Source organism: Rosa rugosa, chromosome 7, assembly GCF_958449725.1.
Source record: "Rosa rugosa chromosome 7, drRosRugo1.1, whole genome shotgun sequence".
NCBI lineage: Eukaryota > Viridiplantae > Streptophyta > Magnoliopsida > Rosales > Rosaceae > Rosa > Rosa rugosa.
In genome coordinates this window covers 33,115,107-33,187,195 of record NC_084826.1, presented here as the reverse complement: position 1 = coordinate 33,187,195, position 72,089 = coordinate 33,115,107, and the positions used below count along the sequence as shown (strand labels likewise).

Sequence of the window (72,089 nt, the reverse complement as noted above, 5' to 3'; positions counted from 1 at the left end):
ACCATTTGAGCTTATGTGTGATGCCACTGACTACGCAATTGGGGTTGTTTTGGGCCAAAGAGTGGATAAGCTTCCTCATGCCATCTACTACGCATCTCGTACCTTGAATGATGCTCAGCTAAACTATTCTACCACTAAAAAAGAACTTCTTGCTGTAGTTTTTGATTTAGAAAAGTTTAGGTCTTATTTGGTTGGAACAAAAATTACTATTTTCACTGACCATGCAGCTCTAAAGTATTTGCTTAACAAGAAGGAGGCAAAACCAAGGTTGATTAGATGGATGCTTCTACTCCAAGAGTTTGATCTTGAGATAAAAGACAAGAAGGGGAGCGAGAATGTTGTAGCTGACCACCTTAGCCGTCTTGTCAATGGCTCCAACGCAGAAGAGGATTCTCTTCCTCTTCGTGAGAGCTTTCCAGATGAACAGTTGTTTGCTATGCAAGCTTCTGATCCTTGGTATGCGGACATCATCAACTATTTGGTCACCAAGAAAATTCCGGAGGATTTCACACGTGCTCAAAAGGACAAGTTGGTGAAGATGGCCAAATACTATGTGTGGGATGACCCCTATCTATGGAAGCATTGCCCGGATTTAGTGATTAGAAGGTGTGTACCCGAAACTGAATTTCATTCTATATTAACCTTTTGTCACTCTTATGCTTGTGGAGGTCACTTTGGAGCTAAGAAGACTGCTCTCAAAGTATTAGAAAGTGGCTTCTTTTGGCCCACTTTGTTTAAGGATGCACATGCATTTTGTGTATCATGTGATCGTTGTCAACGTACAGGTAACTTGGGCCCAAGAGATCAAATGCCTCAAAATCCTATTCTTATTGTCGAAATCTTCGATGTTTGGGGCATAGATTTCATGGGACCTTTTCCTTCTTCAAATGGTTATCTTTACATTCTATTATCTGTTGATTATGTCTCTAAGTGGGTGGAAGCAAAGGCCACCCGGACTAATGATTCCAAAGTTGTTTTGAGTTTTCTTAAAGAGCATATCTTTTCGAGATTTGGAACACCTAGAGCTATCATCAGCGATGGAGGGACTCATTTTTGCAATAGATCATTTGAAGCTTTGTTGAAGAAGTACAATATCACACATAGGGTCTCAACGCCCTACCATCCTCAAACAAGTGGCCAGGCGGAGGTTTCTAATCGACAAGTGAAGCAAATACTTGAGAAGACAGTTGGACCCACTCGGAAGGATTGGAGCTCACGCTTAGATGATGCTTTATGGGCATACCGGACTGCTTACAAGACCCCCATTGGGATGTCTCCATATCGGCTTGTGTTTGGCAAACCATGTCACCTTCCGGTGGAACTTGAGCATAGGGCTTATTGGGCGATTAAGCAATTTAATATGGATATGGCAGCGGCTGGTGACAAAAGGAGACTGCAACTCAATGAGTTGGAGGAGCTACGCAATGATGCTTATGAGTCTAGTAGGATTTACAAGGACAAGGCTAAGGCCTTCCATGATAAGATGATCAAGAGGAAAACTTTTGTCGTTGGACAAAAAGTCCTTCTTTTTGAATCTCGTCTTCGCTTGTTCCCAGGTAAACTTCGTTCTAGGTGGATTGGACCATTCGTTATAACTAATGTGTTCCCTCATGGTGCAGTGGAAATTAAGAGCATTCGCACGGAAAAGGTGTTCAAGGTGAATGGGCATAGACTCAAGCCCTATTATGAGTCTTTCGTGGAGCATGACTTGGAGGAGGTGCCCCTCCAAGTTCCCACCTATGCGGATTAAAGGATGTGCACCGTCTGGCTGCAGACGTTAACGCAATCGCTACTTGGGAGGCAACCCAATGATGGAAAAGTTGGAAGCGGCTGAAGTGCTTGCCAAGCAGATTTGATCTCTCTATCTCTTCTCTTTTATTTATGTTATTTGATTATATTTGCTCCATTGTGTGTTTTTGGTTGTGTTTAATCTTTTTCTTTATGCTTGATTTGTTCATTGTTGTGCTTTATAGTCAAACATTGAGGGCAATGTTTAGATCAAGTGTGGGGGGAAGGTTTAACACTTTGTTGTTTGCCTAGAGTCTTTGTTTTAGGAGTTTTGGCTTTAATTTCATGTTTTTGTTGAAATCCACCGACCAGTCGGCGAAGTCTGCCGACCGGTCGTTGTTTGTCTATTTTAGGGTCAGAAGCTCACCGACCAGTCGGCGGAGTCTGCCGACCGGTCGTCACAAAAAAAAAAAAAAAAAACTGAAAATTAAAAAAAATAATAATAATAAATAAAAAAAATTTAGGTTTTGTTTTTGTTTTTGTTTTTGTTGAGTCTTTAGGAGTCTTCCAACACTATGATGAGCATGAACTATTGATTTGAATTATATGGTTACAAGATGATTGCAAGCATGATTTTGAATTCATAATCTTAAGTAATTGCTAATAGACTTTTATGATTATTATGCTTGATTTATGGTGCAATAGATGGTTAGGGCTTATGTGATGACTGAAAATTTGATGGAAGCATGCTAGAACAAGTTAAACTTGATTTAGTCCCTTGTGAGTTATTGAGCCTTTATATGTGCTATTTCTTTTCTGAGTGCTTAGTATAGATCATCTTATTTTCTTGACGAGGATTTTGCTTGATCTCATTTTTTATTCACCTTGGTTGAGACTCGGATTCGACATGCATATTTATATAAGGACAAATGCTAGAACTTGCCCCAAAGCCTCTTGAAGCGTATGGTTGAATTGCATGATGGATGGGAAAGGATGAAGGCACTAGGATTACCACCAAAGCCAAACTAACCGGTGTCCCTTTATGCCCACAAGATGTGCAACCCCCTAGTTAACCCCTTTGAGCCTACATTTAGCCTTTTCTTTCATCACCCACATAATCCTTAAACCTTGAGCCTAGTGTAGTTTTTCCTTTACCCTTATTCTTAAGATTTAGTGGAGCTATATTCATGAGATATTTCCGTTCAAGGTGATTGTTGTACAAAACAAGTGTGGGGGAATCAGATTCATGATCCAAAGAAAAAATATTTATTGCCGTGAAAAAAAAAAAAGAAAAAAAAAAGAATTATTCGGCATTGAAAGAAAAAAATAATACAAAGTTTGGATCTGATTCTCTGTGTGAAAAAGGAGATTGATTAGAAGTGAAGGCCCAACATGAAGAATTTGGCCTTTGTCCTACTTCACGAATGTTGTAGACGTTATACCTTGAGAACTTTAAAGATTTTTCATCTCTTACTTCATTACTCGCTCCACTAGGTTTTTAGAATCTTTGTTATTTCCTATCCTTTCTTTCATTAAACCTCAACCCTTGGCCCCATTACAACCTTGAATAAAGACCTTCTAATCTTTGAAGTTGTGCATTCGATTTGTGGAGACTTGTGCAGAGGGGTGAGTATATGGTGTCACTGGCCTTCATCCGAGTTTTGGCATTCCAATCATGGGATCATAATGAAAAAAATATATCAGAAAAAGCTTTTGTTTCTTGTTATCATATGTGAGCTATTTGTTTGCCTTATTACATCATTCCTCTCACATATAACTTGAGTGAATATTTATGCTTAGGAATCAAGTCAGAAAATCATGAGAGAAAAGAAATTGAGAGCATCTTTGTGAGAAATTAAGTTGAAGCTTGTTTGAAACATGAAGATGTTGGGTTTTGTTTTGTTGCATTGGTTTTAATTATCTTTGTATTATGTTTTGAGCATGATGGTTATCAAAGTAATTTCATGTAAGTCTGAAATTTCTTTGGTTATCAAAGTAAGTCTGAAATTACTTTGGTTATCAAAGTAATTTCATGTAAGTCTGAAATTTCATGTAAGTCTGATTTTGGATTTAATTTCATGTAAGCTTGAATCTTGTTGCCCATATGTGTGGGTGTTAAAAGTTCTCTGAGATGTTTGGAAGACAATAGGTCCGTGTCTTGGGTACTTAGTGTCTAGTTGTTTGCTAGGGACTAGCAAAGCTTAAGTGTGGGAGTATTTGATAGGAGCATTTTATGCGACGTGTATATGGTTAATCCCTATATTAATCTTTGTTAGTTTATTCTATTTTCTCTTTATTTATTTACTTTTGTGTTTATTAGGTTTTTCGGAGCAAATATACAAAAAGAATATAATATTGAGGAAAGATGCGCAAATAAGGAAAAGCTTGAAGTCCTAGCCCAAGCAGAAGACCTTGACGGAACGAGAAGCCCAATCCATGGAGATATTGCAGGAAATTATGGAGATATTCGCAGAGATATTGATGATGACATGACGAATTCTCATTGGACAAAGGGATGTGGAGAAATCCTAATTCAATCAGAGAATTAAGAAGTTGATCTTCTCTACACTTTAAGGATTCTCAAACCAAAAAGGAATGAAGGAGGACTCAAGAGCACTATAAAAAGGCTAGAAAAGCTAACGAAAAGGAGTTTACGCGCGAGAATCAAGCAAGAAACCCGAGCAGAAGAAAGCAGATCAGCCGTCCACCGACCAGTCGGCAGATCTCGCCGACCAGTCGTTCTGACGACTTTTCCAACTTGATTTTTAGGGTTTTTCTGTTTTTCCTGGTTGCACTAGGAAAGCTTGTTTCTTCATTTCTGCTCAAATGTGTGGACCGTTTTCTCTCATATTTGTTCGTCTTGATGTACACAGGCTCCTCTTTCCATTCGTGCGTTCATTTCCACTTTTTAGCTCGGAGGTCCTGAAAATAGAAACTAGTATGAGAAATAGAAACTTACCTAATTTGAAAAATAGAAACTTACTAAAAATGAAAAATAGAAAGTTACTAAAAATGAAAAATGGAAACTTTCCTAAACTGAAAATGGAAACTTGCCAGAAATGAGAAATGAAAACTACAAAAATAGAAACTTTACACAAATAGGAACTTTCCCAATCAAAGAATGGAAACTTTCCTCAACAGAGTTTTACTAAGGAAATGACGCAATAAATGTAAGGAAATGCAGTTAAAACGTCGCATTAAAATGCTCCTATCAAATTCCCCCACACTTAGCTTTTGCTAGTCCCTTAGCAAAATCAAACAAAGACACACACTAAGACTCAACGAAAATTACAGACTCAAACAAATACAATGACTCTATTGCCCTTCAACTTTTTGTTTCAGCAATCTCTTACTTTCACAACACCAAGATTAGCACTTAACCAAGAATCAATGTTAAGCATTCGAGAGTTAATTAAAACATATAATCCACACATACACAAGTAGGACTCGGTTGGAACAATGGTGATGGTTTCTGTTAAGCATGCTTCAACAAGTTTGGTTCAATTCCTCACAAGGTATATCCACTCTTTCTTCTCTCAGATCATGGCAATGCTTAAAAGCTTATACACTCAATTATATGTGAAAGATAGCAAGTATATCACATAATGCAAGAAACGAAAGCACAAGTATAATTTTCTTTAAAGATCTCATGAAGGATATCAACTACTTGCACAGATGGACCCAAGCCATAGGTTCAACTCTTGCAACTCATCTCCACATCAAGGGCTGTCCCATCTTAAGGATCAAGAAGGTCTTCTCAAGGGTTGTAATGGGGCCATGGCTCAAGGTTTTAAGAAACGAAGGGTAAGGAATTTAACAAAGTGTCCTAAAAACCTAGTAGAGCTCATGTAAATGTAGAGAGACTTCTAGAAATTCACCAAGTATGCCAAAACGTCACTATCCCATGGGGGTGTTATAAAGGGGCCTAATGTCTTCATGTTGGGCCCAATCTTCAATGTAAACTTCCCTTGAACTCTAGTGAAATGGACAAAGGCCAAATTTTTCTATAGTGGGCCTTCAATTCAAAACAACTCCTAAATCACTAAGTATGGGGGACTAGAATCCATAAACATATATTTTTCTTTCTTTCCTTTCTTTTTAGCCGTACACATTTTTCTTTTTCTTTTTTTTTTTTCATTTTTCACGGCTTTCACATATTTTTTTTTTCTTTATGGACAAAATTCCCCCACACTTGAACTTTCACCTCTTCTTTCTTCAATATTGACGCCAAAAATCTTCAAGTAAAGTTTCAATTTAGCTCCACTAAGTCCTTAGGACAAAGGGTAGGGTTATAGCTATACTAAGGCTTAGGTTAAAGATTTTAAGGGTGATGAAAGAAAAGGCTTAACGTAGGCTCAAAGGGGTTTATCTAGGAGAGTCCCACGACGGGCACAATTAAGGACACAGGTTTATATGGCAATGGTGGTAATTCCTAGGTTGCCTCTATCCCTTCCAGAATCAGGGCCATGTATTGATATAACGTCTCAACAAGCACAAGAGCGAATTCTAGCATTCTCTAGTCCATCAAACTTAATCTATGGCAAGTAGTCAATCAAGATGAAAAAATAATGAGATCATCAAAACATCGCCAAGAATTTAAGAATATATTTTTCATTTCACTCCAAGAAAAGGGACATGGGCACAATTATCTCACATGGGTTTATATGAATCAAAACTCATCTTAACATGCTCATATTCTGTACCAAAGTCACGAAATCCATATCCACTACAAGGCACATATTTTTCATATATCTCAATTAACCAAAGAATACCATGTTAAAATCATCTCAATTTCGTGATCCTCTTTTAGTCATGATTTCAGAGATATAGAATCATCCTAGACAGTTGAAAGGGCATCCTAAGACTCAAAACAAAAATGAAAGCAACGAAATTTTTATTTTTATGACATTTTTCGATTTTTTTGTATTTTTCAATATATATGACTCAAAACAAAAATGTAAATCCCTTCCCCCACACTTAAATATTGCATTGTCCTCAATGTAATCAATTATAAGCATGCAATGAAACACTTAAGCATATAGAGATGAAATTTACGAAAATAAAGTTCAAAGAAAAAAACAAAAGTTACAAAAATAAAGAAGTAGGGAAGAAGAAGAAAATCTGCGTTGAAGGCTCCTCCACAGCTACTTCTGAATTGGGTTGCCTCCCAAGCAGCGCTTAATGTTTATAGTCTTTCAGCCTAGACTTGGTTTCCTCTCGTCCTCAGTTGGGTGGGCCTTCAGAGCCTCCTTTTGGGTTTGGAATTGTGTTGCTCGGAAGCCTACCAGTTTCATGAAACTTGGTCATGAAGTCCACCACTTGTCCCATCTGCTTTTTGAGTTCAGCAATGTCCTTGGTGTGGTTCTGTTGTCCTTGCATCAAAGTCTGTGTGGCACTAGTCAATGCCTGAGTGGAATTAGTCAATGCCTCAATAGTCTTATCATAGTGGGAATTTGAATTCCCTACGTTGTGTTGAGGAGGCATGTAAGGCCTTTGAAAAGAATGCCCTTGGAATGAAGGTGTAATACCCCGAAAAATCCAAATTAAATTCCATGGTTTTTTAGAAATGATTTCACGATAGTAGGAGCGAGTACGAAGCTTGGAAAAGTTGTGGAATTAGTTCGAACGATTTTATTTTCGAAAACGAACGTTTTTAGGGGGTCAACAAAGTTGACTTTTTATACGTTCAAAATTTGGGAAAACTTCCTTCATGAAAGTTGTAGAGCTCGTCGATACGAGTTCGTGGACATGTGGAACGCATTATTTGGAGTTCGTATGAATAAGTTATGAATATTTTAAAATTGAGAATTTTCTATAAATACAAAAAATCAGATTTCTCAATAAGGAAACCCGAAAATTTCCAGATTTTTCTCCTCCTCGCTGCCTTGGCTTCACGGCGTCGCCACGACTTCATCCGGCCACCTATGGCCATGAAATTGATATCAATCTCTTCGCCTTGAAACCAGCTTTCCATTCATATATGTCTTGCATCCTATCATTCACCATAGACAACGAATCGAAGCAAAGAAGGTCAGACCATTTTTCATGCATTTCTTCAAATTCCAGCCAACTCCGGCAAAGGTAGGAGGGGAGACCAACTGGGCTTTGTTCGCCTTGCCATGCTCTATAAACTCACCAAGTTTCACATCTCGATTCAACCCGAGGAAGACGAATTTCAGATTTGAGCGATTTTGGGCGATTTCGGCCTCTTTCTTCTTGAGGTAATTTTCGACCACTTCCGGTCATTTTTAGACTTCATGCTAGTTAGGAAAGTGGTTGGGCTTGATGAGATGAAGAGGAGCAGCCCGGCCCCGACACCATTGGCGGTGGTCGGCGGCGGCTCTGCCACTAACTCCGGCGGCCCTTTCCGGCCAACTCCGGGGGTCAAAAATATAGTTTCTGTGCATTTTTAGATTCTATATTTCAATACGATCATTTCGATATATTATACGCAATTTTCGGATATCGTATGATTTAGTTATGAATTTTACGATTTCGAACGATTTCGATTGTTCGATTAATGATCTGTGAAGATCGGACCGTCTGATGGACTTGTAGTTTTGATATGTTGATCGTATGACTGTCCCAATGACCTTGTGTGGTCATGGGCGAAGATCCGACCGTTGGATCTTCGTATAATTGCAAAACAGTGATTCGGGAGGCGATTCGTGAGAATCCGTCCGTCGGATTTTTATATAAGTTAGAATCCGACCGTTGGATTGTCGTTTAAGTATGTTTTGGAATTGTTAGCTAAATTCAAGTCACATTTGATTAGGTGATTGGCGGATTGATTTGGCGGACGATTCGTAAAATCGTTGTTGAGCTGTTTAGAAGACGCAACGGGAATTAGAGGTGAGTAAACCTCACGTGGTTCATATTACGAACCCAATATATTTAATTGCTTTATTTTGCAATCATATGAACTATTGTTGGTGTATTAGACATTCCTGTGTGAATGTCTGTATATATATTATTACGTGAAATAATATGTATTGTTGGAGTTGTGTTGAGTTTATTGTTGAGAAACAATATATTGTGAGAGGTATTGAGTTTATTGTTGAGAAACAATATATTGTGAGAGGTGTTGAGTTTTATTGTTGAGGAACAATAAATTGTTGTGATATGTGGAGATCACTAGGTCACGAGGTGACCATGGCATCTATTAGTGAATCACGCTCTCGTACCGGGCTGGTGGTTATTAATAGTATTAAATCGTAATCACGTCTGTGGCCGGACGAGTGGTTACGTTCAGTTAGAGCTCTAGTCTGTCTGCCAAATGTGGAGTGACCTTATGAGTGAAATTGAGAGTAACTCATAAGTGTCAATATATATATGGTAACCTTATGAGGGAAATTGAGAGTAACTCATAAGGGTCTATATATATATATGAGTCTGTCTACCAAATGTTGGGAAATCTTATGAGCGAATTTGAGAGTAACTCATAAGTGTCTATATATATATATGAGAGTGAGTGATCTTATGAGCTAAATTGAGAGTAACTCATAAGTGTCTACATATATATATGAGAGTGAGTGATCTTATGAGCTAAATTGAGAGTAACTCATAAGTGTCTATATATATATATGAGAGTGAGAAAGTAACGTGGGTTTGTGGTAGTCTTGAAATCTAATAAATCAACAGTTCTTTCTTGTTTACTCATACTGGCTGTAAAAAGCTTACCGGGTTTTGTGTTGTTGCAACTCCCGGTACACTATTCAAATTGTGTAGCGGGTAATCCTACAGGACAGGAGAACCAGGACGGTGATCGTGCGGTTAGAGCAATTGTTAGAGTTTTACAACAATTGTAAGTTGTGAGGTGTGTTATGCTCATTTGAGCTTTATAATATATTGTGAGAGTGAATTGTAATAATGAACTCGAAGTTTCGAGATTTGTTTTTTTGTAATTGTAATTATTCAGGTTTCGGATTTGAATTTATCATTCAAAATCCGGGGCGTGACAGTTTGGTATCAGAGCGTAAGGTGCATATTTGGTGATGTGTCAATACCTTCCGAGTGATGGCCCGTCTGCAGCGGATCCCCATCGTGTGCTCTTTGGTATTGGCTAAGTCATTGGGTATGCGTGAGTGTTGGGAGTTGTTTAGGCCGCTAGGTCGTTTAGGGAACGTGAATACATTCCCTATAGTATTGACTTGGTTAATATGAATTTGTATTTGACTTATACTGTGTTTTAAGTGTTATACAAGTATTAGCCAAGCATACTATACTCCTTAGGTGATGGATATTCGAAGGGGTTGTACTTAGAACCTTACAGTTGTCTTGTAGGTTCGTATGAGAATAAGTTCAGTGGCCGCGAGTTACAATCCTTGAGGAATAGGAACCTCTTGATTCAACTCTGTTAAGTCAACGAGGATTGTTTTATGGAAATGAGGTTCTTTTGATTGTTGAAGTGTTTGGTTGAAGGCATGGTCTGGACCTATGCTCGTCTGTAATGTGGATACGAGTATTAATCGATGGTAATTTTGCCTTTTTAAGTTGGATATACTAATGTTCTTGAATAGATTCTTGACTCATGTGGAGTTGTGAGTAGTGTTGCGGTTAGGGAAGGAATTATTGCGGTTACTTCTTCCTTGTGCTTGTAAGTTGTTAAGCAGGGTTTAAGGTGCGAGACAAGAATTTTATTTTGTGCTCGATGGTTAGAGAGGAGAGACCATTGTTTTGGGTTGTCGTTGAGTACTATAATTCCTTCAGAATCAGGATTGTTGGTAGAATTGGAATTAGTAGTAGTTTTGGTGATTCTGAATTTGAATTGAGTTCGCGAGATGTGTCTTATATACGTGGTTGATGTTACTTGCATCATTTTGGAACGATACGTTACGATTCACAAGGAAAACTGGATTTGAAATTTATTCATTTGAACACCATGGGTTGATGACCTGACCGTGACTTGTGAATATAGTTTTGTTCAAGTGAATGAAATTGAATTTTGTGGCCTTTGTGTGGTGAACTAGTTTTCTTAAGTTTTGGATCGTAGTATGGAGATGGGCTGCAGTGAATTTGAAGTTGTTGTGTGTTTTAAGTTTAAGTAGGCGGGACACTTAAAGTTTTGCAATGGAGTTGATTTTGGTGTAATTAATTGGGAGAGTTAGAATCAGTTCTTGTGAATGATGTTGGATGAGAGTGTGTGCCTTTGGTGATTGATTTTAGGTGTTACAGTTAAACGCAATTTCGGATATTGATTTTAGTGATTTTGTTAGGTATCCATAGTGGTTCAAGTGAATTACTATGTGATATGGAGTTTGATTTGATTTCTGAATCGCTAAATGTTAGGGATTGAATTGTGGTGAGTTTTTGTTGAAACAATTGATAGATGGAATTATCGAGATTCTATAAGAGTTGTAAGAGTAACTCTAAAAACGTGGGTTTTTCCTAGCTAACTCAGGATGTGTTTAGCTTTATAAATCCCTAATCCTATCGATGAAATTGTTGTGTTTGGTTTGACTCAGAGGATACTAGCTAGACCTCGATGCGACTTAATTGATTGTTGGATTCTTTTTGAGTGATTGTTTTTATTGCATCATTATGAAAGATGTGTGCAGTAGAGTTGTTTATGGTTTTGAAAACAGTATTGGGTGACCAAGGTTCGATCCTTGGTGTTGTTGTTGGTTAAACAAACAGGAAAGAAAACATGCACACCATCTTATTGAGTTTATATTACAAAAAAAAAAAAAAAAAAAAGCGAGGACTATGCTATACTAAGCCTAGTCAGCAGCTCCGGATGGGTTGAGGCTGAGCTCAAGAGAAACGTTTGAGCCACTGTGGTAACCGCCTGAGCCACCAGAATAGTAACCAAAAGCGCTACCTTCCTCGGAAGTAGCCTTCAGGTTACCAAAGACGTCCTCGCCGTGCACGGGGAACAGAGGAAGAGTTTGAACCTCCTGGTGATCTCCTCCTCGTTGTTGCAGGGATGTTTGTCCTCCTGTTGTGCCAAAAGAGTTGTACTAGTATTAGTGTTGAAGTGTGAGGAAGAATATGAAACAGAATTTAAATCAAGAAATCCTTCATTACCAGTAGAATAGGTGGAACCAAAGTTGAGATCAATAGATCTACCATCATCAGTAGAACTAGTGGACCCAAAATTGATGTCAATGGATCCACCAGCTGGCCCAAAATTGATGTCGATGGATCCACCAGCACCAGTAGAACCAGTGGACCCAAAATTGAGATCAATGGATCTACCAGTACCAAGAGAACTAGTTCTCATGGGCACTGGAGCAGCCTGATTACACCTATTCATCTGCTTCTCTCGAGCCCTGACGTTCTGGAACCAAAAGTAAATGTTCTTACCCTCAACATACCCATACTGGTTCAGCTGGAGACAGATCTCGTGAATCTGCTCTGTAGTTGGGCACTTAAATCCCTTGACGTAGTAAAGATCCTTGAGGATTCTTATTTGTTCTGGAGTAGGAATCCACCTGGTACGGCTTCGCCAGAAATCCATGTTGGCACTACTTCCAGCTGCTTGGGTGTTTCCTCCCTCCTCTGTTGGTTGCTGTTGTTGTGATTCCATTTGTTGCGGGGTTTGGAGCTCCATTAGTTGCAGAGTTCGTGGCTCTTGGGTCATGGGGTGAGAGGATGTGGAAATCGAGGAATACATGGTTTAGTGTTTGAGGGAGATTTTGTTAGAAGGATTGGAGTTGTTGAACTGGTGATTGGAGATCTGAGATTCTCAGAGGAAAGATGAGATCGAATCTTCAAATGGAAGAAAAGATCTGAGAAAGAAGGATTGAAGATTTGGAGGAAAAGATTGAAGATCTGAAAGTTCAGAGGAAAGATGGGATTGAATCAACTAGATGGGAGAGAAGATCAGAAGAGAAGGATTGAAATTGATGAAGAAAGGATTTGAGAAGAGAAAGGCTGAAGAGTTGAGAGAGAAAGGCTTGAGCTCGGAAGAAAATTTCTTTTCTTTTGGAGTGAACAGTTTTTCCCCAGAATGCACCTATTTATAGAACAAGGTGAGCAGATCTCCACCGTTGGATGAACGATCTCAGAATTTGAATCCACGCGTTGGATTAAAGTCATCCGAAAACCCGGAAAAGTTGTTGGCGCGTGGAGAGCGTGTAAGGGGACAGGCCGAACCTCGAGATGCTGTGGCAGACAGCTTTAGCCGAAAGCAGATTTGACTGCCGTAAATCACGGAAGGGATAAGCCGTGACACAAGTGGGCCGTACTTGGGCCTGTCTCGGATCAAGGCATCACTGTAGCTGTGGGTGGAGGCCTGATGGGCCGAGTTTCAGAAACAGTTTTGGACATGATGGGCCGAGTTTCTGAAACAGTTTTGGATACGTTGGGCTGGGTTTCTGCAACAGTCTTGGATGTTTTGGGCCGAATTGTTGAAACAGTTGAAACAGTTGGTTTAAATAAAAGGATTGGTATGGATAATAACGTGAGCAGCCGTGCTCGAGTGGTTGAGTGTACAGTTCGTGTACAAGAGGTCTGAGGTTCGAACCTCGCCTCTCGTTTATTTTTATTATGGTCGTTTATGACATAATAAGTATAAAATTTGTACACATTATATTAAGCACAGCTTGTGCTCCAGTGGTTGGGGGACAAAGGTTTCGTGCGGCAGGTTGAGGTTTCGAACCTTGCCTTCCCCGTTATTTCATTTATGTCACTTATGACATAATAAATATAACACGTGAGCATATATTAATGAAGGCAGCTCTTGCTTCAGTGGTTGGGAGCAAAACCTTCGTGTTTGAGGTCGGGAGTTCGAACCCTACCTCTTACAAATATTTTTGGGTCTCGTATATGCTTGATATACGGACGTATATACGGTATGTACGGTATACATACGTATATACGGTCTGTACAGTATGCATACGTATATACAGTTGTACGGTATGCATACGTATACACGATCTGTACGGTATGTATACGTATATACGGTATGTACAATTTCATACCGTAGCCGAGCTGGAAGTGGGTGGGCCGATTGGTAGGCCCAAATAGTAAGCCCAATTGTTCGGCCCGAATAGTAGGCCCAAATGTTAAACCCAAAGTGGTTTGGGCCGGTTCGAAATGTGGATGGTTCGGTTTCTTCGGCCCAATTGGCCAGCCCTAGTGCTTAGTCCAAGGATTGAGCAAGCCCAAGTCATCATCATTGGGTGACATAATTTATTGGCGTGCTTTTGGGGATGATTTGTTTTGAGTGATGCATCTCTATGGTTGTGAAGAGTGGTGCATGCTTAAGTTTTACTATGGAGATTTACCGTGATGCTAATTGAGTAGCGAAACACTTTGTGGGAGTGTTTACTGTGCTTGTATGCCAGTACAGAGTGATGATCTATGTGAAGATCTATGTGATGATCTATGTGAAGATCTATGTGAGGATCTATGAGATGATCCACGTGATGATTTTGTGTAATTGATGTGGAGTGATGTTGAGCAGTTGTTTTGTGAATTTACATTGTGATGAAAGGATTTAGTGGCCCTAGGAATGTATTTTTATACAAAGGATTGTGGCTTTGTAGATTACTACAGATTTGGAAAAGATGGAGATTCTATGATTAGGTCAACCTTAATCGAGAGGAATTGACTTACGCTCAAATTTCGGGACGAAATTTCTTTAAGGAGGGTAGATTGTAATACCCCGAAAAATCCAAATTAAATTCCATGGTTTTTTAGAAATGATTTCACGATAGTAGGAGCGAGTACGAAGCTTGGAAAAGTTGTGGAATTAGTTCGAACGATTTTATTTTCGAAAACGAACGTTTTTAGGGGGTCAACAAAGTTGACTTTTTATACGTTCAAAATTTGGGAAAACTTCCTTCATGAAAGTTGTAGAGCTCGTCGATACGAGTTCGTGGACATGTGGAACGCATTATTTGGAGTTCGTATGAATAAGTTATGAATATTTTAAAATTGAGAATTTTCTATAAATACAAAAAATCAGATTTCTCAATAAGGAAACCCGAAAATTTCCAGATTTTTCTCCTCCTCGCTGCCTTGGCTTCACGGCGTCGCCACGACTTCATCCGGCCACCTATGGCCATGAAATTGATATCAATCTCTTCGCCTTGAAACCAGCTTTCCATTCATATATGTCTTGCATCCTATCATTCACCATAGACAACGAATCGAAGCAAAGAAGGTCAGACCATTTTTCATGCATTTCTTCAAATTCCAGCCAACTCCGGCAAAGGTAGGAGGGGAGACCAACTGGGCTTTGTTCGCCTTGCCATGCTCTATAAACTCACCAAGTTTCACATCTCGATTCAACCCGAGGAAGACGAATTTCAGATTTGAGCGATTTTGGGCGATTTCGGCCTCTTTCTTCTTGAGGTAATTTTCGACCACTTCCGGTCATTTTTAGACTTCATGCTAGTTAGGAAAGTGGTTGGGCTTGATGAGATGAAGAGGAGCAGCCCGGCCCCGACACCATTGGCGGTGGTCGGCGGCGGCTCTGCCACTAACTCCGGCGGCCCTTTCCGGCCAACTCCGGGGGTCAAAAATATAGTTTCTGTGCATTTTTAGATTCTATATTTCAATACGATCATTTCGATATATTATACGCAATTTTCGGATATCGTATGATTTAGTTATGAATTTTACGATTTCGAACGATTTCGATTGTTCGATTAATGATCTGTGAAGATCGGACCGTCTGATGGACTTGTAGTTTTGATATGTTGATCGTATGACTGTCCCAATGACCTTGTGTGGTCATGGGCGAAGATCCGACCGTTGGATCTTCGTATAATTGCAAAACAGTGATTCGGGAGGCGATTCGTGAGAATCCGTCCGTCGGATTTTTATATAAGTTAGAATCCGACCGTTGGATTGTCGTTTAAGTATGTTTTGGAATTGTTAGCTAAATTCAAGTCACATTTGATTAGGTGATTGGCGGATTGATTTGGCGGACGATTCGTAAAATCGTTGTTGAGCTGTTTAGAAGACGCAACGGGAATTAGAGGTGAGTAAACCTCACGTGGTTCATATTACGAACCCAATATATTTAATTGCTTTATTTTGCAATCATATGAACTATTGTTGGTGTATTAGACATTCCTGTGTGAATGTCTGTATATATATTATTACGTGAAATAATATGTATTGTTGGAGTTGTGTTGAGTTTATTGTTGAGAAACAATATATTGTGAGAGGTATTGAGTTTATTGTTGAGAAACAATATATTGTGAGAGGTGTTGAGTTTTATTGTTGAGGAACAATAAATTGTTGTGATCTGTGGAGATCACTAGGTCACGAGGTGACCATGGCATCTATTAGTGAATCACGCTCTCGTACCGGGCTGGTGGTTATTAATAGTATTAAATCGTAATCACGTCTGTGGCCGGACGAGTGGTTACGTTCAGTTAGAGCTCTAGTCTGTCTGCCAAATGTGGAGTGACCTTATGAGTGAAATTGAGAGTAACTCATAAGTGTCAATATATATATGGTAACCTTATGAGGGAAATTGAGAGTAACTCATAAGGGTCTATATATATATATGAGTCTGTCTACCAAATGTTGGGAAATCTTATGAGCGAATTTGAGAGTAACTCATAAGTGTCTATATATATATATGAGAGTGAGTGATCTTATGAGCTAAATTGAGAGTAACTCATAAGTGTCTACATATATATATGAGAGTGAGTGATCTTATGAGCTAAATTGAGAGTAACTCATAAGTGTCTATATATATATATGAGAGTGAGAAAGTAACGTGGGTTTGTGGTAGTCTTGAAATCTAATAAATCAACAGTTCTTTCTTGTTTACTCATACTGGCTGTAAAAAGCTTACCGGGTTTTGTGTTGTTGCAACTCCCGGTACACTATTCAAATTGTGTAGCGGGTAATCCTACAGGACAGGAGAACCAGGACGGTGATCGTGCGGTTAGAGCAATTGTTAGAGTTTTACAACAATTGTAAGTTGTGAGGTGTGTTATGCTCATTTGAGCTTTATAATATATTGTGAGAGTGAATTGTAATAATGAACTCGAAGTTTCGAGATTTGTTTTTTTGTAATTGTAATTATTCAGGTTTCGGATTTGAATTTATCATTCAAAATCCGGGGCGTGACAGAAGGTCCTTGAGGACGTTGGAAACTCCCACCAAGAGGGTTCTGAACATTCTCATTGTTGGTCCACTTGAAGTTGGGGTGGTCCCTCCATCCAGGGTTATATGTATTCGAATATGGATCATACCTTGGACGTTGGGGACCCCCTTGGTTCCCTTGATAGCCTCCTATGGCATTCACAGACTCCCAATCACCATTCTCACTTAGTTGAGGACATTGATCCGTAGGATGTCCTTGGGTAAAGCATACCCCACAAGCAGAAGGTCCATGGCCTTGAGTAGTCGCTACCTTATTCACAAGAAGGGTGAGTTTGCTCAATTGATCCGCAATGGCAGGACTAGTGCTCACCTCATTGACCTTACAAGTGGTCTGTCTCACACCCTCATACTGTTGAGTGTTTAGGGCACGATTTTCAATAAGTTCCCTCCCAGCTGCAGGTGACTTATCCACAAAAGCTCCTCCAGCTGCAGCATCCAGCATTTGCCTTTCCAAGGGTAGGAGTCCTTCGTAAAAGCATGTAAGTAGGTTCTCATCCTTCATCTGATGTTGAGGACATTGAGCAATTAAGGAATTGAACCGCTCATAGTAGGCAGCATAGGACTCATCTTGGGCTTGCTCGATCCCACTTAGCTTCTTCCTGAGTGTGATGACCTTGGAAGCTGGGAAGTATCTTTCCAAGAAGGCCTTCCTCATTGTTTCCCAAGAGGTGATACGTCCAGCAGGAATCTCATATAGCCAATCTTTGGCTCTGTCAGCTAAGGAGAATGGAAATGCCTTCATCTTCAGAATGTTCTCATCTGCTCCTTGTGGTTGCATGTTAGAACACACAACCTGAAATGCTCTAAGAAGCTTGTTGGCGTCCTCCATAGGAAGCCCATGGAACATAGGGAGTTGGTGCAATAGTCCATTCTTCAGTTCAAACTCTGCTTGTCTTCCTGCTGCAGGGGCAGGGTACACAATGCCTGTAGGGGGTCCTCCCTCGACTGTTGCTGTGGATAGTTCCCTAATGGATGCCATTCTCTCTTCTTGAACTTCTTCAGGTGGTGGTGAAGGTGGTGGTGTGGAGTTGGACGACACCAAAGGTGAAGGTGTACGTGAAGGTGGAGATGGAGTAGGTGTAGGTGATGTGGACTCCTCAGAAGAGTAAATCCTCTTCCCTTGCTCGTTAAATTTGTAATCTTTGAATGGCAAAGAGGAAGGTCTTCTGTACTCAAGTTGTGGAGGATTCTTCAAACGAGCAAGTCTTTCTTCAATCTCTCGTGCACTAGGGATTTTAGAAGGCTCGGTCATTCATGGATATCCTGAACAACATTAAGAAGTACACAAGTTAGTAAATTACAAAATACAAGATATACAAGTTAATATTTTATACAAAAACGTCACTATTCACAAGGAAACAAAAGAGACTTACAAGTTTTGTACAAGTAAGAGAAGTATGAAACAAACCAATTTACATGTGAAGGGTATGTACAAGTATTTTATTTTTACATGGAAATGTTATAAACATAGTTAATATCTCAATTGATTCCAAGTTGTAAGTCGAGCCCAATAGAAACCACTACTATTGGTGAGCTACGATATAGGGATAGTCGCTTAGACATAAGTCACTTTCCTTTGTTTCAGAAGGCCAGATAGCCAGATTAAGAGGTAAGTGAGAGGGAGGACTCATTTTGGTGATACTACGGAGGCTACTTCCTCATTGAGGTTTACGCCCCTATCGGCTACTTCCACATTGTGGTTTACGCACAGTCTGTAGTATCTCTGAGATCCAATTTGAACCCATCACCCAGGGTCTCAACCTAAGACACCATCTGTAATGCCCCTTACTCAGCTTGGAAATTACTCATGTGTTAAACTGTTCTCCAAATGCTAATAAAAACCGCCCTCAACCTCATATGACCTTAGAAAGGTACGAATGAAGGGTTAAGGCCAATATTAACAAAAGGGCCCTTGTCTACTCATACGATTTTACACACTCACAACAATTAAGTATTTAACGAAATTCATAACTCCATTTTTTTTTATCTTTAATTCTATTTCTTTACAAGTATAATTAGACACAAAACTTTCACACAAAACACATATACAAAACGTCACTATTCACAACAACTTTTTTTTTTTCGTTTTCTTTTTTTTTTTTTTTTTTTTTTTTTTTCGGTTTCTTTTCTCTTTTTCTTCTTTTATTTTTAAAATTATTTTCAACACTTAGATACGGGAACAGGGAATCTCAGAGTGCAATGGGCTGTAACAGCTTCATTTCCGAGATTATGTTTAATCCAATATACCTTAAGTGTCACAACAATTTCTTACATTTTCTTTTGTCATAAATATTATTGATATCAAATCTAATTCCAGGCGGTAAATCAAGCGGACGTGCGGCCCAAGTATAATTGTCTAGACACTAAGTCCCTCCTACATCCTTTGGGCAACCTTACTGAAATGGCCAGGTAGGGGAGGGCGCACACAAGAGGTAGGATCCATTTTGGCATAGGCTACTCCCTCATTGAGGTTTACGCCCATTTGTAAGCACTTCTGAATCCAAAACCCGTTATGAACGTTGTCCCCTTCCTAGACACCATCTCACATAGGCTATACTTACTTGGATATAAAAGGTCCTAAGTGTGAAGACAGTTCAATGAATGTTAATAAAGGCCGCCCTCAACCTTAAGGGACCTGAACTAGGTACCAATAAGGGGTTTAGGCCAATATTAATAAACACGACTTCACCTATTCCTTCTTTAATTTACAACTTCACAATTAAACTTGTGTTCAACAATAAAAATAACATCCTAAGTAATTAATTAACTAATTTTCGACAATTACAAAATAATTAACAAGTAATTAATTTTTTTTTTTTTTTTTTTTTTTCGGTCACCATATATACAAAACACATATTCACAAAAATTGACAAATGATTTTTCAATCCCCGGCAACGGCGCCAAAAATTGATACGCTATAAGCAAGCGCATAATTTAACCCTGAAATGTCATTAGTAGTATAAAGTAAATAGGGATCGTTCTATTCCGGGGATTGAGGGTACACCTGTCATTGTCAAACAATTAAACAATTAAAAGTAAAACAAAGTATAATATTCACATATATGCACATTATTTACGAATTCAAAAGGGGGGTTTTTGGTTTTTTGGTTTTCTAAAAATAAACTAAGTTAACAAAACAATTAAAATGCAAAAACATAAAAATACAAATGGAATGCAAGAACAAAGATCAAAATCGAAACATATGATTAAAATTAATTCAAGTTCATCATTGTTCATCATAGTCATGCAAGAGGAGTTGATCATGTGAAACGTTAAAAGCAAACAATTCCCCATATTTTACTTTCAATGCTAATTAATCTAAGTGAAAGCACATAGACTAATCTTATCAAACATGCATTCAAGCCCTAGAAAGCTAGTCAATCATACATGTTTAACGCAATAAGTACCTAGAAAGGCTATCAACTCAAATGTGCAACTTAGTATGAAAAAGTCCACCTAATTGCAATCTTCTTTGATTAAACTCGGTTTTTGTACAAAACCTTTACTACTTGTTTGATTCAAGAACACAAAACCAAAAAGTTGATTCATGTTCTTAAATTCGTAGCAACATTCACATAAAAACCCTAAATGTTTCGAACCATTCAAGATTATCATACAAAAGATTTCTATCATGCAAATTTAATCAAACACTCACACAAAAGCAACCATAAATCGCAATATATGAATCTGAAAATTAACAATTAATCATAAAATTTCAGAAACCAAAACTTGTTCAAACATATGCGTCAACTAAGGCAAAACCAACGAAAATACAAACAAAGTTACAAGGAGAATCGGATTACACCGTGATGAAGGTGAGATGAATGAAGTGATGATGTGGTCTCTTGAATTTCGAAAGCAATCTTCAAGGTGGAGGGTGGAGGTGTTCACGGCTTGTCTTCTTCTTCCTTGGCCTTGCTTGCACTTCGTGGTTGCCTTAGAGGATGGAGAGGAGCACGGCTAGGCTAAGAAGATTTTCTGATTTTTTCTAAGTTGTAACTTGTATGGAGAGAGAAACCTTTTGCGTTGAGAAGAGGGGAGAATATATAGGGGACGACCCCTAGGTCTCCAAGCCGTGCAAACCCTAAGAATCCTCACGGCAACAATGTGCTAACTCCACATAATTTCCTCCAATAGAATCTTGCCAAGTAAGCCCTATGAGGTGTTCCAACCAATCACAAAATTCTCCTTTAATTCTCTAAATAATCTTGGCCGAAATCCTTGAGATAATTTCTGATTTTCTGCTTTTAAATTCGGCCAAAACTCTTTAGGGAATGTAGGAATGTATCTAGACTTCTTTTGAGCTTTTCTTGGTCTCCACACATACTTTCTTTCCTTAAAACTCTCTAGAGGATGACATCTTGCCGAAATCTCTAGGGTTTCTTCTTTAATTCACGGCTCATTCCTTCTTTTCCTCTTGGCTTGGACGGCAAAAGATATTCTAGGGTTTATCTCTTGATGTATTTCCATAAAAATAGCCCTAGAAAATCTCCCTAGAAAATCTCCTTTTAATTTCTGATTTTTGGACGCCACTTCCTTGTTTCTCTCTTCATTTTGGACGGCAAAACTCCCCTAGGGTTTATTCATGCGTCATAAACCCTAGTTCCATGGGCCTTGATGGGCCTTGATCAATTTTGCCGAAATTCAAATCAATCCATAGAGTTCTTGGGCTTCGTTGCTTCATCTTCAAGCTTTCTTATTTTCCAACGCAAAACACTTCATTTCTGTCATTTCTTTTCATAGTTGCGTTGGAAACTTCATTGGTAAGCTCTCCTCCATTTCGCAGGGTTTCCTGGTTGCACTAGGAAAGCTTGTTTCTTCATTTCTGCTCAAATGTGTGGACCGTTTTCTCTCATATTTGTTCGTCTTGATGTACACAGGCTCCTCTTTCCATTCGTGCGTTCATTTCCACTTTTTAGCTCGGAGGTCCTGAAAATAGAAACTAGTATGAGAAATAGAAACTTACCTAATTTGAAAAATAGAAACTTACTAAAAATGAAAAATAGAAAGTTACTAAAAATGAAAAATGGAAACTTTCCTAAACTGAAAATGGAAACTTGCCAGAAATGAGAAATGAAAACTACAAAAATAGAAACTTTCCCAATCAAAGAATGGAAACTTTCCTCAACAGAGTTTTACTAAGGAAATGACGCAATAAATGTAAGGAAATGCAGTTAAAACGTCGCATTAAAATGCTCCTATCAACTTTGCTTATGAATTCTTTTGTGCTTCCAATTCAAACCATGTGCAACTAAATTCTAAGTAGTTAGGGCATGTTGAAGCCCCAATCATGATTGTATGCCATCCTATGACATTTAATTAGTTTTTGTTTATTAAATGGATGAGAACTTAATCACTATTTTTACATTGATGATTTCTTTATGTGCTTTCTTTGGTGGCCAACTTAGATTGCATGTTTAGGATTCTATTGCTATGAATGATCATTGCCTGTTCCTTTTAAGAAGGTTCCGTTGAAAGTTCTAGAGTAGTAAATCGTCTATAAGGCGAGTGATTAGGTTCCTAGATTAATTGAGACGCGTCGTACTCATGATGTCTTGTGATGTCTCGTTTTTCTTAATCTTAATGATTTCTATGTGTTAAATCTAGAGTTGCGTCAACCTAGGTTGCATTTTAGGAAATAGGTTAGGTGTAGAGCGTCTCTCACCTAGCATACAAGTAAGGAAAAACAATAGGTTAATTCAGATGTTGGGTTAACTTGAGCATCTTCATCCTTAGGTAAATAAGACTAGGTTAAACATGGTTTGCATACTTGATTGATTGGTGGTGGATACATTCCCTGGCTTCTGCTACTCTATTGATTCTCAACCTTAAGCAATTTCATTATTTGTTATTTACTTTCAATTGTTTTCATAAACTTCACAATCAACTCTTAAACTCTGGAAGTCTTACAATTAGCTCCATAAGTCCTCTGCGGGAGACCCTACTTCCTTATTCTACAATAGACATTCAAATCGGTAGTAGGAAAATTGTTGGCATAAAAATAACCGATCAGGCCCCCGCAGGGCCTCTTCGGGTTTCAGGGTGAAACCCGGGGCGGGTCTTGTCACTAGTTACCCGAGGAACGAAAGGTTCGCGACTCCTGGAGTACGTGAGAGAAAGCATCGGAATCCATGTAGGAGATTCGGGACTCTCCTCGATGTGTGATTTTATTTTTTTAAGTTATTTTAAAGTTACGCATGTTAAGTTGTGTGGCTTGGTTAAGTTAAAATGCGAACCACACTAACCAAACCGTATGAGAAATGTGATGGCTTGAGAGCGAAGGGTGGCATGACTTCCTTGGGTTCGATCCCCATAACCTCCATAGGGTTAGCTACATTGGTCAGACAGTGCGCGAAAGCAATGACGACCTGATTCTGTGTGTGTAGCTAGGTAGCGGACGCTCTCACTACGCTTACCTGGTTTACACATTAATTGAGGTAAGGTCTTGTAGTGGGTCTACGGGACCCGCCATCGAGTAAGATACAACGCATGTTTATCTGAATATCTTGCATCGCTTTTCGAGTCAGAAAGCATTTTTATTGTCGTTTCCTGAAATATTTGGTTTAAGTTTTCATACTCGGGCCCCAAAAATTTATTTGTTGGTTTCAAATCTAGTCGAGGTAGAGTTCTTGTTGAGCAGCTAGTACGAAAGCTCACCCCTACAACAGTGTGGATGCATGTGTTGTGCACTGATAACAGGACAATAGCAGACGGAGCTGGGTGTGCAGAATAAGTTCGGTAATCCATCTTCCGGACTTTATTTTAAATTCTATTTCTCGAATTCGTGTTCCTGAATTTGTTGAAAGCTAGTCTTGTGTTGAACCTGGTTGAGTTCGTACTCCTTGAAGTCGTTTTCTTTCGAGTGAACATTCATCTCAAGTTCTGGATGAACAAATTGATTTAGTGTTTTAAAGAATTCTACCTCAAAATTATTTTTAAGCTCCGCTGTGCGTTTATGAGAAGTTTATTAAACATATGCCTAGCAGTTCTCTAGGATGTAAACCAAGCGTTCAGTTTATATTTTAGAGACTCGCGGAACTGTGACGTGCTTAAGTTGGTGAGGTGCAGCTTGGGGCGTTACAGGAGGCTTGGATTTGGATAACGTCTTCAACGTTAAGTTGAACTTTTCTCCGCCAGCAATTAAACAAAAAGATATTGTAAATGGACACATGTCCACTAATTAGTGGAATAGCTTTAGCTAACCAGGTATTGTTAGCAAAGTATTATCCGAATTGAAATGAATTTTTGTAAGCTTCTGGTCAGCAAATCAACTACCATAAATCTATTTTACTTTTTTTAGATAATGTTCCTAATATGACTAAGAATAATATCTCTTTTGTTCTACAAATCCAACATAAAACTACTATTGGTAGATATCTCATAATCCAAGATATTATCTGTTGCAAAGATCTTATCAATACTAGAGATATCATTCTGAAAATGCAAAAGAAGCTAGTAGGATGGAAGGCAAACTCTCTATCAAGAGGAGGCAGACTTGCCTTAACCAAAGCTACTTTTACAGGTATGTCCAATCATATTTTTTTTCATGTCTCAAACGGCCAAAATGTAACGCCCCAAATTGCACCTCACCAGCTTAGACACGTCGCAGTGCCGCGTGTCTCTAAAACATAAACTGAAGGCTTGATTTACATCCCAGAAACCTGCAAGGCATTTTGTTTAGTAATAATTGTTGTAAAACACACAGCGGAACTTATAAATATTCTACGAGGTGAAATACTTTAAATTGTTATATTAAACTTGTTCGTCCAGAAGTTGATATGACGGATTTCTCGAGAAATAAAGAACCTCAAGGAATAAAGGTTTAGCATAGTCTCGATATAGTAATTTACCGAAGTCCGCACACCCAACTCCATACGCTCCTATCTCGTACTAGTGCACAGTACATGTAACCACACTGTTGTAGGGGTGAGCATTCGTCCTCTCTACTCAGTAGGGGCTTCAACCCGGTTAGGTTTCAAAACCAATGTATAAATTTATAGTTTTGGGTACCCAGTATAAAAATGTACTTAACATTTTCTATTGAAGAACGACAAACTTAATTTTTTTTTTCTCCCAGACTCAAAACCAATGCAGGAAATTCAAATACATACGGCGCCAAGTAATACCTGATGGCCAGTCTCGTAGACCCACTACACGACCTTACCTCAAATTAATTAATAACCAGGTAAGCGTAGCGAGAGCGTCCGCTACCTAGCTACACACACGAAACCGGGTCGTCATTGCAATCACGCACCGTTCGACCGATGTAGCTAACCCTTCGGAGGTTAAGGGGATCGAACCTAAGGAAGTCAGTGCCACCCTTCGCTCTCAAGCCATCAACATCTCTCACAATTTGGTTAGTATGCATTGCCTTTTAACATAACCAAGCCACGCAACTTATCATGTAGGCCTCATCAAAAAGCCCGCGGATCAAGTGTGCCGATGGAGGCCTGCCGGCCCTGAGGGCCAAAAGCCCAGCCTAGCCCGTCAAAAAGCCCGCAAAAACCCTGCCCGGCCCGCCAAAAGCCCACTAGGCCCGGCCCGTAAAAGCCCGTAGGCCCGGCCCGTAAAAGCCCGCAAACAAAAAATATTATATAAATAACACAGAAACTGTTGTGCAGAATACCTAACTTCGCTGAATTACTGGGAACTGCTCGAAAAGAATTAGGAGCTGTACCCTATATGCACGGAAAGCCCCATGTGTCTAGTTTCTGAGGAATTTTACGGTTTGTAATTCCGACTTTTCTAGAAGTAGTTATGGCAATTTAAGTGAAGGCAGTTCAGCTTGAATGAGAATCTGCAACACAGAAACTGTTGTGCAGAACACCTAACTTCGCTGAATTACTGGGAACTGCTCGGATGGAATTAAGAGCTGTACCCTATATTCACGGAAAGCCCCATGTATTTAGTTTCTGAAGAATTTTACGGTTTGCGATTCCGACTTTTCTAGAAGGAGTTATGGCAATTTAAGTGAAGGCAGTTCTGCTTGGACTGGAATCTGCAACATCTTTTACAAGTTCATGTCTAGAACCGAACTTCGCTGAATTACTGGGAACTTCTCGGATGGAATTAGGAGCTATACCCTATATGCACGGAAAGCCCCATGTGTCTAGTTTCTGAAGAATTTTACGGTTTGCGATTCCGACTTTTCTAGAAGGAGTTATGACAATTTAGAATATGTGCATATATATTCTACATGTCATGACTACGGTTGACCGATTCGATCGGATTCAAAAATATGGTGAAATTAGCTAAATTTTTTTACACAACTGATAATTTATTATAATAATCTCATCCAACGGTCGGTTTTTCCATTTTATTTGAATTGATAGAGGTTGCCCTTTGGAGTGTATGATATATATAAATATAGGTTTATAAGAGTAACTAAGTTTGACCTAGCTGATCGAATTTGAAACGAGAACCAAATTGGCTGGATTTTCTACTACCACCATAAAACATTACAATCTCTCCATCGAGCGGTTGGTTTCTCCGAATTCATTTTCCATCGATAGAATTTTTAGAATGAACCTCAACAATTTTTAAATGCAATATATAAGTCAATACAACTTCAGGAGGCAAATTGGTATAGGCCAACGTCTTTGTAATTAAAATTGAAGTTTTTATCTTATGTTCACGCACATCCATCGATGGAATATTTACAGACGTGATGTGAAAAAATAAGCACGTTTTGCGGTCGTCATGCCATCGGTCAACTAAGAAGACATACAAGTAACGACGGTTGACCAATTCGATCGGATTCGAAAATATGGTGAAATTGGCTAAATTTTTTACCACACTCATAATTTATTGTAATAATCATATCCAACGGTTGGTTTTTCCATTTTCTTTGAATTGATAGAGGTTGCTCTTTAGAGTGTATGATATATAAATATAGGTTTATAAGAGTAACTAAGTTTGACCTAGTTGATCGAATTCGAAACTAGAACCAAATTGGCTTAAATTTTTACAACCACCATAAAACATTAAAATCTCTCCATCGAGCGGTTGGTTTCTCCAAATTCATTTTCCACTTCATGTTTGCTTTAAAATGAACCTCAACAATTTAAATGCAATGTATAAGTTATACAACTTTAGGAGGCAAATTGGTATAGACCAACATATTTGTAATTAAAGTTGAAATTTTTATCTTATGTCCACGCACATCTATCGATGAAATATTTACAAACGTGATGTAAAAAAATAAGCACGTTTCGCGGTCGTTAAGTCATCGGTCAACCAAGAAAACATATAAATGACTACAGTTGACCAATCCGATCGGGTTCGAAACTATGGTGAAATGGACTAAATTTTTAACCACACGCATAATTTATAGTAATAATCACATCCAACGGTCGGTTTTCCCATTTTCTTTGAATTGATAGAGGTTGCTCTTTGGAATGTATGATATATAAAAATAGATTTATAAAAAAATTAGTGTCTTTAAATATTTATTATAAATAAAGCCCACAAGGCCCGTCCCGAAAAAGCCCGCAAGACCCGCTTTATATGGACGGGCTTGGATCCTTCGATTTACAAAAAAGCCCGGCCCGCCATTATTTAAAAATATAGTAAGGCCCGGCCCGGCCCGTTGACGAGGCCTATTATCATGCATCACTATTTAATTAAATATGAAAAGCAGCTAACCGAGTGAGTCTCAAGTCCCCTACCTGGATTCCGATGCTTATTTTTCACGTAAATCGAGCGTCACGAATCTTCCGTTCCTCGGGTAACTGGAGTCCTAAATCCAACATAATTATCATTAGTTTTTCGTCAAACAAGTATTTAAAATCTCGACGATTAACTAATCGTTCGACTAACATTTCCTTGTTTCACTAGGATTGACCATAGTTTGACCAGTGTTGACTTTGCGCACAGCATGCTTTAAGTGCTAACAATTTCTCTAAATGTAGTTTTATCGACCACATACACTCTTCCGACCAATCATGACCATATTGAAATAATTCGAATACCGGCTAATTCCCTTTCATATTGGGTGACCCAAAACTACTAAGGGCACCCATCTCACTTTACTTTTCACTTCAACTAAGTTTTAATTTTCTTAACCTCTCTGTATAAAGGTTGGCATCCACTTAAATATGGAATTCTACCGAAACTTACTTCACCTATCAACAGCTCCAATCACTAACAAGCATGCATGTACTAAGTAATTGTTCCAAACAATTATATACGCAATTCATCTAGTTTATGTGCAGATGCAAATTGTAAAGTAATTACACTAATCCACAAACACCTTAACAATTGCATCACAATCCCATAACAGAGTTAAACTTACACTCAGAAAATTCAAATTTCCACAACAACAACCAAGTTCTTAGCTCACTTTGGGAGTACAAACTCAAGAATGGTGTTTGAAGTGCTACCTCACTTCCTCGACAAGAACATAGAAACTGGCAGAATACCTTTTTCGACGAAGAATTGCAGCCTGAAATCCTCCTTTGTTCACTTTCTCCATAACTCCACAAATTCTGAAATTAAACACAACCAGACCTCAATTTCAATTCTAGCATATCTAATTGAATCAAAAATGGCCCACGGAAACCCGAAATCACCACCGTGAACAGTGATTCGAACGGAGACCGTAAACACCCAAATCCAACTTTCCCCAAAACGTAATCGAATTCAAAATTTGTCTATACTAGCGTGTAGAGCTCAGAGAGGAGATTATGTTTCATACCATGTATGGCTCAATCCCTCGCCGGAGTTGTCGGTAAAAAATAGATGACTGGCATCGCCGATCTTCTGTTGGCAGTCTTCAAAAAAGAAGTTGCAGTTTTTAATCTTTCTTAGCATGTGTGCTCTTGCCCTCCTCTTATGTACTTGTATTTTAAAGCATTGAAGAGTGTGTTTGGCTCCAAAACCAGTCTGGTACAAACTGTCTCTTTTGAGTGCGCGAGCGTGCCAGCACCGTGGGGTGCAGTCGTCGGGGAGCCCATTGACCTGACTTCTTCTTCAAACGATGTGGACGAGGAGAGCACCAACCTCGTCACAAGGTTCTTTTCTATGCCTTCCGGAAAAGGACTTCTTGCCTTACGGGTAAGGGCTTTGGTTGTGATCTCTTCGCGTCACCGAATCGATACTCAACGTTGTAGGTTGAGCAGAGCAATCACTGGGAAGTTTGGAGAAAGCACGGGTTTTGCTAAAGCGTGACTTTAGCTTCGCTGGGTTGCGAGGGCGTTACCCTTGCTTCGCTGGTTTGCAACTAGGTTGCAGGTAGGTTTGCTCCGGGGAGGCTTTGATAATCTGTATGATTAGTTGATTTTAGAGAGTTGGCCTTGATTCGTCCTTGAAACCTGGTATTTATACCTAGGGTTTCGACTGTTCCTTGCCATAGAAGGATTATTGATTGAAGTTTCCTATTCAATCTCCGCTACTTGACTCCAATAAGGGCTCTTTTTCCTTATGGATCTTGGAATGAGTGAAGCTGTAACCCAAACCCAAGTAGACTTATTTTTAGGCCGCAGGTATCGGCCTGCTATGCCAAATCCACTAAAGGATCTTGCCAAAAATACTTTTGGGCTCAAACATTGCCCCCCAGGCCTCAAGATAAGGCCCGCGAAAATGTAACTGATTGAAGGGGACTAAAACGACACGCCTACTGATCGAAACGAGGCCATTAATGAAGGTTGCGTCTATTCGCTTTGTCAAATGTCTTTTCGTCGCATCGTTTCCCTTACAAATCTCTTATTTAAATCCCGCAGCCACTTCAAACCTGTCACATCAGAAACCCTTCCAGTCTCCTAAACCCAGAAAACTTCTTATTCCAAACATCTTCCTCACAGAAACCCAGAAATGGCTCCCCCAAAGAAGATAATCATCGATCAAGAGGAGGAACTCAATGAGAAGGCCGCCCACACTTGGGGAACCAGCATCGGTGCCTGCTGTCACATCCACACCACCACTCAGAGACCTCTGCTTCTCAAGCTCCCAAATCGTCATGTCGGACTGGGTCCAGCGCCGTGAGATTCCATCCCAGCTGACGCTATTGCCCTCTACGGCCTACCCATTCGCCGACCCATTCCAGTCCTCTGAAGGACCCCTGGAGATTTCAGTAGTTGGGGTGCGCACCACCACCGAGCAAAAATAGGGTATTGGCCATCCACCATTAGCGCAGCAGAGCTTTCCTGGTATCTCGAAGCGCGAGCGCGAGATCTGGCTCACTGGAACGCTGTAGGTATTACCCATACTATTGATCTATGCTTTCGTCTTCCGCGCGGTGGCAATCACTCACCACTGGCCGCCTTTCTCTGTTTCTGGAACACCGCCACCAACACTTTCGATTTTCGATTCGGACAAATGAGTATCACCTTGCTAGATATTCTCACCATTACTGGATTACCCATCGATGGAGAGCCCTACCTGCATGGACAATTTGACTCCGACACCTTCACTTCAACCATGGCCTAAACCGGTCGCAGCGCTCATAGCAGTTCCTATCCGCGGTGGTTGGCCTATTACCGCAGGGAACACAATGCGACAGGCGGAATTGCTTTTCTGGAGTATTGGCTCTCCAAGTTCATCTTCTGCAACTTCGCCAACAAACCCACTGGTCCTTGGACTTTCCTGGCCACGGCCCTCTACAACGGCCGCCGCGTGGGGCTCGGACAACCAGTATTGGGCGCCCTCTACCGCACTCTATACCAGGCCACCATGCATCCTTTTGAGACTAGCATCTCTGGCCCTTTTTGGATCCTTGATTTCTGGATTCAAACTTATTTTCCATATTTTCACCGCGACGACATTCCACTGCTTCCGTCGGCTAATGAACTCTTGGGTCAATGGCTCAGCCGCGAGGCAAGGTACACATCCCCACCTTATTCCGAGTGTTTCACATATTTGTACCTTATGCACGAAATGCCCTATTGCGACTTAGTGCTTGGTAGAAGATTCCCACCTCCACTTGAAAATGGGTTCCTTCCTGGGGCTCCTAACTACAACTATCGCGCGCGCTTGGCTTTTCGCTGCGCGATCTCCTGCTCAGACATCAGGCTCACTGCTGATGAACTCAGTTACGAGCTTTACGCTCCTAACCACTTTTGCTCGCCAGTTTGGTCTCATCCAGTTAGTACCATTCCCCCTCTATGATGCCTGGAACTACAACACTTCCTGGCGTAGAATTGGCCCCACTACTGGGCCTCCACTAGCACAAAGCATGCTTGCACTAGTCGATCTCCCTACTGGGGCAATGACATCGCTCTCGTTGATGGGACCGCTGAAGATTATGATCAATGGTGGAAGGAAGTCTCTGTTAATTGCTGGAGGCAAAGAGACGACGAGCTCTTCGCGACCATCTTTGAGGAACTGAGATATCCCTATGACGCTGATACTGAGTTGCTTGCTCGCTTTCCTGAAGATGAGGCATGATCCCCGCCACTTGAACAGGCTCCGCGACCCGCGAGAGCCCCGCGTCAGGTCCAGGCTGGGATTGTAATTCGCGAACCCCAACAAATAGGTAAATGCCTTAGAATGTTCTTCATTTTTCTTCCTGGTTTTCCCTTTTTAACTCAAACTTTATTACATCAGGGAAGTGTGCCACCTTCTGGCATTCGTGCAGTTGATACTTCTCCGGCCACTAGTCAAGCCGCTAAGCAGAAAGCAATAGTGACGGAGCCTGAAGTCGAAGACTCCTCCTCTGACGATGATGACCCACAAACAGTAACGATTTCTCCCTATAAGGCCTCGACGTTTCATTTCAAAGTCTAATCTTTCAATCCTGACAGATTGCCGCCGCTTTAGCTCGAAAGCGCAGTCGCTCTGATCCTCGAACTGATCCGTGGGCAGAAGATGAACCAATCGCTGATCGACTGGTAATACACATTTAAAGCGAGTCTGAAATCTTCGTTTCATTACGTACGACTCTATAATGCTCCTCCCCTGCAGGTTCGTCGTAGGTCTTCAAGGCAAGTTGGTGAAGAATCCTCCGCTGCTGGCGAAGATGCATCTGATTCACACGCCTAAGCACCAACTGGTTCCAACAATCCTCCACCTCCTATCAGTGCTGCAAACAATATGCAGTTGGCTCTGGTACCGGTACAGGTCATAGATGATAGCTCGCCTGAAGTGGAGGAAAGAATGCCACTCCCAGACACACCTCGCGAGCAACCAATTACAACATTCACCATGGAACAAGTAGCGCTTGATTCAGTTCCAGACTCTGGCAAGACTGTTCAAGAACCAGTACTAATAGCAATTCTCCGCGAGCCACCTGCTGGAGAGGTGACCTTCCTTATAAATGTCTTTTTACTCTTAACCTCCCATTTTGGTTCTTTCTGACAACGTCTCCTTCTAGGATCAAAATGCCATTCCAAATGAGGAAGCAGCTGTCGCCGCCGGAGAGATAGCGGTTGAGAACCCTGCTGAACCAATTCTCGATGTGGTTGGTCAGGAGCCTGCCCCCCATGCCCCCCAAGTCCTTGAAGCAGGGGAAGTAGGAGAACCCCCTGAGCCAGTGCCAGAGGAAGTCCCAGTCGCGGAGCCTCTTGAGGCTCTCGAGGCTCAATAAGCTCCCCCGTCCACATTAGAACGGTTAGCTTGCGTACTTGAAGTGACTCCTCTTGGCGTCGTAGATGATGCCAGAGAAGGCCTTCGTCGTTTCCTGGGACCTGATATTCTAACGCCCGGCACGCCTGTAAGAGCTTTATAGTACCTGAGGGTACTTCTCCGCAAGGGTGCCATCACTGAAGACCAATTTCAAGATATCGACCAACTGCTGCAAGACCTCCCTAGGTGGCTTAATGAAAGGGCAGCCGCGACCGCACATGCCAAGCAGACCGAAACATACTATCAGACCCTTGCTCAACAGACGGACACTTCGCGCGATTTCTTGGGCGACCGGGCCAATCTCATCCGGGATTTGACTCTTGCGAGAAACCATCTGCTGTCCCAGATCCAGGATCTTTAGGCCCAATTAACTGCTGTGACTGCTAGGCTTGCCCATGAGGAACCTTAACTGGAGCAGCCCCTAGCCGCTTTCGAGACGCTGTCTCAAGAACTGGCCCAAGCTCGCGTAGCAGCCCAACAGGCCGCACAAGCTGCCGCTGATGCTAGTTTTCGCCTAGATGAACATTTCCTTCGCTTAACTCATGCAGGCCGAGGGCTTTAGGCCTCTAGTGTTAGGCCCATTATTTTGTATGAACAATATTAATATTAATATTTAGGGTTTAGTGAAATATTCAGCCCACATTACCTGGCCCAAATATTTTTTAGATTTACAGGCAGTTAAGAGCTCAACTTTGCCTTTATTGCATATTAAAACCGTTTGAAAGGATAACCTCGAAATGGAACGGTTACCTTCTCGAAGACTGCTCCGCTTCCCACGCGTCTTCAATTTTCCTTCCTTTCCGAGATCATAGCATTCAATTCTATTGATATTCCCATTGATGGCGTTGAAATTGCTTCAACTGCCCATCGAAAGATTGAAGCCACTGAGGTTGGCCCTATAAATATCTGTACTTTGGAGAAGTGAAAACATACGCAAACATGGCTTACCCAGAAACAACTTTGCAAGCCCTGCTTCTTTTCCTTCTATTTCTGAAATCCTCTCCTTACGATCTCGCCCTTAGCCTCTAAATCTTAGGCTTTATGGCTTAATCTCAATGCCTGGGTAGGCCTTATGGCCTAATCTCAGGTCCAGCCGCATGTCTTTGGTCTCTGGAAATCCGGATGGGATTCACCAGTTTCAGTTAGGCTGAAGAACACGCGGCGCTCCTAACGCGGGGTACCACATTCTGGGGAGTCCTTCTCCTCAGATTTCCCTGCGTGGAAGGTCACTCTAGGCCGATCGTTCTTATTCCGCGGTTTACCTCCGGGGTCTGACGAACAGACTTCTATTTTTCCCCTGGAGGTAGATGAGGCAACTGGGCTGCGCTCCGCTCTGCTGTCCATCTCCATCCCGGAGGATAACCCACTAGAAGGGTTGGGATGGATTATTTCCTTCCCTCTTCTTCCAGTACAAATGATAGCAGCTGCAGTCCGGACTCAAGAGATGTGGGTGAAGAGAGGAAGAGTAAGAATGATCATCTCACTGCCTCTTCCTACCGCAAGATCCAGAAGCTCTTAGAAGATCTGAAATCCTTATGGTTTTTTAGCCACTTTTGGCTTTGTAAACCGCAAATGTAATTTTCTCGAACACATTGTACTGCTTTTGGCCGCAAAGCCACTTTATGAATGAAATTTTCTGAGTTTTATTATTTGCTAAAAAATTATTATATAATAAGGCCTCTGGTATAGGCCTTTACATATATTCCTAACACATATTGTCAAGAACATTGAAAGAAAAGTTACAATAACTGAAAAATTACTGCAAAATGTAATGGCCGCACTCAAGGCCTGGATGCATAGAGTGTTGCCCCCCTAGAGTTCTTAGGCGGAGCGAAAACATGAGAATGAGGCCACAGAACAGGCCTAGATGTAAGGGGTGAGGCGAGCCAAGGAACACTATGTTTGCCCCCCTGTCCCAGCAACTGAAGAGTCTGGGGGATCTTCGAATTCCCAAACGCTGGGGTAGTACTTCTTTAAGAACCTACCGTTGATGGGGTTGCGATGGAGGTCGCCATCCAAATCTTTGAGATGAAAAGCCCCGCGTTCCAGAATTCTGTGAATCACAAAGGGCCCTTCCCAGCGCGGGGTCCATTTACCACGACCGGTCAACTTCTCGCCAAATGGAAGTACTGCCTTCCAAACTAGTTCGCCTTCTTTGTAACTGCGGCCGCACGTCCTCTTATCATAGGCGCGAGCTATGTGTTGCTTTTCCATCACTAAGTTGTCCAAAGCCTCTAAGCACTGTCCGCTAAGATCTTCATGCTCCTGCCACATAGCCTAGACATAATCTTCACCAATCAAATGATGTTGATCTTGGACGCGCAGAGATTGAACATTGATCTCCAAAGGCAAAACTGCATCGTGACCAAACATGAGCGCATAGGGCGTTGTGGCAGTAGGATTCCGCTTGGAAGTGCGATAAGCCCACAACGTCTCATACAATGTGTCGTGCCATTGGCGAGGGTTTTGAACAAGCATCTTCTTCAGGAGGGTGATGTTGATCTTGTTGCTGGCCTCCGCTTGACCGTTGGATTGAGCGTAGTAGGGTGTGCTATGGATAAATTCGATGCCCAAGTCATTGACGAGCTTTTCTACTTCGCCACCCATAAATGCTGCCCCCCTGTCCGATACCAACACTTCAGGGATGCCAAACCTGCATACAATCACCTACTTTAAGGGTCAAGCCTTCATAAACAGACAACAATTGAAGCATAAATGACCCAAAGATAAAATATCTATTAGTGCTATATGCCGGCATCATCTTCATAATTATTAGGATTGAATAAGTATGAGACAAAAACAGAACCTAAATCTATCATATGAGACAAAAATAGAAGTCAAAATAGAAAAGGCATGTTTCTGGAAAGGGTAAACTTATAGTTTTATATTGTACTTTGCTCTGTCGGAATTCAAGCAAGTTCCTGCAACATATAAGCTACTTTTAAACTTCTAAACCCTATATCACAAACAGACAATATAAGCTTCTGAAGTACAATAAATTTTAGTTATAGTTTTAAAAAAGGGCTTTAAAAAATAACACAAGTAAGCACTTTGATCTGGTTGAAAAAGTACACAAGAATTTTGCAAATTGGAAAGGTCATACTTTGCAACTTGAAAAAGCAAAGACAACGTTATTCACTTATTCCTACTGTTACTGCTATCCCTCTACAAAGCATCAGAAAGTGGAACTTTTAAGTCAATGTACACTCAATTGGTGGGGTATAACAAGCCTTTGAGGTTACATTACTGACAAAACCGATAATGGTTTGGGTAAAAGACTAGGACCAATACAAGATAAAAATTGCAGAAACACGAAATCCAGAAACTTTAGAAGCTTTAGAAGCTCTGAAACCCAGAAACTTTAGAAGCTCTAAAACCAACATAGTCATCACATGATACTAAAACCCGAAACCCAGAACAACCAACATAATCATCACATCATACTAAAACCCGAAACCCAGCAACTTTAGAAGCTATGAAACAAAACCCAGAAACCCTTTTTCCCCAATTTTGAAATTTTGAAACCCTAATTTCAAACCTTAAACCCGAAACCCAAAACTCTTTAATCCATAAAACCTAAAGATTTGACCACCGTAATGCAAAATCCTAAACCCAACACTACTACAATAAGTTAATCAGACGACGGGTATTTGTAGTTGTGTGATGACCAGCCTCACTGTGGTCTAAACGAGTGTTGTGTGATTGAAAAATCAGACAACGGTGATTTCACCGTTGTGTGACAATACTTTGCTCAACAGAATATCTGTTTCCGTTGTGTGAATTCTGCGCAGGCATGCACGGGGATGTGTCGGTTCATTCAGACAACAGAAGAATGAATTCACCGTTGTGTGAGATTCATAACACACAACAGATATAACTCATTATTTGTTGTCTGAGGTTCATAACACACAACATATATTACTCATCCTTTGTTGTCTGATATTAATAACACACAACTGAAGTGAAATTATCTCCCTTGTCTGTTGATTACTCAGACAACAGATATGATTTCATTTCTGTTGTGTGTTATGAATCTCACACAACAGAACTTTGTTTTCTTTTGTTGTTGGTTGTTAGTTCACACAACTACTCTATTTGGTTAGCTGTGGTGTGAATATTGTAATCAAATTGGGTAGTAATTACCACAAAAACAATACTCTAATTCATATCATTCCATTACCATTTTTCAAACATCCATACATTCAAGTAACTAGATAATGTACCAAACAAGAAATCATTCCTAGCTGCGTACACTTGAATCAAAAGCTGATATAAAATTATTCCTAGATATCATTCCAACTGCTGTTCCACTGACAACTACTTGGCGACCTGATCTGCAACTGCTTTGATGAGCCCCTCAATATCAGCATCTTCATTTTTTGCATCATTTTCTGCTATAAGATGCCAAAATGACATGGAATAAGCCATTTTGATACATCAAACAAACTTCAATTGATTCACCATATACAATTTTACAAGCATTGCAATAAATTTCAATTGATTCACTGTATTCTTGTTACAAAATTGAAATCACGAATCAAGACATGAACAAAAGTGAGGAAACCAGGAAGCAATTTTGGGTACCTTCCATCCATGCCAATGATCATGATGGTATTCTTCCGCTTGCCAAAGGCAACAATATGTTGCAGACCTTCCTGCAAGTGAAATTTGGCCACTGACCATTCTGAGCTGAAATACTTTGGCAGCACACTTGCAAAAGATGAAACCCAGAAAATGGCAGATCAATAAAACATGTAATGAGGTCTTGAGAGTTGGTAGAAGAGGCAGACTAGATAACTATCAGATTAACCAAAAACTTAGAATTGCAATCAGTCAATTTGTCAACTATACCCTAACCAATCAGAAAAGTGGGAAATATTGATGTAAAGCAATGTAAAGGGAAAGTGTCATCATGAGATTGTTTATTGATATACAAGCACAATAAAGATTATGTAAATTTGGCAACATAATCTGCTGCTGAACATTTAAAGATTAATGACGCATGTAAAAACGTGACATTAACTGCAGCTTATTAACAAAATGCCAAAAATCCACTAGCTATAAGCTCCAAGGAGTAATTTTACATAAGAGTATTTATAAGAGTTCCTATCACATACATAGGCCAATAGACTCCAACAAGTTTCATTCATTCTGTCACTAAGGAAATGACAATCATATGCATATACTAATGAGCCTTTAATATTTTAAACAGACCATTAGTGACTCCATCAACCATAAGCTAGCTGTAAAACTATAACACCTAGTGAGGGGAGATCAATAATATATCTTTATCCAGAACTTAACATAGATTATTTACCAAACATCAGTTTAATTTACATGTCGAAGACAACATCACTTGTAAATGTTGTCTAGTTTGATATCCCTGCAACAAGCCAAGATTCAAATAGTTATTTCAATAATTTGAGATTCAAACTCTAGAGTCCAAGGAATAAAAAAAAAAAAAAAAAAAAACAGGTGAAATACACTGATAAATAGAAATCAAATACAAAATTTTAAGGGCCACAAAGGAAAGGAGAAGAGGGGAGGGGGGTTAGTTCACAGCTTTATGAAAGGTCAAACTAACTCTCCTATAAGAGCTGTTGCTGCTCCTCAAAGTGAATGCATCACTATGTATCCAGTTGCTTAAAATTAAATATATTTGGCTAGTAAATATATTGCTTAACAGTAAAAACATGTGAGCATGGAGACTTTGGCTAGTAATCTCAGGTTTAACTACTCATACCAATCCAGTAGGACAACAACACAAGGGCATCAATTAAACTTATAGTTTTACCCAACATTAGCAACTAGAACAATTTCACTACCCAACTAATAGACTAAACTACTAAACTTCAAGAGAATAAGAGCCTGATATTTAGCAGTCTTTCATATATATCACACATCCAATACCAGAAGGGAAGGCACACAACAAAAAAAAAACAATCTATAACCCTATTTCAAAAGCATGTCTAGGTCCATGTTTCATGACAAAAGAAGCACAACAGAATCATATACACATGAAGAGACAAAAATACATACCGAAGTAGATATTGTCTTGATTCCTTAAGTTGCATGGATAAGACATCTGTATATCACTATCTTGACCAGCAGTTTTCATTTTATTCCTCTGCACCTTGGACTTCAAGAATGCTGAAATAACAAGATTGAAAAGTAATTAGCCATTTGAAATAATACTACTAAGACAATTCTCGACAGCATTCTGAGGAGCTACTAAGACAAACAGGTCATTAGTCTCATCTACATATTTGGCACCTGCACTTGCAAAAAAAGAAGTTAAGGCCATGGCATACAATCATTTATTAGAGAGCTGAATGATGAACTCAACAGGAACACAAACACAAACACAACACTAAAAGAATGAAATCCTTGAAATCAAATAGGAACACAAAATGTCTATATACCACCTCACGAGATGCCACAATCCATTACCTAAAGAAATTTCTCTGAGTTGAAAAGGAACATCTCCAACAAAAAATTACCATTTGATATACCAGTTGCATAGCTTCTTGACCTAGGAGATATCTGCACATATAGCAACATGTCAGGAATTGACATAAGCTGGACATGCACTTCCAACAAAACAGAGGAAGGAAAACAAACGAGCTCATGCATTAAGATATTATCTTACGTGTAGTTTCTATGCACACATATTGTAATGGACAAAGAAGAAGCTTGATGTAAACCCAATAGAAAAAACATACCACTTTAATCCTTGAGCTACAGATTCAAACTTATTTAAGATCCAAATAAGCCTATAGAAGCCCATATAAGTTTTAAATGGCAGCACAAGGCCTTAAGACTTATTTCAGATTCAAAGAAGCTTAGACCAAGCAAAAAAAGAAACTAAGGAGTTGCTTCTTCAGTCCAGACCATACTCGAGAGACAAGAACAACAAATAAAAGTACTTGAAATTTAAAAAGCATCTCAGAAGTTGATTACTAGGTTGTCCGGACTCACATTCTTTATCCCATATCTGCAAAGGTTTGCCCCTAATTATCCAGAAAAATGCACAGCTTAAGCATCAAAATTACAACAAGTATGATAAACGAAAACTAAAAACACAAGAGCGAAAGACGATGAGGCATACCCAAGGCTGCATAGAATGGAGAGAAACCCAGATTGGAATGTGTTCTTGAACATATTTAACTTGCTTCTAAGTCAAGCTGCAATCAAAGCCATTTACACAATGAGCCATTTGAATGATAGAAAAAGGGTAAATAAAACTACAGTAACAAGGTAATAGTTGGATCTAATATCCAGTCCATCTCATTAGAAACAAAAAAAGAAAAGAAAACAAACAAACAAAGCCACAAAAGGTGTCAAGAAACTGCCTTTGGGGTAAATTTCTGCCAACCTAGTCAACTATGGACAACGAAAAGCACTAGACTCCTTTTGCTAGATAGCACATTCTATGTAAATTCATGTAAAACTATAATATAGTTTAAAGATAGAACTCTCACACAAATTTTAATGGCCCATATCATTAATACTCTTATATAGTTATGTGGCAAAATCATACAGCTTTCATTTGTGTTTTCTACAATGTAAAGTATCAAATTATCACTGCAACCTAAGGGCCTGAATGGAAATGAGGTAATATAGTTTGAAACAAACCCAAAAAGCTTAACAACTAGATTGAATGCAATTCCTAAGTAAAGCTCCAACAATTCAAATTTATGCAATTGATTAAACAATTCCAATCTACCTCTCCTACAATGGCAGAACGATCAAACACGAGTTATTTGACACAAAAAACTACAATTGACCCTCATAAAAAGTAAAACAAAAAAGAAAAAGAGAGGTACCATCATCCGAAGAACCATTGCAAGGAGAAGAGCCCTGTGATTTCGTTGAGTTTTCAACATGTCCTTGACCAATAGAACAAAAGCTCATTAAGTATTCAGATACAATCTCAATTCAAGTAACTACAATGAGTTCTGATAATGCATATATGATCAGCTTTTTGGTTAATGAAACTACGACTGCTCCAGATACTCATATATAAACTAAACAGAGGACAAAAATGAAGAGACAGCACCATCTATTGAATGCTTTCCAGGCATCAAGCTCTGCTTCTCTATAGCAACACTGAAATCAAATTAAAATTTTAAGTCTAGACTTTTTTCTTTTCCTGCAATTATTGGCAATTAAACACGACATTAAAGAAAAAGAGTGAGTGCCCAGAAGAGGAAGAGTGACGAAGCTTGATGAGGGAAGCGCAAGACTGAAGGTGAATTCTAGATTAACTAAAACACATCTTCAGTATCATTTCCACTCAATTCCATTAATCACAACACAAAATCCAAAATGAACACATCAATTAAAACTTGACCAAAAAAGCACCACTTCGAAAAAGAAGGAAGAGATAAGCTAGTACATACCTTCTGGAGGTGGCCTTGCTGATCCAGATTCGGCATCAAAATGCTCTCGTAGGCCTCGTTCCCGCTGTCGTTCAGCCCAAACTGGTGGAGCCTGGACAACGACCGACACGAAATGAATCTGTTGCTGCACATCGAGGTCTTCGACGAAGACGACCAGAGGCTCGAGATTCCCCAAACGAGTCGAGTTGCGGATGGCTAGACTCAACCCGTCTCAACGCTGGAAGAATCGAAAATTTAAACTCTCCGGGTTGTTGCTCATCTCGCTGCTGCTCGATTACTTGGAACCCTAGAATGTTCAATTCACAATCTGATTTTTTCAATTGAGGAAAAATTTGGTATGGATTTCGAAAAATTGAGAGGAAAATTGAGGGATTGAATTAGTGGTTTGGATTAGAAGTGAGGAGGGCACAGGAATTTCATTTTGTATAAGAAGCAGAAGAGAAAATGGTGAAGAAGATGACTAAGAGGGTTGAGAGCTGGTCGAGAGAGGTTTGGTTTTCTTTCTTTCTATAGAATCGGAGAAACTGAAGAGTCTTCTGCATCTCTTTGGATTTGGAGGGGAGGAGGAGAGAGAAAGTGGATCTAGGGCACTCTATCTCCTCCATCGCTAAAGAGGATTTGGATTTCAGGAGATAAAGAATAGAAGCAAGGAAGTTGGGATAGGCGGACCTAGGAGTGGAGGAGGCGGTGAGAGAAGGCTTGGCTAGCAACGACATCTTCCTGGAGAGGAAGGTGGCGAAGGTGTGAGGGAAAGGATAGTGAGAGATAAGGGAGTATTGAGAGAGAGAGTCGGGGAAGACAGAGAAGTTTATTGAAAGCTAGTGAAAGTCAGACAACGTATGGTTAAAAATCTGTTGTGTAAATGTATATAGGTAAAAATTTAGACAAACAAGGGGAGGGAAAATTGCCGCCTATGCCTACATATGTTTGATTTGAGTGAAACTTTGACGCGCTCTGCAACAAGTTCCATGATCAGACAACAGATCTTTAACAATCTGTTGTACAAATTTGTGCATCTTGCACAAGGTACACCTAGTACGATTTTTCAAACTTCATACAACATTCAATCACACAACGAATAAGAAAAAACTGTTGTGTGTAGAGTTCAAATTCCATGTTGGTGAGCTTGTTCTGAGAGGGAATTATGAGCTCAGAATGGAGGGAAATCAGCTTCCCATTTACACAACAGAAACGTCTTAACTCAGTTGTGTGATATCTTCCTAATTTTTTTTTTTCAATTTGCTTACATTCACACAACAGAAACAGAATTGTACCGTTGTCTGACAGAGTTTGTGTTAACACACAACAGCGGATTTCTGTTCCGTTGTGTGATGAGTGTTGTGTGTTTTGATTTTTGTAGTAGTGCAAACTCACCGTAATGTGGGATTTCATCTCCATCCTTTGTTTTTCTGGGTATCCAAACATCAAGCACGTTGTCGGCCATGTCGAAACCTTCTCCAGCTTTTCAATCGACCTTCTGCTTGTCGATTTTGTGGGCCTTTCAATCGGTTCAGCCTTCTCCTTCTTCACGCATTCAATTTTTTAGGTTTTCAGTTTTTTGCTTTCTGAATCTGGGACTGTATTACGGTTTGTGTCGCCTAAACGTAATGGGGAGGATTAATGTGGATTTGGATCCGCGATCTGAGTTAGAATAGGGCAAGGACATTTTGGGAATTTCACATCCGTGTGGGCCCCACTTTTGATGAGTTGGAACTCCACGTCAGCAACTTAACGTCTGAAATTGACGAAATTAAGTCGGAGGGACCTATTGGACGAGAAAATAATAGTGCGGGGGTGTTTTGATGAAATTGAAAGTCGAGGGACTGAATTGATGTGAGGTCCATACCATAGGGTGGTAAACAGTATTTAACCCTTAATCTAATTAACTAGCTGTAATACCGTTATAATCTTTGATCCTCTTCGTATTCTTGTTAATTGGATCTGATATGATCGGGTCAGACAAGTCATGGCATGCCCGCATTGACATGGCTACTTACTGTTATGGTAAAAGATCAGTGGGACTATTAACCAAAGAAAAAAAGATCAGTGGGACTAACGCGCCCTTCATGGTCAATCCCTCCCTCTGTAAGTCAAACTTTGTAGACAACCCTAATTCATATGAAAACACATATAAAAACAAAAATTGAGTGATGGAATCTAGAAGAAAACGAGCGCGTGATCCTTGTGAGTAATTCTTTATGGAAAGATTCGTCGCGTTGAAAATACAAGAGTAATATTATTACAGTGGCTTCTTCTAGCTAACGCAAACACTTTCAGACATTATATAAAGCAAGACAGAGTCGTGGGTTTAGTGTATATATATCAAACTAGCTACCTCCTCCTTTCTCAACAACTTCACAGTTCACACACCTTGGTCTAATTCTAAACAGATCGAGATCGCATCCATACTACTAAGCCCTTCATCCTTCTCCTACTAATTTGTTTGTGGTGCGCGATTAAATCTGGTCGTACTGTACGTTGGAGCTAACTAGCAATGGAGAACATGTTGGGTCTGTTGAGAATTCATATCCAAAGAGGAGTGAACCTTGCCGTCAGAGACATGAGAAGCAGCGACCCTTATCTCATTGTCAGAATGGGCAAGCAGGTACTTTCATTTCTTTTCTGCTTTTTTCTTCCATTTCTGGGTTTGGGAATTATATATCTACTTTTCCGCTGTAACAAATTTGTGGCAGAACGTTCTACTAAATTGTAGATTGCTATATGAATTTAAATAGTATCCGGAATAGCTTGCAATAGGCCTTTAATATCTTCAACCAAGCAACCGATCACTGATAATCCTGATCCTTACAAAAAACAGCTTGGACTGATAGATTGTAAACTATTTTCTTCTGGTGTTGATCAGGCACTTGGATTTATTATTATTTTTTTTTCCTTGATTGGACTAGTATTTTGTTTTGCATTTTAAAGTTCTAATCTGATCCTATGGTTTGTTTTTATTTTCTCTCGGCCCTTGACCTTTTTCATTGAGCATGACATAGCGGTCAATCGAAAGCACTATATGTCAATCAATAAATTAAGAAAATCTAATAGAAATATAAAAATTGAAAACAACATCGGTCTCAGTAAATATGGAAATTCTAAAGTTCCAATCCTCGTCTTGTAGTTTTTAACTCATAGCTAATAGAGATTCCTTTGTAATGCAGAAGCTAAAGACTCGTGTAGTGAAGAAGAGCGTGAATCCTGAGTGGAATGAACAACTGACTCTTTCAATTGCTGATCCAAATCTTCCAATCCTGGTCTCTGTGTATGACAAGGATACATTTAGTTTTGATGACAAAATGGGGGATGCAGAGTTTGAGATTGGTCCATTCATTAAAGCCTTGAAGATGGGTTTCCAAGGCCTTGAAGATGGAGCCATAATTTCTAAAGTGCAGGTGAACAAGCAAAACTGTCTAGCTGAAGAGAGCTCCATTATTTACTCCGAAGGCAAACTTGTACAGAACATGGTTCTCAGACTCAGAAATGTCGAGTGCGGGGAAGTGGAACTCCAATTGCAGTGGATTGATGTACCTAGTTCTAGGGGTCTATAGTTACTGATCTCACTGTGTCTGATTTTCCGTTCGTAATGTCCAGAGGAGTTACAGATGCTATCCTTCCATGTATTGTCATCAACATATGGGATGTGAGAATCTAATAAACTACAAATTGTATGCGATACCTTTTCTAATTCTATGTATGTGCACAGTAAAAAAGAAATAAATATCGCTTCCTCTAGATTGACAAAATGTCCTATGAGAAGCTCTGCTAGGATTTTTCTAGTAAGCACCAGGTTGGAGAGGGCTTTCGACCTTTCAACGGTGTATCGGGTTCTTCCCTCATATACTTGGGGGTCCTATTTCGGGGTTCTGGCAAGTTTGTTTCTTTTCTTAGTTTTGTTTCAACGATCATGGTGTTTGATTGGTTCTTTGGTGAACATCGGTGTGTGGAGATGGCGTTATTGGTTGCGAATTTTGCTGGGGCTAGAATTCTGGACTTCTGCTCTAGTCGGGTCAGGGGCTAGAGCTTCGAAGTAGGAGGTTGTTGTTCCTCTGGCGATGTCTTTTGCTAATGGTCTTGGATTGTTTAGAGGCATGGATCTGGATCGGGTCGATGGTTGCTGCGACGGCCTATTCGCATATAGTAGACTCTTCCCCGTGTTGTTCTGGTCACAGGTGATTGGGCGGCGCGGTGGAGGTTTTCCCCCGAGTTAGAGGTGCTCTGCTCTGCATGACGAAACTGGGGACCCACACGACGGTTTCAGGCCCAAACCGACTTCGACTCGAAACAGTCAATTAGGCCCAAATTTGCCTTTACTATCTTCTTTTTAATTTATACTAGGAAAGTAGCCCGCGCGATGCTGCGGGGGAAAAAGCCATATTCCTGTGATAACACTGGAAATGGATAGGCCTTGGTTGCTGCTTTGGCTTTAGTCTCTATATATAAAGTGAGACTTCCATTGCCTGCAAAACTCATCTGTTCCATTGGCTGCAAAAAACAAAAATATGGAAACCCTTTCAACGACCAATCGAAATCAATAAAATGTCAATCTCAATCAAAATCAAAATCACTTGTAGTCAAAAATTTGATGATTGATTTTAATTTTCATAGTATTGTTGTGTTTCTAGAGCAGTTAGATTTCATATGTACCACTTAACCACCTGCACAACATGAACAATATCATTGTATCTCAATCTCAATGATTCGAAAGAAAAAAACTCATCTTCGTTACCTCTTTGTACTTCGACATTCCTTATCCAAAACCAAGGTATGAAACCCACTATTCCAGATTTCTAACTGTAAAAAAGCAGAAACCTATGTCAAGTAAGCCTCAATATACAAAGCCAAATGAACCCACTTCGACTAAAAACATATATAGCCAACAAAGGTTGAAAATCTACATGGGTTTTCTCTTTCTGGGTTAAATATAAAATATCAAAATGTAATGCTAAAAGCTGAGAATTGATTAACTATAGTGGAAAGGAAAATTGCACCTGGATCGTGGTCTGCAATTTATAACAATCAATCAAGCTGTAGCTGACAAAAATACGATGTCAACTGATGTCATTACACAAAACAATCAGTAAAGATCCGCATATCAACAAAACTTACCAGTGATCAAAAGTAAGCCAGAAGAAATCCACTTCAAAAAGATAACCCGCCGTCTTTCAACCTTCCAGCCAAGATGATGAACGTAGTCACATGGGTAATGCTTGGTCTGTATATAAACACAATGGATAAGTAAAATTTTTTTCTTGAATCACAACTAAACATTTATAAAATAAAAAAAAAGGAAAAAAGATCCAAACGAACTCAAGAAAATTGAAATCAATCTGTTCATTAGTAATTATAGTTATAACTAAATTTCCAAACGTTATAGTTGAATTTACCAATTATCTCATTCATTATTGCAGCTTATTGAACAGAAGACAACTTATAAATAAAAGTAGAGTAAAATTTTACGAATATAGTGTAGTGATATAAAGATTAAGGGTGAAGTAATATAAATCTAATACCACCAAATAGACTAAATGACATAAAACTGAATGTTCTAATTACCTGGTTCAAGCTCAACAGTGGATGATGAAATTCTAAAGCCTATGCAAACTTCAATTCAATTTGAAACTCTGGCTGACAGATTGATAGATGACAAATCTGAACACTTGAAAAGAATTTATCAATTGAACCACAAATTGACAATAACTATCTATCTATAGCTTCAGTGAATGTGAGAAAAATGGAGAAGATATATATTGAAAAGCAATTAGTCTAGTTTAATCACCAAGATTAAAAGGAGACAGTAGATGTTGCAGATCAAATACAGATCTGATATAAAAAGCAAATAGTGATTCCAAAGAGGTATAATCCAAACAGCAGATAATCATTGGAAAGAGCTGTGAAAAGTACAGAACATCATTGTAAAGAGCTGTAAAAAGTAGATAAACAGTGTAATTAAAAAACTAAAGTGCTAAAAACTATCCATGTGAAATGGATCTGTGATAACACCGAGGCTACCCATGTTAACATCCATTGTGCCACTATTTGGACTATCCTCATAAGAGTCCGCAGTATTTCTTATTATTCCTAGCTGATTGGATCATCTTCTTTTTAGATATCATGTTATAGGTCAAATAACTCATTTGATTATTTCTATTAGTGACCAATTTGCAGTTGGCAAAAATCCAAGTTCTGATGTTTCATGACGATGGAATATGCAATAGACAAAATGCTACAACTGTAAGAAATATTGACATCTAGAAATCTGATTATGAAAACATACATAAACAGGTAGAGGAGGACACATCTATATTGATTTGTAAGCGTTGGTTATATCAAGAATTCATCAAACATAAATAAGATAATAACATGGTTTTCATCTTTCTCAGTACTACATCTTGTTCAAACACTAAAACAATGAAAAGAAAATTAAAATACCCTCCATCAACGATCTCATCAAAGCATAAAGTATATATCAAAAAATAAATAAGGAAAGTAAAAAAGAGCTAGAGGCAAGAGTTATGACCAACTCTAACTCAAGAGAAGGGGAACTCATCAAAGAATCCCTGAAGTACAGTGGCTAAATGAGTTCATTTTCATCATCACCTCCGGTCACAAAGAAGTGAAGGTCCTGAACAAACTTATATATAACAACGTTGCACACGAACATCATAACCTCTGCTGCATAAGATAAAATAGTAAATTATGATGACTGAAAATCTGGTAATTTAACATGACTTTTTGTAAATGATACCATTGTTGCACACCTTCTATCCATGCATTTGTCATTAGAGTCTTAGTGAACACAGATTGTTCAAGCTAGATTTGCAGCAATTGTTGGCCAATTATGAGAGTAACATGCTTCCCTTCAGAGTCTAGAAGAAGAATGTTCTTCACAGATGAGCTTGAATCCTAGATGGAAAAATATTAGATCAGAATAGTACGTGTAAAGATCACTCCAAATCCTATATGCAGTTAGCCTAATGGATCCATTCAATACAAATCAAGAATTCTATTTAAATGGCATCAAGCTTCTATTCATCAAGGCAGTCCAAATTCATACACAAAAGCAACATTTACATATTCTACCAAAAGTCTGTCAGGTCCAAGCCAAGGTGTAATTCATCCTAGCTTGCGATCCTTATCAGAGTTCACAATAGCACTGTATCCTTGGATCTTAATTCCGCTTGAACATTACTCACTATTTGTAAGGTTTCCAATTGATTCAAAATTAGTAAAACTCCCAGAATCAGCAAATTTTTTTGCTTCTAATCAAAGAACATACAAAGATATGTCGCCGTGAACTCAAATTAATCACACCTTAGTTCCCAATCAATTGCACCGAACAAATTGATGGAGGCAATTTGAACTCACATATATCCCCAGGAATGCTAGAAAACTCAAAAATAATGTAATTAGTCTAAGCACGGGTAGAAGAGAATTCACATCTTCATCAAACTCGCATCTTTTTGAGGTAACTTGAAGGTCTACTTCATAGTTATTATCCTCTTCCTCCTACCACAATATCCATTCATGAAGTGATGAAACGTAAATCACAAATAGTGTACAGTAGTGCGAATTACAGTAAACAAAACTTCAAAAAGAGGAGAGAAAAAAAGAATACCTCTTTTAAGAGCCTCTTGAAGTTGTTCACATTGGCAAGGGTCATTTAATTAAATTTAGTCGCCCTGTCCATAGAAAACAGTTCCAAGCATTCCTCTGCATCCTATATCTTGGACTTTCGTATAACCTATAAACACGTGAGATAATTCTTTTCATCAACATTTCTAAGATCTAGTCAAATTTTCTGTTTTGGTCCATACATATCAACATCAGTTTATTCTCAAACACCAGGAGATGTATTGAACTTACAGATGAATAGCTTGACATGCGATGATCAAGATTCCGAAGCAAAGCTGTCGTTGCCCCTGAAACTGAAGGCATAAAAATTACATTAGGAAAGAACAATATAAGTAAAAAGAGTAGCTTATTGGCTTGACTTTTTGGGTATGGGACTCCTTATATAGAAACTAATCCTAAAAGCTCATTGCAAAATGTATTATGTCAGTTTTGTGCCAAAGCCATCAAACCCAGTATATGTCCTTTTCAAAAGCTTTGATTGTTTCAAATTTAAATAACAGTTAAAGATGGTAAATAATCTCTTCTAAAGAAATGATCCAGTGTTAGCTTGCACAATGAAGCTACAATTTTCTCCACCAACAAAACTTCTGTTAAATCCCTCGCATGATTAAACAGAGTAACAGGCAGTAAATATCCATTTGAAACTAATATTCAGGACCAAAATATTTTCTTATAACATGTCAACCAAGTTCAGACCAAAAAAAAAATGTCAACCAAGTTGGTGCACATAAACTGAGCCATGTATCTAGTCAAACCAAATACAAAAAAAAAAAAAAAAGGGTATACTGCATATAAAAGAAAGCAAATCAAAATCAAATGGGAGAAACATTTATCAGAGAAGCAAGCAAGGGAGAACAAAGAGGTCCTCAATATGTTAGCAAAGGAAATCAGCAATTGGCATATTTTCATTATTTCTCAAGAACCTCAACTAAAGAGTAAATATGAGTTAATTTTGAATTGTCTATACAGAATCTTGAATACTAAGCTATGCAGTATTCGTAATCACATGTATTGTAAATAAGGGCTGCGGTTAGACCATCCTCCTCTTTCCTCCTTCTCCCGTCACCTCTTGGTACGCCTTAAACCCACCTTCGTTTTCACATGAATTCTTTATGAAAAGGGAAAAAAAATGGGAAAAGGAGGAGATGATTTAAGCTGTTGGTAATGAATACCATAGAGAATGTTGGGTTAAGCTCAAAAGCCATTTAATCCAAAAACCAACATAATCAAATCTAATAGCTTCTCTGAAATAATCACTATGCACAGAAAAAAAATACAGATTCAAAAATATAATCAACCACCTTTGAAGAACTCGTGCAACCACAGTAAAACAGATCGATCACACTATTTGAAATACTTTTAAACGAAATCAAAATTTACAAAACCAAATGGTACCACAATCTTGGATCTCTCCTATTCACAAAACAAACCCAGATTCACAATCAAAAACGCTCGAACAAATCAAAAATTCAAAAGCTCTGAAAACCAAAACCATCCTATTTGCTTTGAGCCCAACGTTTATATCTTACAGCCTGATCAATACAGTTAGTTAATACCTGCGTTTGACGGTGCGTCTCCATCTAAGAGCAAAACCGACAGCAGGACGACCAGTTTGCACCCTTTTTTTCCTTGAGGACAGAGATTTGGATAGAGTTAATTTTTTCTTTTTTGTTTTGGTAAGATACAATTGATGGATCTGAAAAAGATTTTGGGATGATTGAATTGACTGTATCGTTCAGCTTTGGGAGAGCGAAAGAGGGACTGCAGCTGGTGATGATAGTCTGGAAGAGTCGAGGAAATGACGTGGGTGTCGTCCTTATCACAAAATAAGGACGAAAACATGATTTCCACCATCCGGCTCGGCTGGAGCCGATAAAAAACGGCTTAGTAACAGTAACCGGAAACCCAGCTTTAATATATAGTATAATTTTCTATACATATCAACCCAATTTCTTATGTAGCAAAATATTAAAAAATCTAACAAATAATAACCAATTTTTTTAGCTTTATTTTTTCTTTTATATCATTTTTTGTTGGTTTCAAGGTGAAATTCATGAACTGATTGTGAGAAGTTGAGAATAAGAATAAGAGCCCAAATTTGCAGATTACAAAGAACATAATATTTGAAAATTTGAGAAAATTAACAAATCATATCAATTGCATAGTGCCAAAGATCTCAAAAAAAATAATAATAATAATAACAACAACAACAACAACAAAATAAAAGTTTTAAACACAAATTCTCAATTCCCAACAAAAAAAAACAATAATAACAACAACAAATCATATCAAATCTTTAAACACAGGTTCTCAATTCCCAGATTGCATCGCAAAATAAATTCCTGACTTATCTCAATCCCTCTAGATTTGCTATGATTCCATATCTTGCAATACATAATTTAAAAATCATAAACCATAATTTGAATCATATATTATATAAACCCAAATAAAACAAACATGCAATTCCAGATCTCAATAGCCTAATTCAAATCCTAAATAGAAGTTGAAAGGACCTGCCCCGAATTTCACCCTAAAATCCGAAGTAGCCATGTACGGCCAACCTTAGAAGAAATTTTACCAAAAATTTGGCAGAACTTCCTCTACCCAAAACTTGTAGAAAGACAATTACACTTCTAAACAATCTATCCTTATTCTCCTGGAGCCACCCTGCTCCCTGATTCACAACAAACTCCACCACAACACAAGTCTCAACTTAAAAACGTTTTGCCACTAGGTTATCAAATCAATCTAATATACAAGGTATACAAGAAAATAAAATAGAAAGGTAAAGGATTGACAAACCTACAATGCGGAAGCAGTGACAGCTATGCCTCAACTCCATGTACTCCCAACCTCAACTAATCTAGCCTGCAAACTGGGCATTTGAAACCGAAGGGCCCAGGGAAAAGCATTTAAAACGTCAGAGTGAGTGGACGAAAAATAAGTAATTTTAAAAGAAATAAACAAAACTTAATGCTTCCCCAATTTATTCTCTTAAAAACCAAGCATGCAGTAAAGTCTTGAAAATACTCTTAATCCTCCTCTAAACTGAAATCTCAATCACGTATTTTAGAACATCTCGAAAACCGTCTCGAAATCTCTTTAAAACCTCATATCATAAGTGTAACGTCCCGAACCTTTGACGTTCACTCATTCACTAGTGTACATACCTCCAACAATATGGAGTATTTGCTACATCACCAAGCATAAGTAACACCCTCTAGATGAACGAAAGGGCAAAAACGTTCGCTCCAACCAATTCTAGATGGACGACGCACTCGCACTAATTATGCTTGATATACGGCACAAAGCTACGCTTTGGTATCAACCCGCAAGAACACCCTCCTTGACTGGGGACTTCAGGGACTTATACATACAGCCCGGCATAATTAGCAACGGCCACGCTCATGCCTCAGGGCGTCACCATCGAGCTACCGGTTAAAGCCTCATGGCAACACAGGGCTCCGGGCTCGCGCCTCAGCGGCACCGCCAGGCTTTCGCGCTCGTGCCTCAGCGGCACCGCCGCGCCTTTCGCGCTCGTGCCTCAGCGGCACCGCCAGGCTTTCGCGCTCGTGCCTCAGCGGCACAGCCAAGCTTTTCGCGCTCGTGCCTCAGCGGCACCGCCGAGCTTTTTTCCGCTCACGAGCTTACCGCTCATGCCTTCTCGGCACCCTTGAGCTTCCGCTCACGCCTTCCAGGCACCACGAGCTTCCGCTCACGAGCTTACCGCTCATGCCTTCGCGGCACCCTTGAGCTTCCGCTCACGAGCTTCCCCCTCATGCCTTCTCGGCAACCCTGGAGCCTCCGCTCACGAGCTTCCCGCTCATGCCTTCCCGGCAAACCACGAGCTTCCCGCTCATGCCTCCCCGGTAACCCCGAGCTTCCGCTCATGCCTTCCCGGCACCACGAGCTTCCCGCTCATGCCTCCCCGGTAACCCCGAGCTTCCGCTCATGCCTTCCCGGCACCACGAGCTTCCCACTCATGCCTCCCCGGCAACCCTTGAGCTTCCGCTCATGCCTCCCCGGCAACCCCGAGCTTCCGCTCATGCCTTCCCGGCACCACGAGCTTCCCGCTCATGCCTCCCCGGCAACCCCGAGCTTCCGCTCATGCCTTCCCAGCACCACGAGCTTCCCGCTCATGCCTCCCCGGCAACCCACGAGCTTCCGCTCATGCCTTCCCGGCAACCCACGAGCTTCCGCTCATGCCTTCCCGGCAACCCACGATCTTCCGCTCATGCCTCCCCGGCAACCCACGAGCTTCCGCTCATGCCTTCCCGGCAACCCACGAGCTTCCGCTCATGCCTCCCCGGCAACACTTGAGCTTCCCGCTCATGCCTTCCCGGCAACCCCGAGTTTCCCGCTCACGAGCTTTCCGCTCATGCCTTCCCGGCAACCCCGAGTTTCCCGCTCACGAGCTTTCCGCTCATGCCTTCCCGGCAATCCTCGAGCTTTACGCTCCTGTCTGCTCGACACACCACACGTTAATGGAACATTGAATTTTTCTACCATTTGTCGTTCACCGACCACGACAAATCAAATTCTTTTCGAGTTCCATTAACATGAGCGAAAACCAAACAGACACAACCATACGCGCGGTCATCGTTCATGAGTTACAAATGCATACCTTCGCCGCACTCATGCAACTTACACCTCACGAGCGTAACCCCGTCAAAATCGACCTCGTTCGTCTCCTTGCGCGCGTCACACATTTATCATATGCAATCCATATGCTCACACGACCATGTATCACGCACCCCATACGTTCATATATGCCAACGCATATCGGTGCAACTCACATTTGTTGCCCAGTGCAACGAGCATTCTACGTATGCCTGTTTTTTGTCTTTGTTGTGCAGGTTAACGAGTCCCTTCTTGCTTACGGAGTTCGGGGACTTGTAGGGGCTCCGTACCGCCCGGTTACTTATGCTTGGTGACATCGTGTGTATAACTCCCCAACCAAGAAGCTCCTCTTACTTGGGGACTTCGGGGACTTGTACATACCTCCAACAATATGGAGTATTTGCTACATCACCAAGCATAAGTAACACCCTCTTTGGGACACCCACAAGCCATGGCAAGGCCCAACCGAGACATGCATCGTGTAGCCCTATGTTCAAGCTACGCTACGGTATCCGGAAGTCGCAAATCCACCACCGGGAAGCCACCTTCCCGCCCTTGCAAAGTTGCCTCCACAAACTAGGCATTTCCACACTAGAATAGTTTCTACACTAGAATAGTTGTTACTTGTCCCGCATCGAAAACAATGTAAAGGAGATGACTTCCTTCACTTATAAAAGGAACTCTCCTCCCACTTAAACACCATTCCACAACCGACTCCATTACATCTCTTGTAATCTTGTTAGGCCGCAAGGCTCGACACACTAGTTAAGCTTTCAAGTGGACGTAGTCTCCCGCTAAGGCGGGAGGTGAACCACTATACTTCGCTTGTGTCACTCTCTCTCTCTCTCTCTCTCTTTACTTATCGTTAATTAGATCCCCACGGATCCAAGCATTAACAACTAGTTATTGGACGATAAACGACAATCGCTCACGTTTTACTTAAGTTTCGGTACTATTAGGGGCCCGAATAGTTGACTTTTGTTCAGGTCAAAATTTGAGAAAGTTTTCTTCATGAAAGTTGTAGACGACGTTAACACGTGGCACGTAAAAATCGGAGTCGTAACGAAGAAGTTATAAGGGTTTTAAGTTAGCGGCAGTTTTGTAATTTTGTGGAATTCATGTCTATAAATTGAAATCTGGACTTTCCATTTCGGGAAGGCCTCGAAAATTTCCAGCTTTCTTCCTCTCTCGCCGACGTAACTTCCCGGTGTCACCGCCGCCTCGTCCGGCCACCTATGGCCATGAAATTGGTGTCAATCTCTTAGTCTTGAAACAATGTTTCTATCCATATATGCCTTGCACCCTATCATTCACCATAGACGACGAATGGAAGCCAACAAGTTCAATGTAGCAGCTCGGGTTTTCTGGAAAATTTTCCAGATTACGGTCATCTCGGCGGCATTTCTAGGCTTGATCGATGCGCCTCGAGACGTGGATGATATCCCTCCAAGCTTTTTTCCACAAATTGTTATGAAATTAAGTGTTAGTTTCCAGGTTTCTATTGATAGGCTTAATACGCACCATTTCAACCTCGTTGAGGAAATATGTTAGGTAGATTGAGCCGTAGATGTGCGACACGTGTTGTTATCTGTTATATATACCCTTTAAGCTTGAGAAGAAGGTCATGAATGAAAATCTGCATTTTATTTTTCTTAGCCTTTTTCTCTTAGATTTCTACTAGTTTCTCTCTGTTGGGGTTAGCACCCTAACAACTGGTATCAGAGCCCACATCATGGGGCCGCGGAGCGTTGGGAATCCACCACCATACTCGTCAACACCTCCGCATCCACCTGACCTAGAGGAAGTCAGGAGGAGGAGGATCCAAATCGCGAGAGAAGAAACAGCTGAATGGTGCCGTGAATTTGAGAAAACCATGGCGTCAGTCCAGTCCGACATACTAACTGAGTTGAGGCAATTTCGATTAGAGAAATCGAGGCCGCCACCACCACCATCGGCCACGGCGGATCCCTACGCCTACCAGCCGCAACAACCACCACCTTCGCCGCTTCTGTGGAGTCCACCACCTCACTCCTACCATCTACCTACACCGCCGGGCCAATATCCACCATATCCGCCTCCTGTTCCGACGAGCCATTATAGACTCCTACCATATGCCCACATGGACCGGTTCGTGACTCCTCCACCACTGGCACAGTTCGCCGCCAACCCGCTTCCTCTGTTGGACGACGCTCCTCCGCCGATTCACCAGCCCACAATCCATAACTGGCGACTCCAAATCAGCTCTCCACCGCTGGCACAGCCCACCATGAAGCCGCCTCTTCTGCTCGACGGCGCCGTTTCGGCTCAGCCGAACAGTTCCCCTACATCCTTTTGCTCGGTAAGTGGTACTAACACAAGTGTTTCTAATCAGTTCAATTTTCACAAGGATGATTATGGTGGTATGGGTTTTGTGTTTGGTGCTACTGGTATTGATGAGAAATTAGAGAATGGGAAGAGTGTCGAGAAGAGGACTGAGGTGACTAATGGAGATGGTAGAGAGTTCAGTGAGCTTGAGTGTGTCATTGCTAAGCAGGACGAGGGTGGTCTAGTTGAAGATAAGGAGCAGCTTAGCAATGGAATGTCAGAATTTCATGCCATCCAACTGTTTGATAAAATGCCAAAGTTAGATGGGTTGTGTAATGCAAGAAGGAACATTGCTGCGGTTATGCGCATTCGTGACAAAGATGATGGAGTTGATAAATCAAATGTGCTTCTTGGTGATAGCAATGGTTTACACCCCATTAGATATGAAATGGTGACAAATGCATCAGAAGCTATTAAAACAACTAGTGCCACTGACAGTGTGATTGAGAGCTGCTTCAAATATGTTGATCAGGATGCTGAAGCGAGGAGAATTATAGCAGCTAATCTAGATAGGAACATGAACACTAAAGTTGCTAGTGAACCAGTTGAGAATGGCTTTAAGCTAGATGGATCAAATGCAAAGAATTCAGAATATGTGCGAGATGATGAAGTTGATTCATTAGAGAAGGAGCATAGTGATGGGGTTGATGATAAGGAAAATGATGTCAAGCAACTGGTTTTTGACGAGAAATTGAGCATTTTCCAGTCAAGTTATTTAAGCGGAGTCGCTGTTGTCTCATCCCAAATGCATGGTTTGGAAGCTAACCTTGAAGCAGATGTCAGCAATATCAAGCCAATGATTAAAAGTGTGCCTATTAAAGGTGAAGCCAATATGTCTCAGTCCGTGATCATTATGTTTAACAACCAAAGTCCAGATAAAATAGGAGCCTCTGCAGATGTTGTGATACCTCAGATAACTAAAATCTATATGGTTGGTTTTCCTGAAGGACATGAATCTTATGATAAATCTAGTGAGTCTTTACAAGTGAACCTTGAGGCTAGTGATGCTGAATTAAATTGTACTACCCACTTACTTGGTCTGGATGATAATGAAAAAGATGGAAATTGTGAGGGGAGTGGAGAGTCTGGAAACCACAGCAGAAAGGGATTCATAGAAGAAAATCTTGTGGCAAATCCTATAGTTACTGTTCAAACTACTGATCCTTATGAAAACCAGATCTATCTAGCAGCTAACTTACACAAAGATGATGATGCCCGTAATTTTGAGAAGATTTCTGCTTGTGTACCTGAAGATAGTAATTTTTCTTGGAATGTCAATTTGGTTGCAGCATGTGTCAAGTTTGGTGGTACAAGAAGTGGCCGCCAAATGTTTGATAACATCTTATGCTCAAAGGTGAGCTCATGGAATGTCATACTCTCTGGTTATGTCCAGAATGAAGAACACATGGAGACGTTGATGTTCTTGTGTGTAATTTCAGAATTTGGCACCTTGGCTACTCTAAATGCATGGTTGAATGGTAACTCTCTGTTTTTACCCCTCGAGAACAAAGTGGAGAAAATGAATTTGCTTCTTGCTGATAAGTTGGAGAAACTGGACAAAATTGTGAAAATGTTGCTTGCTGACAATTGGGAGAGATGGAAGTATTTAGTAATTGCTATGAATAAGAATGGTACTAAAGATTTGCATGCGAATTTTCTTGAAAACCATTTGGAGCTATTTGTGAAGTGTTTGCGATATGTTATGTCTACTTGGGCTGCACTTTACACAATGCAGAAGTTGGGATTCAAATTCTATTGTCAGCATTTATACCAGCTTTTATCATCTTTGACTAAATTAGAAGGAGATTTGGAGGATTTGGATAGGGACAAAAATATAAATTAGGAAAGAATGACTAAGTTCTCTGTTAATCCTCAACCTTCCAATTCTATTAAAGCTCTTGAAATAGATTGTCTCATAGCTTTAAAGTTGGTGATGTTACTGCCTTTTAAACCACTACAGTTACAGTGTGTGGCTGCTGTTGAGGATAACTTGAAGCAAGGAGGCATCTCTGACATGATTGGTAGAGACCTTGAGTTATTAATGCTACTGTTATTCTCTGGTGTCGTGCCCAATGGAGAAGCATTTACAAGTTTGGAGTTGCTGCAAAATGAATGTCAGATTGATCAAGCAGATGTCAAGGCTATTGTTGCAAGTGCGATTATTCAGTTGCATTTAAATGAAGCTACTGAATTGATTTTATCAAGTGGCATGAGAGTTTGCTGTAAGAGTACAGACTCTGATGATGATCAGGTTATCTTTACAAGGTTCTCATATGGGGGTTTATCCGTACTTGTTGAAAGTGAGTACTCTTCTTTCTTAATGGGGCCAACTATTGCACGAGACATTGGTGTATATGGTTACAGACCTTCAGATCTGGTAGTTAAGCTTGCGTGTAAGAGGGCCAAAATCAACACAAAGCTTGGAGTATACACAAGAACCTCTAATTACAATGCCAACAATACTGATCAAACAAAGTTCACAAGTTGGTTGCATGTTGATCTGAGGTATTGTTCTCCTTCAGCTATCCTAACGGTTACTACTTTTCTTGTCACGCCCCTGATTTTTAACACAATTAAAAATCGATATATAATCCCATAATTATACATGCGTGAACGTTCAGCCATCAATACCAAATACCTGGAAAACTTTTTCCCCTTATACAATATACATATTGATGCCCTGAACCCACTATGTCAATATTGACCCGCCCACAGAGTCATATATTACATAAGTTTACGAATTAAATTGTCAACAACAAGATAAAACGCAAAAGCTCCTCAGAGTTTACTACATAGCGGAAGTCATAACAATGGCAAAGCCAATCAAGTTTGCTTCCTACCAGTTCTGCTGCCAACAAGCTACCTCAGCTTCAGCCCCGATTATCCTACCCTGCAGGATTAACCCCTACACCGTTGGAATGGTGCACCGGGTTGTCACACAACAAACCCGGTAAGCTTTTGCAAGCCCGTATGAGTAACTCAAAACAACTCGCACAAAACTACGGGATAAAAGCCCGCACGATTCGATCGAGGAAACAACTCATACAAATCACGTTTAAATCAATAAACAAATCACGAGATAAACTCACTCAAATCACGTTTAAATTAATAAACAAATCACGAGATAAACTCACTCAAATCACGTTTAAATTAATAAACAAATCACGAGATAAACTCACTCAAATCACGTTTAAATCAATAAACAAATCACGAGATAAACTCACTCAAATCACGTTTAAATTAATAAACAAATCACGAGATAAACTCACTCAAATCACGTTTCAATCAAGAAACAAATCACGAGATAAACTCACTCAAATCACGATTAAATTAATAAACAAATCACGAGATAAACTCACTCAAATTACGTTTCAATTAATAAACAAATCACGAGATAAACTCACTCAAATCACGTTTCAATCAAGAAACAAATCACGAGATAAACTCACTCAAATCACGTTTAAATTAATAAACAAATCACGAGATAAACTCACTCAAATCACGTTTAAATCAATAAACAAATCACGAGAGAAACTCACTCAAATCACGTTTAAATTAATAAACAAATCACGAGATAAACTCACTCAAATCACGTTTCAATCAAGAAACAAAGCACGGCGGACAGACTAGAGCTCTAACTGATCGTATCCACAAACCCGGCCAAAGGCATGAAGTCCCGATTTCCCAACCACGATCACATTTCGTGATCCACGACCCTCAACTCGTAAGTCTATGGATCCACGGTATAAATACCAAAACATTAAAGGAGTCGCACAGGACCCAAAATGTTACACGAATCTAAAATGAAAGATTCCCCGTAATTGATCCCTATCAATTACTCCCGGTACAAGACCAACATTTAAATAAACCACCCGCGAACTAAAAATGTTCCACAAACACAACACTTTTCAAAACAATAGAAATCAATCCTTTCACAAAATATTGTTTCACGAAAAGGCACACCCAAAACAATAAAATGAACGCACCCACAATTATTGTTTTATCACACAAAACCACCTACACATATATATTTCACGTAAATATATATATATATGTAGTCATCCGCTCAGGAATGCCTACTAATACCAACTATAGTTTGCAGTTAACTAAATAACTAACAAAACGATAAGGTAAGCCCGTTCGTAAATGAACATTGTGAGATTACTCACCTCAGAATCCCGCTGCGTCTTCTATACAGAACCGAACTAACACTATCACCAACAACTCGTCCAATTCACCTTTAGAAGCACCTAATCACCAATGATCTCAAATCAGTAACGATTCACAAATGATTTAAGTCCGAAACCCCTGTTTTGAACTAAAATCCCCAAAGTGACGCCAATTGAGGCGAAACCACATCCGAGACCTCCCAAAGTCTCCGGAATACTTCCACGATCGATATGACCAAACCACAAGTCGATCGGACGCTCGAATCCTCACGGATCGAATAAATCAACCGGTATGAAACCGTAAAAATCATAACAATTTCATACGAACTCCAAAATATGCGTATTATATATCAAAACGCTCGTATCGACGAGTAGAAGACATATAATACCATAAACAGTCCCATACATGGCTGGAACACTGCCGGAACACTGCCACAAGCGGTGGCGCACCGCCGCCAGCCAAAACTCATTATTTCACAAAACTCCCAACATGAAAAAGTTTCATCTAAGTATGCTTGTGAATCTTCAAGAACAGCTCGAAGTCAGAAAACAAGCATAAAGGGTCGAAAACTACCTCACAAGCCGAAATCACTGTTCAATCCGAGTTGAATGTATTTCCACGTGAATCGATCCAAACAAACACCATAGATCGATCCAGAAGACTCCCACGAAGCCAAAGAAGGAAACTTGAAGCCGTGCCGTCGCCGGAGCAAGGAATTCCGGTCGGGTCCGACTGCTTCAACTGATGGAGCTTTGATCTCCACTTTCCGGTGAACCACCGCGCAAACCAACACCACAGGGCGACGCACGAGGCTGGTCTGAGTCGTTTTCGGCTTGTCCCGTCGTCGGAGGTGGCCGGAGGTGACAGAACCAGTCGGGTCGGGTCGGGTCAGACGGAAGATTTCGTTTCTGAAGGAGTCGATCGAGAGAGAAGAGAGAGAGAAGGAGTTTCCCAAAAAGGAAAAATGGAATTTCTGAAAATATTTTCGGAAATTCCCCTTATATACTAAAACGGAAACTTCTCCCGATAGCCATAACTTTCTCATACAAACTCCGATTTACGCATTCCACATATCCACGAACTCGTATCGACGCACTCTACAACTTTCGTGAAGTAAGTTTTTTAAGAATACCAACGAATAAAAAGTCAACCTTTGCGTCACCCCTAAAGTCATATTTTCCGAATAAAAATTCGTCCGAAACACTTCCGCTCCATCCACGAGCCACGAAACTGTCCAATAACCACAATTTAAATTCCGAAAAATCCTCGGAAAATAAATACGAATTTCCGGGGCATCACATTTCTCCTCTCTGTGGCATCAGTTATGTGTGTTACTGTCCTTGGTGTGATGATAACCATAGATAAAGCACACATTGACAAATTTGCTATGAAAGCTGAGAAGAAGCAATTTGCTATTGTTTTCGGATTATATGAGCAGAAGCTATTTTTAACCATATTGCTGCAGCATGGAATCTTTAAGGTGGGAGGAGAACTTATAGATGATGGAAACTTCATTGCTCAGCTAATAAATTCAGAGCACCAAACATGCCCCAAAGGTGGACAGAAATTTTTTCACATGGCCCTTCTACCCAACTATGCACTGAAGAGTCTATTGCATCAATGGTGTGAGGAAAACAAGTGCCTGGTCTCCCTCTCACGTGCTTTTGAAATTGCATTTGGTGGGAAGAAGGTGCATGTCTCTCAACTTGAAGGGAAGAAAACTGTCCATAACAATGTTGCTGAAGTTATTGCAGACATTGATGGCAAAATCTATGATATCTCAGTTATTATGCAGTTGGTGATGGTTATGTCCACTAGGCCTATGGATGAAGTGAAGGGCATCATGTGTATTGTGCATGAATCTCTTGCAGGTAATCCAACTGGGAGATTTGATCAATTCAAATTCAAAGCATTTGTTTTGATGATCACTTCTGAGGGTAAGCTACCTTGCAAGTGGTTGTCTGGGCTTCCATTTTCCAGAATGGTATTTCTCATATGCAGGTTGGTTGATTACAAAAGGTGTCAGGGATATCATGTGGTTCTCAGAATTCCAGCGTTGAAGATTTATCTTTTTATGGTGCTTACTGTTTGGTCTAGACTATTGTGGCTCTGCGTGCGATGCCTTTCATATTTGAAACTTGAGGACAAGTTTTGCAAAAGGGGGATGGATTGTTATGAAATTAAGTGTTAGTTTCCAGGTTTCTATTGATAGGCTTAGTACGCACCGTTTCAACCTCGTTGAGGAAATATGTTAGGTAGATTGAGCAGTAGATGTGCGACACGTGTTGTTATCTGTTATATATACCCTGTAAGCTTGAGAAGAAGGTCATGAATGAAAATCTGCATTTTATTTTTCTTAGCCTCTTTCTCTTAGATTTCTACTAGTTTCTCTCTGTTGGGGTTAGCACCCTAACACAAATCGAAGTGAAATTGACGAAGCGAAGGTTTGAATTTCTTGAGCACTATTCAAATTGGGTACCCACTGTGCATTTGATGTTTTAAGCAGTTCTAGGTGTTTTCTGGTTTGATGGTAGTTGAGAAAAATGTTTAGAATGATGAGAAGGTGGTGCAGCCGGATTTTGGTGGCCATCGGAGGTGGTGGTCGGCGGCGCATGGACCCCACGCGCTTCCACTGTAGATGACGCGTGGCGGTGCGTATAACAGTGTTTTAGCTTCTGTTTTTAACTGGTTAAATCCTATAATCGATGTAGAATTTATATATGTGAGTTAGGTGAAGATTGAAGAAGTTTTGAATCGATTATGAATTTTCAAAAAGTTAGAATTTTGATTATCGATTTACGAGAATCCGACCGTCGGATATCTCTCGGTTCTGCCTGAGAACCTTTAAATTAATGAATTGATATTAGAGGTAAAATTTGGGTTGAATCGGAGAAGAAATGAAAATGTTGAATTATGAGGATATGATGTGGGAATCGTGTTTAATTTCCGGATAGTTGTTCACGAATTATAATTGTGTACAGGGCGACGTACCGAGTTACTGCTCGATGAGGGAAATTGTTTGCATGGTCGCCTAAACAGTACTGTGAGTGGATATTTGATTTTGAATAATTATGCATGCAGTATTTGATTTATTTTATCATGTTCCGATTGAGGTTTATTATGTGATTTTACGATATATTGATTTTCCTTTAGTTGTTGATTTATTGGAACCTTCTAAATTATAGTTAGTTGCATAGTGAAAATATTTAGGTATTTGATTATCAAGATTTATTGAAACACGCTTCCGGTGATTAAGTGAAGATTTACGAAGTTAATATTGAGTTCCCTATTTTGGAAGCATTTATTGATTTTTGAGATTTGAGAATGATTGAGATTCGGTGTCGAGAAAGGATCGATTGATTAAATATCCACGATTTTTCGAGTATTTGAGCATGACTTATTTCGAAACAAAAATGGTTTTGAAAAAGGGATGAATTAATAAGGAGGCTTTTATCGGCGCATGCGCACGTTACCTGGTCGACAGTTCCCTCCAGGTAACAGTTTAGTCAGCAGTCCCTTCCAGACAAATATTCTGGTCGGCAGTCCCCTCCAGAATATCCCGTTCAGCAGTTCCCTTCGGTGTGACATTTGGTCAGCAGTCCCCTCCAGATGACATGAGGTAGTTAGTCGGTAGTCCCCTCTCACTACCTGTGGTTAGTCGGCAGTCCCCTCCGATGCGTCATCTGGTCGGCAGACCCCTCCAGATGGCATGAGATGACTAGTCAGCAGCCTTCTCTAGTCATCGAACGCCTTACATGGAAAGGTAGATTTTGAAAGGAAGTGGATTTGAGACTTTTCGTTATGAAATGTTGAATTTAAAGGAAGGAAATTTAGGATGTTTTATGAATCTCACTGTGAGCCCCGGAAAGTTTATCGAGCTTAAATTGAGATATTTCGACAAGTTATTTATTTACGACCTCGGTAATTGTCAAAGTGCTCGAAAATATTTTCAGAAATTTTCACAAAGTGAAATCCTTAATTTAAGGATTGAATGGCAAAGTACACGACGTGACGAGTTCGTGGGAAATTTTGGAGAATTTAATAAATTATTAAAGGTAAATAGAAATTTAGTGGAGTGATCCACCGCTTGATCTGAGCCATTGAATTTAAGTACATAAAGGCTAGAGGGAGGTCAGCATGCCAGATCACACTAGAATGTTCTCAACCCTTCGACCCCGATCGACGACCCGGCGACTGGGTCCGACGGGAACTCTTCCTTCCGGCCACCTCACGACGGCGCACTGGCGCCAATGCCTTCCTCTCCTCGTCACCGACGTCTTTATGGGGTTAGATTGTCCAGTCAGCATCTCTGGGAAGAGAACTGAAGCTTGGTGTTTCCCGGTGGATTCTCAGCTGTTTCCGGCGACAGGATGATCTGCATGAAGTAAGAAAATGGATCCTCTCGTCGTGGTCTACGTGTTGATCAAATCAGTTTTTGAATTCGGTCAAGTTTAACGATTTGTGTTCTGGGTTGATTTTGGCTTCGTCGCGGACGTCAACGTCGACGGCTGTTGTGGTAGCTCTGAGACATGAATTGCTACTGTTGTCCTGATGTTTGAATAGAGATGGATGTTGACTTAGAAGCTCTGTCAATCAAATTGGGCTGTGGTCGCGACACGGGAATTAGCAAAGGTAAATTGTAAAACCCAGACTCGGAATTATGCTATGTTGGTTGATTGTGCAGAATGGGTTGTTTCTCACGGTTGGAATTGAAAATGATGATCATGGCATGATTGTTTGATTTTAATATTTGGAAGGTGATGACATGCATGATTATCTCCCCACTATGACAAGGACGATGTTTCCAGGAAAGGAATGAAATATATTTAATCTCCATTTGAGTTAATTGTAAATGGTGAACTCGAGTTGGTTCGTGGGTTTGATCTACTGTCAATTTTAGGCTGAGATCAAATACCCGATATGTGTATATTTGTGTTATGTATATGATTATCCACTGTGATGGAGTTAATAAGTCATTATCAAGACTAGTGTTGGTATTAAAGTGTAAATAGTTGAGCCTAGTGTTGGGTTGTCGTGTGGTGATCTGCTGTACGAAAGAAAAGAGTTCGGAAACTGAGTTGTTGCATATGGTCTTTGACTAAGTTTGATTATTGGACTGTAAACATGAGTCGGAATTTATTAATTCATGGTAAAGTCTTGTATTTGGAATGGAATTGTTGGATTTACAGAAGTGTTTCTAGTTGTGTGTGGTGTTGACTAGTCAGGTTATTGAGCTGCAATACTAGTGTACGATCACTAGAACTGTTATATTAGTTAGAATGGGATTAAGAATGGAAGTAAATCAGTATTGAAAAGGAAAGGAGATGCTAGTAAGAAAGTAAAGGAAATTTATTGGGTGCCCTTAGTAATTTGGGTGCACCTTATATGAAAGTGAATTAATGTCATTAAAGACATGATTCGTTGTAGTTGATTAGTATTCTAGTTCCAAGTAAAATGTTCGATAATTTGGGTAGTTATCGAACTTGTCACGATTGGTCTGAATGTTGGTCAACTCCTGGTTAAATCAGGAAAAGTTGGTTTGGACGATTTATTAATCGTCGAAATTTCATATAATTGCTCAATGAAATATTAACGGTCGAAATGTCGGAATCTAGGACTCCAGTTACTCGAGGAATGGAAGGTTCGCGACTCTCGGAGTACGTGAGAGAAAGCATCGAAATCCAGGTAGGGATTCAGGACTCTCCTCGGTTAGTGATTTTCTTATATTGTTATTAAATGATGCATGTTAGTTGGTATGGTTTGGTCATGTTCAAATGCAATGCATACTAACCAAACCATGTGAGAAATGTGATGGCTTGAGAGCGAAGGGTGGCTCTGACTTCCTTGGGTTCGATCCCCAAAACCTCCGGAGGGTTAGTTACACCGGTCGGACGGTGAGCAATCGCAATGACGACCCGATCCGTGTGTGTAGCTAGGTAGCGGACTCTCTCGCTACGCTTACCTGGTGATAAATTAAATTGAGGTAAGGTCGTGTAGTGGGTCTATGGGACCGGCCATAAGGTAAAACTTGGATTTGGCGCCGTATTTATTTAAGCATCATGCATCAGTTTTCAAGTTGAAAAACATTAAAGTTTGTCGTTCCTTTAAAATATTTGGTTTAAGCATGTTTTCATACTGGGATCCCAAATATATATTTAGTGGTTTCAAACCTAGTCGTGGTAGAGTTCATGTAAGAGCAACGAGGACGAAAGCTCACCCCTACAACAGTGTGGATGCAGGTATTGTGCACTAGTGACGGGACAAAAGCGGACTGAGCTGGGTTTGCGGAATAAGTTCGGTAAACCATCATTTCGACTTTGTTCTACATTCCTTTTCTCGAACTTCGTGTTCCAAAACTTGTTAATAGTTAGCTTGTGTCAATTTTAGTTCTCATTCCTTACAGTTCGTATCCTTCGTGTGAACATTCATTCAAGTTCTGGACGAATGAAATGATTTTTGGCAACTCAAGGATTTTCACCTCAAAAGTATTTGTGGCTTCCGCTGTGTCTTTACAAAAAGTTTGTCAAATCAAATGCCTAGCGGCTCTCTAGGATGTAAGCCGAGTGTTTGGTTTATGTTTTAGAGGCTCGCGGCACTGTGACGTGCTTAAGCTGGTGAGGTGAAGCTTGGGGCGTTACACTCACTGCATGCCGGATTTTAGAGGATGAGAAATTGGGGAAAGCATTCAGTTGTTATTTCCATAAATTACTTTATTTTTGTCCACTCACTCTAACGTTTTTAAATGCTTTTCCCTTGGGCCTTTCGGTTTCAAATGCCCAGTTTGCAGGCCAGATTAGCTTGAGGTCGGGCGTACATGGAGTTGACCCATAGCTATCATAGCTTCCGCATTATAGAAAGTATCGGTCTGTTATCTTTCTATCCCATCTTCTTGTTTACCCTGTGCTTTAGATTGCTCTGATAGCCCATGAGATTAATATTCTTAAGTTCAAAACTGTTTTGTGAAAGGGGAGATAAGGTGATTTAGGGAGCGGGGTGGCTCCAGGAGAATAAGGATGGATTGTTGAAAAGTGTTTTGTCTTTCTACAGGTTTTTGGGTAATCTATTTTAGGGGAAGTTCCGCCAAATTTTTGGTAGAATTTCTTCTAAGATGGGCCTCGCAGGACCACTTCGGATTTCAAGGTATCAATAAGTACCTCAAAATCATTCAGAAATCTCGAAAACCTCGTAGTCTCATAAATTTCGTTAAAATACTCATATCTCAAAATAGGCGATGACTAGAGGGAACTGCCGACTAGTCATCTCATGCTACCTGGAGGGTACTGCCGTCCAGGATGCATCAGAGGGTGTTGCCGACCGGAAGAGGAGGTGATGGTTAGAGGGTACTATTGACTAACCATATAGATTAGTCAGTAGTACCCTCTAACCATCACCTCTGCTGATAGCTCATATTCCAGATAGATTATGTTGACATTACACTAGACATGGACTATATATTGTCAAGAGTGGTTATCAGTTGGCACAAAATTACAAATTTTGAAATGAGGGGAGTGAAGGCAGTTCTAATCCACATGACCCGATCTGGAAGTATGTTTGGTGTCTGAAAGCTCCAGCTGCTGCTAAGGTCTTTCTTTGGCGTGCGATCCATTACATCTTTCTTTGTGCCTTCTGATTCACACTCAATTTACGTGTATTTCTAGCCCTAATTACCTTGAAATTAGCGAATACTCAAGTATTACTTTGTTTTCTTCATTTGTAGGAAATTATGGTAAAGAGAGGAAAAAGACGAAAAAAAAATGCCGAATTCGAGCAAAAAGTCAACTCTGACTAAAGGACGAAAAGTCAATTGGTTGATCATCGGGTCAACCAAGTCAACTTGGCCCGATAGCAAGAAGTTCAAGGCCCAAAACCAAAGAAGCACAAGTGAAGACCCAAACTCATTTGTATTACATCTTTGTATTCAAATTCAAAATAGATGTAATGACAATAATAATAGTGGACCACACCTCACACATGTGGATGAGATATTTATTTGTCACGCCCCGAATTTTGAAAAAAGAAAATTCAAATCCGAAACGCGAGAACAAACACAAGAAAACACATACATAAAATTTTTCATTTAAACTAAGTAACAAACAAACTGAACTCACAATGTCAATACCGACTCGTTCTTTAGAGTCACATATTACATTACAGATAGTTTACAAATCAAACTGAATGACAATTCAATAAGTAAACACACCCACCACAACTCACTACCCAGCGGAAGACTTAAAACTAAGAGCACCCTTCCACGTCCACGCCATCGAACGCACACCTCAGTTTTGATAATGATCACACGATAATCAAACCTGCACAAAAACCCCTACACCATAGAATAGTGCACCGGGAATGAACAAAACAAACCCGGTAAGCTTTTCAGCCCGTATGAGTAAACTCAATTAAAGTGACTCACGTCACTCATGCTTATAATTTCTCAGCTCGTGAGATAATTAAAGCAACAACATTTAATTCCACAAAATACATGCTTTCACCATCTTAGCTTAACAAAAACAATATGCAATTATCACAACAAAACGTCAAGTTCAAATTAATCAATAACATGCTCAACAATTTCAACCCAACTAAAAACCCACATGCTCTGTCTCTCAATTCATTTTACGTCCCCACAATCTATTAGATCACTATTCCTTTGCCTCAACGGCACAACCAGGAAATCATACTCATTTCCCTCAACATAACGCGATTGCCAAAATCATGCCATCCCAACTCATTTATCAATCACTACAGATCACAACCCACAACTGTACCCACAATAAGAATTTAGCAAAATCAATAATCCCTGCATAGAAACTTAGTTCAGGAGATCACATGAAAACAAACAAAAGAAATCATATAAATCCCTGCATAGAGTTTAGTTCAGGAATTTTCATTAAAACAAACAATACATAAAGCAGTAATCCCTGCATATAACTTAGTTCAGGAGATTACAATAAAGCAAACAATACAAAAGGCAGTAATCCCTGCATATAACTTAGTTCAGGAGATTACAATAAAATTCAACAATTAGAAGGAAAAGGAAAATAAATGAAGAAGTCAAACAACTCACACTAAAGTCAATAATCACCCATCAACTCCAAACTAAAGTCGATAGTCGATGTTCACCCATCGACTTTGACTAAAGTAGATGATCACCCATCAACTCCAAATAAACACCAGATCCGAAGATCAGAAAACGGTCACCCACAGTGACTCCAGATCCGAAGATCAGCAAACGGTCACCCACAGTGACTCCAGATCCGAAGATTAGCAAACATTTACAAAGAATCCCACATGACTCAAAATGTTACCCCAACTCAATTACTCTTTCAACACGACAAATCAACAAGCCCCTGATATAATGAATTTTCCACAAAGAGTAAACGCACAAAACCACATTCTGAATAATTCACAGTTCATACGCACATCATAATGTCACACCATCCATATATATATATATTCCACGTAAATATATATATACGTAATCATTCACGCAGGAATGACCACTAATACCAACTGTAGTTTTATAAATTATACTTCTGGAAAATCATTTTATATCAAAACATTGTTTTAACTTACCCATGAACCGTTGTCGATCAAGTTCATATATTTTAAAACAAATAATTTATTTTGATAAATATGATTTTGCATGCTAACAATTAAATCTACTAAATTAAACATAACTAATTTATCAACCGAACACCGTGAGATTTACTCACCTCTAAATCCCGCTGCGTCTTTTGTTAAAGCCGAGATAAAGTACAGAACACACTCCATCAATCACCTAAGTAAAATGCATCACAACTTAGTATACGGATCGAAAACGATTAAAGTTCAAACCCCCGTTGAACTAAAATCCCCAAAAGTAATGCCAATCGAGGCGAAACTTCATCCGAGACCACCCGAGGCCTCCGGAATACTTATACGATCAATATAACAAAACTACAAGTCAATTGGACGGCCGAATCCTCACGGATCGAAAACCGATCGAACCGAAAACCCTAAAACTTGGAAAATTCATAACATGCTCATACGATTTCCAAAAATTACAAACTATATATCGAAATGCTCGTATCGACGAGTAGATCGCACTGAGGAGCAGAAACTGCCCCAGAGGTGGCCGGAGGAGGAAGAAATCGGCCGGCGAAGGTGAGAGGCCGATCGGCTCGGGGAGAGAGAAAACTTTCCGAAAATGGAAAGTTGGGATTTTTCTGATATTTTCGGATTTTTTTCCTATTTAACCAAAATGGAAACTTTTTCCAAAGGTCATAACTTCTTCATACGAACTCCGATTTCTGCATTCCACATGTCCACGAACTCGTATCGACGCGCTCTACGACTTTCGTAAAGGAAGTTCTCACAGAATCTAAACATATAAAAAGTCAACCTTCGTAACCCCCTAAAACGTGCACTTCGAATAATTATTCGTTCGAAAATAATTCAACTCCACCCTCGAACCACGAAATCGTACGAATGAACACTTTATTAATCCTAGGAAACATGTAGGAATTAATAACAAATTTTCGAGGTCTTACAGGAGAACCCACGGGGGCGATTTCAACGTCGGCAGCTCCACTTCTCGGCCTTGTACCGCCGTGTACGGTGCTTCCCACGACGAATCACCACCACAGACGTGTAGAGGGGACTGAGGAGAGCAGGATTCCCTTTGGAATCGCACCGATTGGTGGCCGGACGGTGAAGAAATCGGCCGGCGAAGGGAGAGGGCGAAACTGGGCTCGGGAGAGAGAAGAGAGAAAACTTTCCCAAAATGGAAAGTCAGATTTTTCTGATATTTTTCCGGAAAAATCCCATATATACCAAAATGGAAAGTTTTTCCGACGGTCATAACTTCTTCATATGAACTCCGATTTCCGCGTTCCGCATGTCCACGAACTCGTATCGACGCGCTCTACGATTTCCGTGAAGGAAGCTCTTACAGAATCTAAACATATAAAAAGTCAAACTTCGTAACCCCCTAAAACGTGCACTTCGAATAATTATTCGTCCGAAAATAATTCCACTCCACCCTCGAACCACGAAATCGTACAACAAACACTTTATTAATTCCCGGAAACCATTAGAAATTAATAACGAATTTCCGGGGTCTTACATTCTACCCTCCTTAAAGAAATTTCGTCCCGAAATTTAAGCACACTACCCAACAATCAGGTAAGGCTAACTCGTTCTCAAATCTCGTCCTCACTCTCCTGCAAGTAATGCTGTCGTCATGAAGCCTCCACAAAATATTGAGCAAGTCAATATCCCTCGATCCAAGTTCTAAGTTGTCCCGTCTGGAAAAACAAGCCGATCAGCCACAATGGTCGCATCATCATCCCTTCCCATTGTACCACGATCAAACACACTGATACCGGTACAATACCTAGTATCACCACACTAAGACATCTACCACCCCACTTGATGGTAAATCAATCATTTCATGAATCAAAACTCTGCAATTGCAGCACATCACACAGACAAAACAACAGTCCAGAATCTTGTCCTCACAACAGTATCTGCATCATTACATCAATAATGTAACCCCAGCATTACAAGAATTGAGAATGAAAGTGGTATAGATCCTCTACTACCACAACAATGACCATACTCACACATAAATCAACACATAACATTACACACGTAATCATTGTCACATAGACCACCATCCAGTACTGCCACACAAGCTCAACAAGTACTGCCATAAAAGCTGCTACAAAAGCACTACTACAAAAGTATTTCACTACGCAAACAACATCATTTCAATCACTCAATCAACACATAAATTTGTCACAGTGAAACAATTCCAAATCACAAGGAAGTTGTTTCACCAAATCATAACTACACCAAGGTCTCGATCACTATCGATATAAGGCATGCACAATCACTCATCAATTCCTACCATCTCATAACCTAAATCACAGTAAGGTATAGCCTCAGCTAACCTACACATAAGTCATCACAAAGCATTCCACAAACAAAATCAGCATTGCCGAAACCTCTACTATAACAAAAATCAGAGAAGCAGCACTCCACAATAATTCCCAATACCACACTAGAACTCAGATCACACCCCAACAGCTAGCTAGATATACCGAAGCCATCCCAAACACCAAACAGATGTGCAGGAATGAATGCTCCACTATATCACAACACTATCACCAAGAAACTAATAACCGATAAGTACCTTCCAATCCTAAATCATCTGCTGATCCAACTCAGGAAAAGCACAACAACAACTGGTCAAATACTTGTACCAACTTTACATACAAGCATAGGTCAAACACTATGACCCCAACAACCAAACGACTACTCTGCACAAAAGGATACGATTTTCCATGAAAACCATCCTCGACCACACCACCAGAGTTTAATCCAGAGGTTCCCATTCCTCAAAAGACTACAACTCAAAGAAGCTACACCAAGCTCCTACACTTCACTTACAGAGCCGACCTATGCTCTGACGACTTAACGCTCTGGACGACACCTAACACTCCACATACCCAATGATTATATCAGTACTGAAGAGCATCAGATGGGGATCCG

The 72,089-nt window shown here is 40.0% G+C and overlaps 1 protein-coding gene and 4 long non-coding RNA genes across 8 annotated transcripts; 4 read left to right on the top strand and 1 right to left on the bottom strand.

Annotated features, from left to right (window-relative positions):
• The first annotated feature begins 7,315 nt into the window (after positions 1-7,315).
• LOC133723759 (uncharacterized) lies at positions 7,316-10,389 on the top strand. The gene is made up of 3 exons (XR_009853247.1): positions 7,316-7,949; positions 8,504-8,580; positions 9,457-10,389. It is a non-coding gene; the product is annotated as an uncharacterized LOC133723759 (long non-coding RNA).
• A 1,962-nt stretch (positions 10,390-12,351) lies between these two features.
• LOC133723511 (uncharacterized) lies at positions 12,352-16,626 on the top strand. The gene is made up of 3 exons (XR_009853078.1): positions 12,352-15,030; positions 15,585-15,661; positions 16,538-16,626. It is a non-coding gene; the product is annotated as an uncharacterized LOC133723511 (long non-coding RNA).
• Positions 16,627-43,044: 26,418 nt separating this feature from the next.
• LOC133723915 (protein C2-DOMAIN ABA-RELATED 1-like) lies at positions 43,045-44,498 on the top strand. The gene is made up of 2 exons (XM_062150789.1): positions 43,045-43,368; positions 43,928-44,498. The coding sequence occupies exons 1-2, from the start codon at positions 43,258-43,260 to the stop codon at positions 44,312-44,314; spliced, it is 498 nt and encodes a 165-aa protein (XP_062006773.1). The 5' UTR covers positions 43,045-43,257; the 3' UTR covers positions 44,315-44,498.
• Positions 44,499-44,581: 83 nt separating this feature from the next.
• Positions 44,582-50,287, bottom strand: LOC133723916 (uncharacterized). Of its 4 annotated transcripts, none has more exons than XR_009853337.1 (10): positions 49,955-50,287; positions 48,630-48,691; positions 48,382-48,507; positions 48,204-48,272; positions 47,525-47,669; positions 46,320-47,438; positions 45,873-45,978; positions 45,755-45,797; positions 45,493-45,557; positions 44,582-45,248 (listed from the first exon to the last, which is right to left on the bottom strand). It is a non-coding gene; the product is annotated as an uncharacterized LOC133723916 (long non-coding RNA). The 4 variants fall into 4 exon arrangements; XR_009853338.1 differs by having other exon boundaries at positions 45,755-45,791; positions 46,320-47,435; XR_009853336.1 differs by having other exon boundaries at positions 45,755-45,791; positions 49,955-50,286.
• Positions 50,288-63,709: 13,422 nt separating this feature from the next.
• LOC133723715 (uncharacterized) lies at positions 63,710-64,756 on the top strand. Its single transcript, XR_009853209.1, has 2 exons — positions 63,710-64,184; positions 64,310-64,756. It is a non-coding gene; the product is annotated as an uncharacterized LOC133723715 (long non-coding RNA).
• Positions 64,757-72,089: the final 7,333 nt, after the last annotated feature.

Bases quoted from the DNA above. Each gene is read 5' to 3' on its own strand.
- LOC133723915 (XM_062150789.1), top strand. From the start codon at position 43,258: ATGGAGAACATGTTGGGTCTGTTGAGAATTCATATCCAAAGAGGAGTG. The intron at 43,369-43,927 runs GTACTTTCATTT...TTTGTAATGCAG, and splicing joins TTGTCAGAATGGGCAAGCAG to AAGCTAAAGACTCGTGTAGT.